Raw genomic sequence first — 72,089 nt, 5'->3', positions numbered from 1 at the left:
ACACGTTCAGATTTGCTTGGACATATGCAGGATTTGACGGTCTACACACGGAAAAATTTGAAAACATTAAAAACATATTTTTTGGCAGAGCACAGGGAAAACTGTGCGACTGTGAAACTGCTGCATTTATTTCTTGCAGTTTATGTGACAAACTCTTATGTTTTCATTACTTTTTTGAGAGTGACTATCACATCCACAAGAAAACCTATCTCGGGCAAGGTAGAAGAAATTTTTTTACCCATTCGCCAAGTGTACAAGTTAGGTGGGTCGACAACATATTCCTGTCATGTGACGCACATGCCGTCACCAGTGTCGTATAGAATATATCAGACGTGTTTTCCTGTGGAGGAACCGGTTGACCTATGACCTTGAGATCAAATGTTTTCGGTTCCCATTGGAGAGGTACGTCCTTTCGTCAACTAATTGCACGGTTTTGCGGTGCGGTCGCAAAACACAGACACTAAACTCATCACAGTGAACGGAGACGTCAATGAACTAACGGACAGATCATAACTTTGCGAAAATAAAGAAAGTAAACTCTTCACTCGAGGGAAGATTTGAACCAAGGACCTCTCGTTCTGTAGCTGCTCACGCTAAACACGGAACCACGGCGCTGCTGAGATCATACTGTCCTTGACGTTTCTTATCTTGCGCATGGACTACTCAGTTTGAACATTTTGCTTATTTCTTTCATAGTTCCACATAGTTTCTTCCTGTTTCCTCGATTGATCTGTGTTCAGTTTTTCAAGGCCTATCCTCTGTGCCAACTTATAACTAAATATGAGAGGGGTGCGATGTGGAGGTCCCCTTGTAAGATAAACTATGGTATGAAACTGTAAAATGAAAAAACTACTTCCTTGAAATATTCTGTGAGAAACATGGGCAATTTAGTTTTCCAGAGATGTATAGAGTCCACTGTTCACATCCGGTCATGGTTCAGGAATTGTACTATACTCGCATCAGTCCTTTATAAAATGATAGTCAGTAACAGAGCATACCTCTTCCAAGGAAACAGCGTTTGACATGTGAAATTACACATCATGCCGCCACTAACTCTGAAAACACGTAAACAGGACATCTATCAAGCGGATGTGTACACAGGGAATTGCAGTGCCTTACAAACACTTGTCGCTAACTTAGAATCACCTAAGTTACGAAACTAAAGTCTCAATTTTGTACCAAAGATGAGACAGGGGAATGGAATACATCACATAAATCATTGTTCGTGTAGAGGAATGTGTCGAAACAGGATGGCCGCATTTCACTACACATGAGATGGAAGTCCTCTGACGACTGAGAGGTTTGCTGTTAACGATCACAAGCAGACAGTGCTGTAAGTTACAAATAGAACACGTGGTTGTATACGAATCGAGCGCAGGCTATGTCACACAACTGATGCATCCTGACACAAAACTGAAAAAAATGGTTAAATGACCTGCATCTCCAACCCTCTCTAGAATGCATCATCAGTCTGCTTTTAAATATTACCTCATTACGGCTCCATGCATCCTGATACAAAACTGAAAAAAGTGGTTAAATGACATGCAAGAGCATCTCTCTTGCGCTCTAGAATGCACCATCAGTCTGCCATTCAATTGTACCTCATTACAGCTCCATCACAACTGATCACTCCGTCCACTCTCTGTCATCCTTTATTGCAGATGAGTGTAGATTTTGAGGCAGATGTTTCTCTATTTCCTGGAAAGCGTCAAACAGAGTAGTCAACTTGCGTGTATCATTGTTACCTCAATAGACATACAGTAGAATGCTGCCTCGATGGAAAAAAGTGACGCTTTTCCTGGTCCCTGCCGCTTCCATGTCAACATTTTCTCCGATTCCTCATGCTATAGCATATTTGTTCCCATGTAAATGAATTGTTCTGTGCCACGCAAGTACTTCCTCAATTTACCCGTATTTCGTTGTATTTTGCCTCAATTTATACGTATTTTCCGTCAATTTCGTAAGTCTACCACTTTTACCCATGCTATCATGATATCACTTCTCGTTCGGTGTTCTGAAATTGCTTGTAAATGTAGTACAGCTGCCAGCACCTAGCGCAAATGCACTGTTTTTCTGGTCGGGAGGCATAGTATTGCACTGTAGTCGATTACATCCAGTCACCTGCACCCACATATTCTACATTTGCAGTGCATTTGCTCTGTCTGGGTATGTGCATGTGTCATGGATGGCACCCAGGACCATCAGTCGTGGTGAATGACTGCCCGAACTTGCGGGAAATATCTAGTACTGCATGTATTTATGCTGTCTGCCTTTGTGGTATATGTACAAGTGTCTGGCTGTCTATAGCTATATGCATGATGCAAAAGGGGCGAATTTGTATGGCGCAGGATACCAATTGAATGTTTACTGCATCGACACGGTATGCGGTGATATATTGCTGGGTTGGAGATCGGTTTCACGCCGTAGTATTAAAGCTTGCGTCCTCAGTGGCAGAGCAGTGTAATTGAGCAAGTGTCTGTCTGTATTTGGCAATATGTAGACCACTTTTGCTGGGTTTAACTATCAGTGCAATATGGCGATCTGTACAGAATAGTTTTGCTGCTGAAAGGACGTGTACTGTTTCTGAGACTTATGTTGAAAGCAGGACATTACGATTTCCAGGAAGGGTAGTACGGGATATGTCATTAGCACCATCAGGAAGAATGCATTCAGTGTTATTCTGGACAATTTTCGTTAACAGTTTCTGAAAGCATTGCAGAAGATTTCTGTAACGGGTCCAGAGGGAGACTTGGGTGTTATTTACATATACATGTGACGTCAATATAAGATTGAGAACCTTTTATCTGTGTCTGCGAGGGTGAGCTGCTATGTAACATCCCTCTTGGCATTGGACCCACAGCTATGTGTCATCGCGCCAGCAGCGCCGCCTCATCCTTGTGGGTTTCGAACTGACACCTGCACGTTGTTCGGCAGCTGAGGGCCGCGTCATCACTTTGCGGAGGCCGCCGGTGCATCCCGACTCCTGGCAGTGTGTGCTGTGGCGATCTGTGCGGTCCAGTGGACAGGTGACAGTGTGCGGTGCGTGCTTCACGTTCGAACGATTTTTAACTGTGTAATTACATGTGACGTGTGTTTCATGACGGTATTCATTGCGCGATCGGAATAATAAGAACGGTAAACGTTTTAATTACTTCTTAGAAGACCTGCATTTTTCAAAGCAGCGGAGAATGATGAGCAAGAGAAATCCAATCCCCGAAAACTGATTTTTTTATAAATAAACGACATACCCTTGAATTTCCCTTCCTCTTCACTTCAGAGCCGTCAATTTCCAGGTCGAGGAGGGCGGAGGGAGTGGGGAAGGGGAGAGGGGGGCAATGGGGCGGCGGGGGTGGGGGGGGGGAGAATGATTTCCTAAAAGATTCTTTAAATAAATAAACTGCCTTGAATCCCATTAATTGTTTAAATAAACGGTATTCCACATATTGTCTAAATTGCTTATACATTATTACATACACTGAAATCGATTTCTCGACAAATTATTTAACTAAATAAATATATTCCGTACTCTGCCATTAATAATCAAACAATATTCCATACATTGTACAAATTGTTTGAACAATGCATGAACATTGCAATCGGATTCCTTCCAAATGACCAATCATCTGAGTCTTTTTCCTGCCAGTTTCTGGGAGGGAGTGTGAGAGTGGAGGGGGTTGCCCGAGGGGTAGAGGTTAATTAATTGATCAATTTAATTAAGTAGTCAATCAAAATGATAAAAGTGAGAAGATCTATTCGAAAAACTCTGAGCTCAAAGTGTACCTGTAGCAATGAAGGGGGGGGGGGGTTGGAGGTTGCCTAATGTGGAGGGAGGGGGAAGGGGGCGGGAATAATAGGTTGAAGACCTGTCAATCAAAGGAGAGCAAAAGGTTAATGACTAGTCAATCAAAGGAGAACAATAGGTTTGGCCCTTTTCACACACACACACACACACACACACACACATTTATAATGTCCATGGATTTGTCATATGGATTTTAAGCAGAATTCTAAACATAACACAAACAATGTAAGTAGACTGTATAGGTTTTTTTTATTGGTAACGCCACATAGCGCTCTGTATGAAAATCACTGGCTGTGCTGTGTGCAGTCTGTGGCTGGTTTGCATTGTTGTTGGCTATTGTAGTGTTGGGCAGTTGGCTGTTAACAGCGCGTAGCGTTGCGCAGTTGGAGGTGAGCCTCCAGCAGTGGTGGATGGGGGGAGAGAGATGGCGGAGTTTTGAAATTTGTAAGACGGGATGTCATGAACTGCTATGTATATTATTATTTTTCAACACTATTAAGGTAAATACATTGTTTGTTCTCTATCAAAATCTTTCATTTGCTAACTATGCCTATCAGTAGTTAGTGCCTTCAGTAGTTTGAATCTTTTATTTAGCTGGCAGTAGTGGCGCTCGCTGTATTGCAGTAGTTCGAGTAACGAAGATTTTTGTGACGTAAATGATTTGTGAAAGGTATAGGTTAATGTTAGTCAGGGCCATTCTTTGTAGCGATTACTGAATTTCAGATTGCGTTGCGCTAAAAGTATTGTGAGTCACTTTAGTGAATGTTTGAGTACGTTCAGTTTTGCTCAGCTGTTTGAAAAGCAAATACTGTAAGAGGTTTATCAGCACAGTAATTCATACATTTGTCTAAGGGGACGTTTCAACAGTAACACATTTCCTTTTCACACACACACACACACACACACACACACACACACACACACGTTTATAATGTCGATGGATTTGTCATATGGATTTTAAGCAAAATTCTAAACATAACACAAACAATAGCACATTTAATTTACAAACAGATATCTAAATTTTAATGTAACATATTGCGTCGCTCGTTACCATCGGATTCTGTTTGGACATTCTGTCACAAGAGTGTCGAATGATTTACCTGTCTGCTCCACAATCTCATTTTGGTGATGTAATCTTACTCCATCCATGAAGAGAGTCCATGTGCTGTGCTTGGTATGTATTCTATTAAACGTCGCATTTGTCCGAAGGCACGTGAGTTCTTTCTTAGGCAGGGCAAGTTTTGTCAATATGGATGTCAGGCTCCTGTCCATTCTTGTTCCCATGAGAAGTTATGTTGAAATATGGCGTGTGCAGTTCGGTGGTATTGTTCAAGGATAGTTTTCTTGATCGAGGACGTTTGCTTTTTAGGAGAATCGCATGTTGATGGATGTGGAGTTGCGGATTGTCTTGTTTGCGTTTAAACTCAAGAAGAAGAGCTGATTTTCGTCTAATTACATAGGAAGGAATTGGAGCTCCATATGGACAGCCATTCGATTGAGGTTGATCTTAGTGTACCACTGATAATTCTCATTGTGCTGTTCAGCTGTATGTCTAGCGTTTGTGTGTGCGTGCCATTGCATCATACAGGAGCACAACAATCCGCAGTAGAGCAGAGCAGTCTATGTGATGAATTGCGCAGTTTCAGCAGGTTGCTCGACACATCTTATGTAGGATGTTGGTCCTAGTCAGTATCTTCACAGCATTTTTTTCCAGATGCTTCTTCTATGTTAGTGTCTGGTCCAATATAAACCATAGATATTTTGAGTACTTATTGTTGTGGAGTAGTCTGTCACCAAAACAGGCCGCTCTATTGCACAAATGAAAGCAAGCCGTCTCTGTCTTGGTGGTGTTTGGTTTCAATAATACCGAAAGCATATTCTTATTATCGCCAGATCGCGTGTTTAGCTGGCTTCTGTTTCTTCAAAATCTCGGTGTCCCACCGCCAGCACCCAGTCATCGGAATACCCGAACTTGCGAGATCTAGTTTCAGAGATGTACAGATTAAACAGGGGTGGGGCGAGGACAGATCCCTGAGGAAGCCCATCTTAATCGTTTTCGAAAAGGTGACCCCACTGCCCAGTAATGGCACGGAATAAGCTGCTGGCAAACGTGCTGTTAGTAAATTGGACTGTTTTTCTGCATTGTGAAACGGTCTGTGGTCGATGGCAGAGATAATTTCCTTGCGTGCGAGGTTTGCTTCGCCGATAGGGGGCGGGGTGGGGCCACAGAAGATTGGAGAGCGCTCACAGACCATCTCGACGCTATGTGTATATATCTGGGCTGTCAGGCGAGGCTGAAGTGTACCTTTTGTAACGACAAGCGACCGCGGCTTTTCATTTCGACCTGTCTGGAGTCCGTGTATTTGTAAGGAAGTAACCATAGGAGTCTGTTTAATTGGCGCTGCCTTGTTGCTGTGCTGCAGAGGTTACGGCACTGTATTGATATCACTTTGGCTTCAGGATGGGTGGAGAGCGAGGTTGGTGTAGTCATTTCAGCCGTATTTCACAGCACGATTGATCGTGGAGAGCACCCGTCCATACATACTGATACAACCCAAGCTTCAGGCTTGTTGGCGCCGGGAATTTTTTGGTGGTTTCTGTTTGAGTACTCGCTAATGCTTTTAAACTGCGTGTTTTAAGGCTTTTAAGTGTTTTTTTTTAATTTTAAGCTCAGACTGTTTAAATGTGGCGTGCATTGCAGGTGTTACCTAAATCTAATCTGCAGTTTGTGGTACTACGTAAATTTGATTTATGTTACACGATCAACATGAAGCAATCATTTATTTAATTGCTCTTCAGCTGACCTCCTGGCTTTGTTTAAAATTTATTAAAGTTTTGAAGTTTCCTTCGTTTTTTCAATAAGTTCTGAAGTTATCTCGCACATTCCGTGGGTTTCGTGGGTAATAAAGTTCTGTGTCTTCTGTTTTAGATAGACAGCTGGTTAGTGTTTTTCAATGTTATTTCCCTGAGGGTGGCCACAGTCAGCATCATCTTGGCACTGGGGTATGTTGCTCCCGATTATAAGAAAAGACATACGTGAATTTGAAATTTAGTTCTTAGATACATGAGGATGTGAACTGATCGTTAATTGTGTTATAACTTTGAAATAAAGAGTGTAATTTGTTATAATTATGGTGTCTGGGTTGTGGCCCTGGCACGTCTTGATTTGAACGATTTGTTCTGATGTCTTTTTTTTTATTTTTATACTCAAGTATATTTAAATTGTTGAGCAGTTGTTAATTAATTTTACCTGTATGGAAACATAACCGCGTGGGATCTTAGTGGAATTATTTGAATGGATGTTTTTAGGGAAGACGGTATCTACATATTGTTTCATAAGCTATAGAGAGGTCTATAAATGCAATTAATGTTTTTAAATTCTTTTGACAGGTGCTTCTAAGTAAGTGATGAGTGACATCTGGTCTACACAACTCCTTTTTGGGTGAAAACCATCTTTTAAATTGGAATTTTCTCATATTATAGCCGAGAATCTTCTGTAGCTGACTCTTTCAATAAGCTTGTGGATTGAGCTACGGAGGACTATTGGGCGATAACTTTTCGGTTCATTGCTTGGTTCTCCTGGCTTAAGGATAACGTTGGATTTTTCAATCCTTTCGGGATTCTCTCTCTCATCATCATAACGGTAAAGAATTCCACTAACCTTTGTTTGGTATACTTAACACAGTTCATGAGGAATTTGGGATGAATGCCATTAGACGCTGGTGCTCTTCCCGCTCCAATTTCCTTCAGTCCCATTGTTATTTCCTCAACACCAGACGCCTGGGGAAATATGGTCTGGTCGGGGCTAGATGTCTTCAAAGCCGTGAAATTACGTTTGCTGTGTGTGGTGTGTGCTTTGTCGTGGTATTCTTGAAGTAGTCACAACGTGATTTGCAATTCTGTCTGGCTGCAACGCCACGTCAACTTTCCACTAAGAATCACCATCTTACTAGACTATAGCATCTATTTGCCTCTGTCGTAACCATTTTGTACAGACACATGATTTTACCGAAGAGTGATTAGATGACTTCTAAATGAGTTAAGTGACGCGGGCTGAATGCAAATCAGGCGGAACGCAATTCAGGCCATTCGAATAGGTTGGTTAATTTGGAGGAGACGACCAAACAACGAGGTCATCGGTCCCATCGGATTAGGAAAGGATGGGGAAGAAAGTCGGAGGTACCCTTTCGAAGGAACCATGCCGGCATTTCCCAGTAGTGATTTAGGGAAATCACAGACAACGTTAATCAGGATGGCCTGACGCGGGTTTGAACAATCGTTCTCCCGAATGCGAGTCTAATGTGCTAACCACTGCGCCACCTCGCTCGGTGCCATTGGGATACTTGCGTGTGATAGTATCATTAAGGGGAAGATGCGTGTTTACAGCTATACACTCACATGGTTAATACGTTGTTATTTTTTGCTATCCGAAGCTCAATATTCGCCTTCTGTCGCCCTTGAACAAAGTGCAGATTTGGGGAACTCCAGGTAATGGGGACGCTATCATTCAAGTGCACCTTACGTAACAGCCGAATTTCACGTCGCGCAAAGGAACATTGTGGTTCATTGACGAACGTCTATTCCTAAAATGAGTACTAACGAATGTGGTTTGGTATTAGGATTTCGAACCAGAAGGAGAACAAATAAAGAATTCACGTGCGTGAATTATTTGTACGTCATTGGTGCCAGTTGCAAGACTTTCGTTAGTAGGTGTTTCTTACCTGATCCTTTCATGGATGGAAATGTCAGCTTGTCCCCCTTGCACGACTTATAATTAATCTAGTCTCAAGCAGTCTCTATTCATAAAATGATTGAGAAAGCGTGTTAGAAGTGATAATTTCCTGATACATAATATTGTATTTGTAGTCTTTTGAGAAGTAGTTAAGGGTTGAACTTTAAATAGTTGCAGTAATGAGACAGCAAATTCTTAACTCATAACGTATGTAATGAGGCAATTAAAAGAATTGTTGTAAATTGTCTTAAAGTTAACTAACTTAAAAGTCGTATAGATTTTTCAGTGTTGTGTGTATGAGTGAGATTTTCTCCTCCCATCTGTGTCCTGGTTCCTTCGATTTCAACTGATGATAACTAGAATTACGCTTATTACTTTGTATTTGGGCAATTGTAGGTTTGCAATAATTTCAGGGAGCACGGTATAGTATACCACTGTAATGGTGAGAGCTAATCAAGACGTTAATAACCAGGTCGCTATAATAACACATTCCCAATTATACTGGCGAGAGTTTCTACTTATTTAAACCCCTGGAATATCGTATCATTAATGAACTGGCCCCACTTTCTCTCTAATAGTATGCAACTGCTCTAAACTTTCCATTGGAGTGGGTAATGAGAAGTAAGCTCCCTATCTGACATAGGTTTTGTTTCGGATTGATGCTGTATCAGATTCAGCAGGTGATACAGCACAGTTTGTGTAAATTGCAACACCTAAAAGGAATGAATTAACTTTCGATAAGTGGGATTCACAGTCATGTAACATTTTTTTAAAGACATCATGTCTACGTCAGTGACTGTTAGACATTTTATTTCCACTATTGCAATTTCGGCCTTCGGCCATTACCAAGTGCAGATGTTTTGGCTTTAAGCCATGTCAGCATGTATAAAGTTGACAAGGTTTAAAGCCAAAACATCTGCACTTGATAATGGCCTAAGGCCGAAATTGCAATAGTGGAAATAAAATGTCTAACAGTCACTGGCGTAAACACGATGTCTTTCTAAAAGGAATGGTCTGATTCATCCCTGAATCGAGGGGTGTGTAGAACAGTGGAACCCGGTAAGTAGTTGAGACTGCAGACAGATGGCGTGCACGTAAGCCCAGCAGTACCCTCATTCGTTTGACCCGACAGGTCAGTGTTACGCCCCATTCAGTCGGTGCAGAGCCGTCAGACGAAGCGGAAACGAGCTAGCAACTGCCGGTTTGCCTCGTCAAAGTGAACTGATGCTATATCAGCACTTCATTCAGTTTGAAGGATGCATAATAATAAGTGTCCATAAGAAAAGTTTTTCGTGCCGTGATGTTGTGGATCAATGGGGGCGCTGCTACGACAGTTGTGCGTTTATGGGATCAGTGGATAGAAGAGGGGCACACACAGTGACAAGACGGCCCCCCCTTCCATCCTCTTTCTTCCCCCCTCCCCTCTCTTTGCCCCTTTCTCTCCCCCGAGTCCTTTTACATTTCCATCCTCTGCCTCCTCTCATTCCCTCTCGCCTCTGCCCATCTCCCCCTTTATTAGTCCTCTCCCTCCTTGGTTCCCCCCCTTTTCGTTTTTTCCTCTCCTCCCTCCTTGTTTTTCCCCCTTCTCCAGGTCCCCCCCCCCCCATCTGCCTTTGGATCGGGAGTGCCATATTTGTGCCGCCATTTTCGTGCAGTGTTTTATGGTGTGTTTTTCCAGTGAGTGTTCCGTGTTGTGACTTTTGGGAAGTGTAGCGAACAGCCATCATACTGTCGCTGGGTGTGAATTTTTTTATCTCTTGCGAACAGAAACCAGACTGTCGCCATGTTTTTTAATTATGTGTCTACTATGTTACTTGTCTGATTCCTGTGTATTTTATCAACATTGCCATCCCCTTTTGCTTTTTGTTTTAACTTTCCGCATTTTTACGCCATTTTACACTTTAAATCACCATTTTTCGCCTGTTTTTTCTTGTTTCTTTCTTCTTTCTTTTTTTAAAAAAAAGTCTGTAGGCTGTAGAGCAGCGTAGTAAGCTGCTGCCAGCCCGCCCCCTTCGGGGGGAATTGAAAATCAATAAAGAAAAAAAAAATAACAAGACGGTAACGGACCACACAATGTGACCACACTGCCGAATAACCGCCCTTATGACGGCATGGCTGTAACCACAGTGTTGGCTCGACGATGGAGCAGTGCAACGGGTGTGGACGTGCTTGCGCGGAAGCTCGACGCCGTCTGCTCAGGGTGCCCTTGCTCCAGCTTCCACTAACCAGGAGTCAGAGACGCCTCAGACTGCAGCTGGCACGTGAAAGCCGACGCTGGTGTTGTCATTGCCAAATGTAGTGTTCCCGCCGAGTCCCGCTTCAACTTGCCCAACAGCAATGGCTGCGTAGTTCTTACACCCAAACCTCCAGATGTCAGACGCTCAGTTCGGTACCAAACGTTGTATGTCGACGGTGTATCAACCGAAGCACCGATTTAGTTCGCACCATGTGCTGTCGTCGAGCAGAACATGCATAAACGGTAATTAAAAGTAACACCAGAACTACGGAACACAGTTAAAGCGTATCTGGCAGTGATAGTTACGTAAATCTCTCGTGGGTGATTTAGTAGCCGGCACGGAAGCTCAGAGTGCTCGGTCGGAGGGTTAGCTGCCCTCTGTAATTAAAAAAAAAACTGAGTGAATGGAACAACTTGAACGGGTGTCATGGGACGTCCGCCCCGAACAAATTCAACGAACAGTATGGGGAAAAAAAGAAGAAGACGTCCGCTCCGAACGAATTCAACGAACAATATAGAACAAAATGCGATCAACAACAAAAAAAAAAAGAAAGTTGAGCGTGCAGTCGTACCGAAGGTCACGTGTTCAAATCCTCCTAGTTACAGTTTTTTCTAACTGTTTACCCGTGAAACTGTTATATGGGAGAACATTTTCATGACGTGTAAAAGGACTTTTCGGAGTTGGTAGCAGTGTTCTTGTGGAAGTCTGCTTTTGTTTCGTTAGTTGAACGTTATGTACTTACTATTGATATTATTATTTTGTCACTACTACTACTGCTACTATTATTATTATTATTATTATCACTTCCGCACGTGTGATGCAATTGTTTCTTTATTTTCTTCTGACTGTATATTACGTGGAACTACAAATGTACTCCATAGGTTAACTACTTTCAAAGCAACGAAGCGAAAGCAGACTGCCAAGAAAAAATTGTTGCAAACTCCAAACAGCCCTTTTACATGTCATAAACATGTTATCGCCTATAACACTTCCACGGATAGTACAGTAGAACAGAATCGTCATTGGGACTTGAACCGACGACTCTTCGCACGATGATCCAACCCTCTATCAGCTTCCCCACGGAAGCTACATATATTATACTCTCTCAGTTACGCTTTTCATGAATCCGTAAATCTGGTGTTGCTTTTAGTTAACTTTACGCCCGTTCTGCTGGACGACAGCACATAGAACGAACTAAATCGAAGTTTTGGTAGATATTCAAATTGACAATACAACGTTTGGTAACCATCCGAGTGTCTGACATCTGTAGGTTTTGGTGTTAGACGCTATCGTGGTGAAAGCGATTGGATGGACTGCATTGTTGAGAGACATAGCGGACGAATACCAAGTGCGATGGTTTCGGGCTCCAAGGGCTATAACATGCGATTTTGCCCCCTTCGCATTGAGCCCAATCTTAGTAACTGCAACGTTAGGGAGGCTCTAGGGGCTCTGGCGCTGCACCTCCTGCAGGCAGCTCCAAACGCCATATTCCAGCAGAACAATGCGCGATCACATGTGGCGAGGAATGGACCAGCGTTAGTCAAGTAACGACGGGTACTATATCCTTCCCTGGCTGGAATGCTGGTCTGACATGTCGCCCATCGAACATGCCTGCGACAAGGTCGGTTGACAAATTGTTCGTTCTGGTCCTCCAGGAAGTACTGTAGGTGCTTTGTGGACGCGCCTACAAATCTCGTGGCAGTGCGTCCCCCAGCATATTCAGGCTATCTTCGATTGCACGCCATGACATCTAGAGACTCCGATTACAGAACGTAGCGGCCTGACACAGAACTGAATTCTCAGGTACAGTTCTGTAATCTCAATCATTTGCGTATTGTAAAGTATTTGTGTATTACACTTTCATTATAATAACGTCTCCTTCTTGATATTCCAATTTTCACGAACATTATTGTGGAAGCACAGGCGAGGTACAGGGGTTGTACCAAAATATGGAAACACAGCGAGAAAATTATGCTTGAACGTAAACGCAGATTCGAGCCATGCCTGCAGTTTGTACAACGTCCATACTATGTTCCAAGATTCAGTCGTGATCGGAACGGTATTCTGTGTAGTTATGAGTTCACTGTCGGAGCTTAGCGTATTCCGAAGTGGGAAAATTGTTGGTGTTCGCATGGTGGGTGCTTCCGTAACGAAGGTAGCCGAAGTGTTTGTTGTTTCAGCAGCCACCGTATCGAAGATTTATACCATTTTTAGGGAAAGTGGGAAAACATCATCGACTAAGTCACAACGCGTGTCGAGTGATGGTCAGTAGAGAGGATTATGACGAAAAATAGGTCAACAGTTGCAAAACTCACTGCAGGACAGAATGTTGCAATCGCGAACAGCTGCATTACAAAAAAAAACACACACACACAAAGGGGGTTCCGTAAGCGTGGAACTGCAGGGTAAGTTGGAATTTCAGAGCCACTAGTCAGTGATGCAAATGCCGGTAACAGGAAAAGATGGTGTCGCAGCCGTAAAACATGGACAACAGAACGATGGAAGGATATCGTTGGGACGGATGGCACTTGTTTCACACAGTTTCCTACGTCTGGACGAGTTTACACCCCAAGAGGGAAACATGGCGAGGGTTCGGTGACGATTTTGGCAGCCATATCATGAAACTGCAAGGCTGCATTACCACCAAGTACCATGTGACCCTTCTGGCCGGATGAGTCCATCACATAGTACAACGATTGTTCCCCAATAGTGATGCTGTATTAAAAGACGACAGGACCTCTTTTAGCGTATCTCTCATTATCCAGAAGTGGTTTTGTGTGCACGAGGATGAACTATGGCATCTCTCCTGGTCACCACGGTCATCGGCCCTCGATGTTATCGAGCTCATGTGGTCTAGTTCGAAGTGTACGCGATTACTATCTACCTCCATCATCGTAATGTGTTGCCTTTTTGTGCTTCCGTATTTTTGTCCACCCCCTGTAGGTAGGAGCAAGCGGAGGTGTTCCATTCTGATATATTTTATATTTCCTGAAACCCTAAACTTGTATGAAACCCACACGCTTTAGCAATATTCTATTTCATATTTTCCATTCTCTGTCTCTAAAACCGTGCGGGCCGTTCGAGTGCTGACCTAACGAAGGGTCAGGGCATATTCAGCCACATACCAGCGCCGCTGCTAGTGGAGCAGAGGGAGTCCGAGTTGGCAACGTCCGGGAGGGAATTTCTAGTTCTGGCATTCGACTTACAGTCAAATGGAAACCTCTCGAAAGCCCTGTTCTGCACAAATAGATGAATAGGAGAGCTTGAAAATATCACTTGAGTTGTAAGGTTCTTTTTATTTAGAACACGACCGGTTTCGGGCTCTTATATGCCGTTTGTCCCGTGTATATACTCGTTCTCATATATCGGATTCCAATTTTCACCTGGTGATTTCTCTGATTAAAAAAAAACTGTGGTGACGAACAATGCGAAGTATGCATCAAATGGGATTACTGAAGAACAGTTCTAAATAAAAAGAACCTTACAACTGAAGCGGTATTTTCAAGCTCTGTTATAATGCTCAGTTGCGGATGTTCCTCCTACAGGATTGTTTGCGATACATGAGTATTTAATTCTGAGTTAGTGTGTCACAGACAAAAGATATGATGGCCTGGTGCATGAACAGGTGTTTTTGATTATGCGTATTCATAGTAAAGTAGATTACATATTCGGCATTTGCAGTGTTTATATTTCTCTGGTTTGCGGAGGATATTTGTCGTAGAAGATAGATCGTAGAAATATGTTATGAGTAATCCCTTTCGCAGACTAACAGCAAGCTTAATTACTCACTTCAAGAAACGACACCTGCCACTTACTTTAACAACGACTGTTTGATAGTTTCGGCTGAAATCAGCACGCGCGGTTAATCCCTTCTGTGTTCGTGACTGCAGTTTTTGATTCTTTCATCTTGCAGTCTAAGGTATTGCTATATTGCCACGCTCAGTGAAGAGATAAAGTTCACTTGTCTCCGTAATTAGGTACAGCTTTCACATATTCTTGAAGCTGAAATTCTGGCAGGATTTCATAACGTACTGTAATAATCGAATCAAAAGGAAACTTTCACTTGAGAAAACTGTTATTTTACAAGAAACAAAAACAGAAAATACTATTAGAAGTTATAGGAACTTTGTAACGTGCGCGTGGGGCACACAATACTCCTTAAAGCCTGTACTATGGTAAGTCAGCGGGGTTCACCTTACGAGACAGGATTTTCGTATAGATATTGACCGCGTGTACCTGAATGGTGGCAAATCAGACTTACACCCACTCTGTAATAACAATGATCCGTCAAGTAAGTTCAAAATGCAATTACACGTCAGTATGTACCATAACCAACACTGAAGATGCTACCAATTTAATGATAATACGGTCGCCAGCCTAATTAGGCATTAACTGAGTTTCTTCCCTGTAGAAGTTGGTAGATATTCATGCAAAACAACAAGTGGTAACACTGCATAATATAATAGAATTTTAGATCCAGAAAATCTATTGAACTGATAGTTTCACGTTCTGTACTGATATGGAAAAATTATGAATACATAACACTACACTATAATGTGTACTACAAAAGTTCGTACTGTCTATTGATCTGATTAAAATCGGGCATAGGTTACCCTAGAAATAGCACTTTCGAGCCACACACAAAATGTCAGTTTTGATAAAGATAAAACACTGATAAATTTTGGCTTTTATATTGACTTTTACTTTTGCTGGTCAAATCAATGTGGAACACTTCAGAATTCAAATGAATAAAAAGGAGGGGGGGTCCTGAAACTGTTATGATCACTGTATAAAAAAAAATTGATTACTGAAATTATTATGCGTTCAAGATTTCCAGTATATGAGTTACTACTCTTTTCATCTTATCTACTGCTCATTTAAATACCTTTATATCTGTCTCGAAATAATTAAACTTCATTACTATATCAATATTAAAGTTATCTTTCAACTTTGTTAGACCTTCGTTATTCATTTACTGGTTCATTAACAAAACAGTTCTTTAAACACCATTCTAACATAGGTAGGTCTGCAAGTAATTATTATTAACACAAAATTTAATTTTTCATTTCGGGAGGATAATTAAATGAGGGGAAAGTTCTGGTAAAATTTAGGTTATTATTGAACAGTTCACTCTATGGTCCATACGCATACAGTACTAAAACTTTCAACCTGCTTGTATCGATGCGGCGGTTCGCAGGCGGCGAGATGGCGAGGCACAGAGCACACATACAACCACAGCTATGGCTCTTGACGTATCGGCACTTTAATTCTTCTCAGCGTCGCAATAATTTTCCATTTAGTGCCTATGGAATTTTGCCATGCTGTGTGGGCGTTGGAGTAGCGCACCCGAGGCTCAGTGAAACTACGTCTTCCAGGAGAGCCTCCTCGCTCCAGAAGTTGTTGCTCAGACCAATGCCAAACTCCAGCTACCACTGCTGAGCCCGTTGTGCCGTGTGCATTTTCCCGCGCTCGCCTGCCATCCATCTTTTAACGCTCCCGGACAGACAGGGTATTCACCCGAGGTTTTGCATTCTACATGTCCTAACACATTGCCTACGTATGGGCCAGACGTACAGTTACAATTTTCAACATCTTACAACAGTTTCAACATTTGTTACATTTCAATTCTATTACAATATTGCTTGACATTTGACATAAACATTAATCTTCACATTGAAACTTGTTTACAGTTTTCTTAACACAATGACATGAAACAAAAAATAAATGAAATCAGAACATCAATTACACTAGTTCATCGAAAAATCTGATGGGAAAAAAATTTACTTATATGTACAATAGTACAGCGTCGTTGTTGTTGTTACAACTTGTGTGTACCTTACAAAGGAAAGAAAGGAGAGTTACTTGAGAAAGGCTGGAAAATAGAAACAGGTTTCTCAGGCCCCAGTCTGAGGGGACCTCACCTGTGGTGAACACCAGTAGACACAAAGTAGGAGAAGGCGTCAGAGAGGGTGGGAGGTCAAAAGCCTGACCGATCCGAGACACAGAGAGTGCTCGTGCGTGATCCGATCGCGATAGTGGGGAGACACGTCTGTTTATTGTGGGGATAACGTTGAGATTGGATTATGAAATAATGAACTCTGCAAAGAAGGTTTCCGCTTCAAACTCCAAAGTGATTCTCGAACCAACAGGCGGGAAGTGGTAGGACGTACCATCACTGCACCATGGTGGAGGGAAGCCTGCTTGGTTGTGGTTCAGTGTTAGGGTCGAGAAGGCATAATCTTAAGGACGAGTCGAGTTTCCCACGTTTGTTGACGGACGGACAAATTATGACAATGACCAGAAGTACAGACGTGAATTACTGGAACCATATGTGTAACCCTCCAGAGCGGCAGGTCTATCTCTACATCTGGGATTTGTGTGGTGTCTTTTGTGGTTGAGTGCATATTCCTCTGGTGCGCAATACCAAACTCCGGCGACCAACAGAGTAGTGAGACTGCCCCCAAATGATCATGGAAATTAATTTCAAAGAAGGGTACAGTCACGCAACGGAAACGGATTATTTAAAAGGTTTTTTAAGTGGTGGTCCAGTTAAGCTAGAAACGAATGGGTACTACACCACTCACATATATTAATGGGAGGAGGTAACTTCTAGCTATGAATCGACACAAGTGGTTGCTAACACGATTCGATTTATTGTGTTAAAAAATTAAAGTTACCTACTGATATAGAAGCCTTGAATATTACATAAAAGCATAACCTTGACACAGGCGACTACAGGGGTGGCGGATGAAACATAGTTACGTTAGTAAATGATGAACACAGCCAATGACTGCATCAGCTGTTAGTTAAGTCCTGAGAGCACAGGGAAAGATAGGAGCGAACACCGTAAGATTACTAGAATGCACATTTTCAGAGCGAGATGCGTGACTTGAAGTTCGCTTGCTCATTTCCTGAAAGGAGCGAATTAACTTCACATTTGAACTACATCACGTGTAATGGAGATTCATCTTACCAGGCGCACCGAGCACGAATAAATCGGACGGTGGCAGAAACGACTGAAGTGCCAGATACAGCCGTCTCTCTTCGTAATCTAATGCTCAAGTACAGACATCATTCAAGTGGCACAAGGCTTGTCTTATCACTCATCTCTCCGAACCAAAAGTCTGAGTACTGTAAAAATGTCAAGTGAAGTGTATTCTTCCAAATCCTAAAGTCTGAGTACTGCAAAAATGTAAAGTGAAGTATACTCTTTCAAATCCTACAGCGAACTCTTTACTCTTCTAACGTATAACTTGAAGTTTTCTTCTGTCTGCTTTGAAACTTCGCTGTTTTTCGTCAGAGCGGGAACTCGATGGCCAATTATGAGCAAGATTGGGAGTGACGATGTTAAACAATCTCCTATTTTTGTTAATTTTTGCTATGTTAAGCTAATACTGCTCTTGGGTCTTGAGGAAGTCAGAAAATATCTCCCACTCCATGGGACAATTCTGAAAAGGGCATATCCAATGTACGGAGATGCAGCGAAAAAGCGCGTGTTCTCCAGAAAATAACAGTATGATACCATCACCCATTCACAAAACTGGATCCTCAAAGTTTAAACTCAACGTTTTTCCGAAGCATCATAACGAAAATTCACACGGCCTGAGGGAAATGACACTTTGGTAGAGGTCTCTTATCCTGCTAAAAGCCTTCTGAGAAGCATTTCACGTCTCTTTGTTTATTTATTTATTTCTACAGAAAAGAGGCCTTCCCGAGTCCCAGCGGGAGAGCGTGCTTGAGGACGAAGTTGCGCACGTATGCCGATCTGCTTACCTGAGAGCTCAACAATTTTATTACGGCCAGTTGCTCTTAATACGATTCCTGTCTCGTGTAGCCAGGTTGTAACCTTTCAGATCTTGGAAATCTGCACCATATTACATATGAAGGACAAAGAAACAAACAGTGAAATGAAAACAGCCAATAGCGACGCTAATCCAGTTCTGCTATTACGGAGTAGTGCAAGTGAACGATTACTTGATCAAGGGAATTTGCATATTATTATCCGAAATACGTTACTGGACAGTTTGAGAGAAAACTGGCCATATTAGAGTTTGAACCCTGAAAGAAATTATACAGTGTGTAACAGACGGTATATTATGCACCCTCTTCCTACTCCATTCATCTCTCTGTTATGCTGAATATTTCTAATTTTAATTAGTAGTTTACTCAGGTGAATGTTGGAGGTAGTATTACATTTCTTGACTCATACTGATCCAGACATCTTCATGGACGTTATTGCACATGCGCAGTGGGCTGCATTCATTTTTCAGTGTTTCTCATGTGATGACAGTCATCACACAGAGTAACTAGTGAACTGTTCGCACCTAGATTATTTACAGCACATTTTCCAGCAAGGAATGTACTCCCTCTATATCTGTTCCTCCCCTTCTCTGTCTATATTAAACTCTCTATGTTTGCGGATGAGAAACAGCAGAAGGATAATAATTACACTGAAAAGCTTAGAAAGCTACTGAAGCCACAGCATGATGTAACAAGGTAAACATTTTGTTTTTGCTTTCATTTTGTGAATACTTTAATTAATAACTGAAATGATATATGTACAGACAGTAATTTGATAGAATGAAATTAAAAAAAAAACTCATTGATGATGCTGTAACTTCAGCGAAAAATGTCTGGACGTAAGAAATTTTGTTTGCTCAGGGCGAAAATTATCCAAAACCAAATTTTTCAAGTACTTCTGTTAAGAACGCAATAACAAGCTTAGGTCACCGCCTGCAGCATGCTCGTTTACACAGTCTGATGATGACAACTGGCTGGTGAAACTGGCTACTACGCTTTGAAATCCTTTCAGCTATTGTTGTCTCAAGAAAATAAAGGAAGGCAATAACCTGATAACGTACACAAGTGTACATAACGACGGACAACAGTTTCGTAAGAGCACTACAGCACAGGTAAATGACATGGCAACCCGAACGAATTATTCTGTAACAAGATAAAGCTAAACCAAGGGCGTCACACACAGAGGTAACAGAAGTCATCGGATACCTACTAATATCGTGTCGGTCCTCGGTTTGCCAGGCGTAGTGTAACATCTCGACGTACCTTGGACTCAAAACGTCGTTGCAAGTCCTCTATCTACAGGTATACTAAGACATGCTGCCTGTATAGTCATCCATAATTGCGAAAGAGCTGCCGGTGCAGGACATTGTGCACGAACTGAATTCTCGATTATGTCCCATTAATATTCGATGGAATTCAAGTCAGGCTATTTGTGTGGCCAAATCATTCGCACCAGTTGACCGAACCGTTCTTCAAATAAGTCATGGCCCGGTGACACGACATCGTTGTTTTGGAATTTGAAGTCAATGAATGGCGGCAGATTGTCTTCAAGCATCCGAGCATGACAATTTCCAGTCAATGATCGCTTCTGTTAGACCAGAGGACCCAGTCCATTCTATGTAAACACGTCACATACCATTATGTAGTGAACGTTGTATTTTAAGAAACGGAGAAGTGGAGATTTGCTATCTTTTAAAAAGTAATGGGAGAATCATTTTTTCTTTGTGCAAAAACGTGAACATTCGAAATGTTTAATATGTGGCAGTATTCTCGCTGGTCAACGGAAGTTTAGTATTGAAGGCCATTATAATAAATTTCACAAGGACGAGTACAATTTATTGTCGGATTCTGAGCGGATGGGGAATTGACTGAGCTTAAGAAGAGCGATCTGACGATACCAGATGAATCTGTCGTAGTTGGCCGGCCAGAGTGGCCGAGCGGTTCTAGGCACTACAGTATGGAACCGCGCGACCGCTACGGTCACAAGTTCGAATCCTGCCTCCGGCTTGGATGTGTGTGATGTCCTTAGGTTAGTTAGGTTTAAGTAGTTTTAAGTTCTAGGGGACTGGTGACCACAGCAGTTAAGTCCCATAGTGCTCAGAGCCATTTGAATTTGTCGTAGTTGCTGTTGTCACGAGAGATCTGCGACTTTCTCTCGTCATGTCTCTCATCTAAGTGATCTAACATTTTATGGAGCACTGTTTTCAAGTTTTCAGGACGACAACAATAATAGCCCAGCGGTATGTGCAAGTTATAAGACTGCGCTTAATATAGCGAGAGCTGGAAAACCATTTGCTGAATTAATAAGTCTTGGTTAAGAGCAAACATCAGTGATGAAAATTTACGTAACTGTTTGTGTTTGTATGTAGAAATTTTGTTCCAGATATTAAACGTATTGTAAACTCCACCTGTTATAATTAAATAAAACGTATCGTAGGTAACAGGTACTCTTTCAAACCACGATTTCTTTCAAGCACTCCTGCTAACCTTATTCATTCACTCAGTAAAGCAAGCTAGGAAACAAAACGCATTACAGAGGAAGGAGCGGACAGAAGGTATGGTGGGGATGGGAGATAAGCGGGTGGCCAGCTTGCCCCTGTGTGCACGCGGAACACCTGTTAACTGCACGCGTGCCAAGTGCACCGCACACGTGCAGGATTCCTGCCCGCCCCTGCCGTAGCCCAATAACGCCAGATTTCGCTACGCCGTCCTAACAGTCGCGCGAGATTAGCCGAGCGGTCTGGGGCGCTGCAGACATGGACTGTGCGGCTGGTCCCGGCGGAGGTTCGAGTCCTCCCTCGGGCATGGGTGTGTGTGTTTGTCCTTAGGATAATTTAGGTTAAGTAGTGTGTAAGCTTTGGGACTGCTGTTGATAATTCTTCCGGGTTATATGGCCGTGGTCCATGGAGTACTTCTATTCCTAACGTTTCACCCAATACTACGTTGGACCTCCTCAGAGGTATGGCTGGTCCTGTTGAGTCCTGCCGACTGACGAGTCGAGTGTCGGAGAGTGGCCTAAATACTGAGGAAAGTGGGCGTGGTCTAGCTTGCACGTAGTAGCAGAGAGAAAACTAGTCAAAGATAAAATGTAACTATCGATAATACTCCGTCATAGATAAAAATCACTTATCGAGTCTGTAACGCCACTGTCCATATCTCGCTTAATTTCAAGGCCTCTTCTTTTCTATTAAAATTATCTTCATGTTTATAAATTTCAATAGCCTCCCTAATACAGTCGTGGATAATAGTTCGTGGTAGCACTTAAAACTGTAGTTTCAGAAAACTTAACTGCACGGTCACCGGACTGAAGTGTATGTTCGGCAACGGCCGATTTATCTATATGACCCAGTCGGCAAAGACTTTTATGCTCCTTTACCCTCGTATTCACACTTCTTTTCGTAGTACCAATATAGACCTTGCCACAGGTACACGGAATTTTATACACACCACTAGATGATAATGGTGGCCTTCTATCTTGAAAAGAACGAAGTACTTGTCCTATTTTTCTGGTGGGTTTGAATACCGGTTTCACTTTATGTTCCAGCAAAATTTTTCCAATTCGATCTGTAACCTTACTGATGAGAGGTAAAGACACCGTGTTCTTCCATTGTTGTGTACCATCCTTATCCTTTGGCCTGCTGTAACTAGGTCTTACAACTCTATTAATTTCTTTGTTTGAGTACCCATTCTTTTCGAAGGCCTGTTTCAGATGATTCAGTTCCGTATCCAGATGTTCCGACGTACAAATCCGTTTTGCCCTGTCCACTAAACTTTTGATTACACCTCTTTTTGTTGTGGGTGATGATTGGAGTTCTTATGTAAGTATCTATCAGTATATGTGCTCTTCCGAAACACTTTATGTTTTAACTGCCATCGGTCTGTCTGATGACTAACACATTGAGAAACGAAATAGCCTGGTCTTTTTCCACTTCAATGGTAAACTCAATTTTAGGGTTTATGCTACTAAGATAATCAAAAAATTCGTCTGAGGCTTTTTTACCGTGTGTCCAAACCACGAATGTGTCGTCTGCATAACGATACCAACAACATGGTTTCTTATTTGCTTTATTCAACGCTAATTGTTAAAATTTTTCCATGTAAAAATTGGCAATCGCAGGGCTCAACGGGTTACCCATGGCAACACAATCCACTTGCTCACTTGCTTTGGGTCTGATGACCTTAGCAGTTAAGTCCCATAAGATTTCACACACATTGAACTGTCCTAACAGTTACATTCGTCATACTTCCCACATTGATTTCTGTGGTTATTTCACGCAGTGTTGCTTGTCTATCAGCACTGACAGCTCCACGTAAACGCCGCTGTTCTCGGTCGTTAAGTGAAGGCCGCCGGCCTCTGCATTATTCGTCCTCAGATGTGACGCCTGAAATTTGGTATTCTCGGCACGCTTTCGACACTAGATCCCGGAATACTGAATTCTCTAACCATTTCCGAAGTGCGTCTAGAGTCAGCTACAATTCGGCGTTCAAAGTCTGTTAATTCCCGCCAGCCGTGGTGGCCGAGCGGTTCTAGGCGCTACAGTCTGGAACCGCGCGACCGCTGCGGTCGCAGGTTCGAATCCTGCCTCGGGCATGGATGTGTGTGATGTCCTTAGGTTAGTTAGGTTTCAGTAGTTCTAAGTTCTGGGGGACTAATGACCTGAGAAGTTAAGTCCCATAGTGCTCAGAGCCATTTGTTGATTCCCTTCCTCAGCGAGGTCGGAAACCCTTTAACATGAATCACCTGATAAGGGAACCTCCCCATCGCACCCCCCCCCCCCCCTCAGATATAGTTATAAGTTGGCACAGTGGATAGGCTTTGAAATACTGAACACAGATCAGTCGAGAAAACAGGAAGAAGTTGTGTGGAACCATGAAAAAAATAAGCAAAATATACAAACTGAGTAGTCCATGCGCAAGATAGGCAACATCAAGGACAGAGTGAGCTTACGAACGCCGTGGTCCTGTGGTTAGCGTGAGCAGCTGCGGAACGAGAAATCCTTGGTTTAAGTCATCCCCCGAGTGAAAAGTTTAATTTTTTATTTTCAGACAATTATCAAAGTTCAGGCACTCACACATAACCAACTTCGCTCTCCAAAATTCTAGGACGTGTTCAAATTTGCTTGGACATATGCAGGATTTGACCGTCTACACACGGAAAAATTTGAAAACATTAAAAACATATGTTTTGACAGAGCACAGAGAAAACTGTGCAACTGTCAAACTGTTGCATTCACTTGTTGCAGTTTATGTGACAATGTTTTCATCACTTTTTTGGGAGTGATTATCACATCCACAAGAAAACCTAAATCGGGCAAGGTAGAAGAATCTTTTTACCCATTCGCCAAGTGTACAAGTTAGGTGGGTCGACAACATATTCCTGTCGTGTGACGCACATGCCGTCACCAGTGTCGTATAGAATATATCAGACGTGTTTTCCTGTGGAGGAATCGGTTGACCTATGACCTTGCGATCAAATGTTTTCGGTTCCCATTGGAGAGGCACGTCCTTTCGTCTACTGATCGCACGGTTTTGCGGTGCGGTCGCAAAACACAGACACTAAAGTTGTTACAGCCGGAGCTGCTCACGCTAACCACGGGACCACGGCGCTCCTGAACTCATACTATCCTTGATGTTGCCTATCTTGCGCATGGACTACTAAGTTTGTACATTTTGATTATTTTTTTCATAGTTCCACACAACATCTTCCTGTTTTCTCGATTGATCTGTGTTCAGTTTTTCAAGGCCTATCCTCTGTGCCAACTTATAACTAAAACTGAGGGGGGTGCGATGGGGAGGTTCCCTTGTGAGTATAAATGACAACTCCGCCAATGCACTGCCATTTTATACCTTGTGTACGCGATAGTACTGCCATCTGTTTATGTGCACATTGCTAACTTCTGACTTTTTTCAACACAGTGAATTTTTATGTTCACCACAGACAGACACACACACACACACACACACACACACACACTGGTGTAAATGTGAGCAAGACCCTCGTCGCGCCGTAGATCAATTGGCAGGCGGCGAGCACACGTATAAGTCTGTCGTCGCCCCTATTAGCACAGTGGGCGGGAGAGCGGCATGACGTCACCAGGGGTAGCGAGATAAGTGAGCCGCGCAGCAGCTGGCGACGGAAGCGGAGCCGCGCCGCCGGTGGGCAGGAATAGCGGTGTCCGGCGGGCCGGCCGGACCACACAGGGAGAGCAGAGTGTGGCGAGGCGGCGGGTATTTACGTCGGCCAGCGGCGCCCGGCCAGCGGACAAGCACGCCACTTCGGGAAAATGTGTCCGGCGCCGAAACAGCTGTCGGCGCCTCGCTTCAGCGGAAGTGTCCCACCTGTAATGAACCGTAAATGCAACACCCAGAAAGAAGGTTCCGAACGAATCCAAAATTGTAGGGTTTAGAAAGTACCTCTCGCGCGAAACTCAGTTCGCCCTTCTCTCCTGCAAATCAAGGATGAAGTGCACCATGTAGATTCCATATTACTGGATTTCGGGGAAGCGTTCGACACAGTGGTACACTACAGAAAGTCACCGAAGATCCAAGAGTATGGAATAATTTCTTACATACAGTATCTAATCAGAAGCATCGAGACAATTATTAGTGTACATGAATATCGCGTCTGTCCACTCTTAACCTTTACAAGGTTGAGGACACTCTCAGTGAGATGTGCGAACACCTGTGGAGGAAAGGCAGCTCATTCTTCATCAAGAGGCGAAACCAGACATGCTCGACTCTGGCTGGAACTCTATGTTCTACCTCATCCCAAAGTTGGTTCCATACGGTTCACGTCTGGGTTCTGCAGAGACGCAGCCATTTCAGGAATGTTGTCGTCCTCAAACTATGGCCTTACAAATGTTGCTTTATGACAGAGAGTATTGTGGTACTGATGTAAGAAGCTTTCAACAAGTTCCCGCCTGCCGCAGTGGCCGAGCGGTTGTAGGTGCTTCAGTCTGGAACCGCGCGACCGCTACGGTCGCAGGTTCGAATCCTGCCTCGGGCATGGATGTGTGTAATGTCCTTAGGTTAGTTAGGTTTAAGTAGTTCTAAGTTCTAGGGGACTGATGACCTGAGAAGTTAAGTCCCATAGTGCTCAGAGCCATTTGTACCATTTGAACCTGCCTCGGGCATGGATGTGTGTGATGTCCTTAGGTTTAAGTAGTTCTAAGTTCTAGGGGACTGATGACCTCAAATGTTAAGTCCCGTAGTGCTCAGAGCCATTTTAACCATTTTGAACAAGTTCCCATTCAGAGGCCGCACAGTCCAGCATCGATGTCATCAAGTAAAATCAGAGGGAGGATTGAGGCTATCATCCCACCGACGGACCGGGTTGAAGATAACGGTTTGGCAGAACATCCTATCATGCTGCAGGAAGAGGTCTGTAATTGCCTGCTACAAATCCTCGTCCGACAGGAATCGTCGATCCTTAAAGGCCTTTTGCGAGGGTCTGAAGGCGTGATAATCACACACTGGAGTCTCCCATTTGAGTTGGCGTAACCTCTGTATCACATTTGTGATATGGGGACGTACGTTATCATGAAGTAGCAGCATCCCTGGTCGCAATTTTCCACACTGGTGATTTTCGACACTTATACTGCCCCGTACATATTCTTCATTCTCCAATGGATGTCGATCAGCGTCTTTCCTTCAGATGCCAAGAAAAGTATAGCAGCATTACGTTGAAGATACAGAACTGGCAAAACATTGCGTCCTGCTATGTCAATAACTACCTGCTATACATCCTCGTCCGACAGGAATCGTCGGCCCTTCAAGGATTTTCTAAGGGAGGGAAGGCATGACAATCGCGTTGGGAGAGATCAGGACCGTAGGCTGGGAATTCGAGTGACTCCCACCTGAGTTGGCGTAACTTCTGCCATACTCCATTTGCGATATTGGGACGTGCGTTATCATGAAGCAGCAGCATCCCTTGTCGTAGTTTTTCATACTGGTGGTTTTCGACAGCCGTACGGCAGGCCCCAAATACATTCTTCTTTCTCCGACGGATATCTGTCGGTGTTTGTCCTTCTGTGTCCTAGAAAAGAATAACAGCATGCTGATCCTGCGTGGACGACTTGGTAACAACGTCGCCGTTGTTCACATTTCCGTATATACTGCACACAAATTGGAAAGACATGCACATCAACTTATGAAACCTCCCCTTAGAAAAATTTATGAATGATTGTGCTGATAAACCCCTTACGTTATTTGATTTTCAAACAGCTGAGCAAAACTGAACGCACTCAGACATTTCTTTCTTTACTTATTCTGATCATCACTGAACTTATACACAATATTTTTAGCGCAACGCAATCTGACTTTCAATAATCCCCACAAAAGAATGATCCTGACTAACAATAACCTATAACTTTCGTGAATCACTTACCTCACAAAAATCTTCGTTACTCGAAGTACTGCAATACAGCGAGCGCCAATACTGCCAGCTAAATAAAAGATTCTAACTACTGAAGGCACTAACTACTGATAGGCATAGTTAGCAAATGAAATGTTTCAAATGGCTCTGAGAACTATGGGACTTAACTTCTGAGGTGATCAGTCCCCTAGAACTTAGAACTACTTAAACCTAACTAACCTAAGGACTTCAAACACATCCATGCCCGAGGCAGGATTCGAACCTGGGACCATAGCGGTCTCACGGTTCCAGGCTATAGTGCCCAGAACCGCACGGCCACTCCGGCCGGTAGCAAATGAAAGATTGTGATAGAGAACAAACAATGTATTTACCTTAATAGTGTTCAAAAGCCATAATATATATATCAGTTCATGACATTCAGTCTTACAAATTTACTCTCTCTGATGGACACACGTCCAGATCATCCGGTCTCAAAACTCCACCATCTCTCTCCCCACATCCACCACTGCTGGCGGCTCACCTCCAACTGCCCAACGCTACGCGCTGTTCGCATCCAACTGCCCGACACTACAATAGCGAATATTCCAACAATGGAAACCAGCCACAGACTGCGCACAGCGCAGTCAGTGATTTTCATACAGAGCACTACGTGGCGTTTCCAACATTAAAATCTAAACAGCCTACTTACATAGCCCCCATGCTCGCCACAAAAAATTTTACAAATTGTTTTGGGCACTGGTCAATACATATTTGTAAAATTTTTTTATATTAACGCTAACAAATATATCAAATGCACACACTTATCGATACAATGTTGGTCAAAAGCTAAAATTTTCTCACAGTCCATAAAGACAGTCCAGATCATTCATCACAGTATTAATTACAATTTTATGCACAAAGTCTGAGCAGTAAAAGAAAATGCACATGGAAGTAGTGGATTTCCATGCAGTCTTTAAGAAGTAGTGTTGTCCTTCCAACAGAAAGATAATGCTGACTCTAGACATGCAGACAGGTAATGAGCCACAACAGAGCAAACCCACAGCAGAGTCAGTCGAAGTTTTGAAGAATATTGAAAGGTAGGACATCACAGAGCGGACCACTGTAGTCCTGTTAGAGATTACGGTATTGATGGACCACCAGAGGTCCAGACTCACTGCAGTCCTTGTAGAAATAATGGTATTGGTGGGCCATCAAAGGTGCAGACCAGCTGTAGTCCTTGTAGAGACGGCCAGCAGCCATCTGTTGCGACTGTGCAGGTGCACAATCACCATCGAAGAATCTTGCGGACAATATAGCAAGTCCATAAACCACCACTTGTGCACTCACAAAGTTTTTGGAATTGTCCTTAGAACCAGCAATGCTGTTAACCAGTCCCTTGCTGAATTATTAACACACGTGCAAAGTCCCAACTTCTCACATATTGTGCATATACTATGACCAACAGAAATGCTTGCACTGAAATGAATGCTTACAAGTTACTTAATTTGATGAACTGGTGTAAATTACAATTTTATAACATGAGAATACAATCACAAAGGTACAGAAAACATCGTTAAAAACATAATATACAGATAACATTTGTAGTAATACAGGCTTTACAAAAGAATAGAAATAAACATGTACATTGGCGTTACAGGAATTATGACATAAGTAAATAAAACAATGATAATAGTTTTCGAAACATTAATTTCACACATGAGCATTGAAACAGAACAGAATTAATAATGTCTAAACACCTTTACAAAGTAAATAACATAGTATTAGAAAAATTCTACAACATAACTCTTATGAGATAAACACATAAAGACAGGAAGAACACAAATACACAAAGGTACCCAAACACATAGCAGAATAACACAAAAGGAAAGGACAGGGTTTGTTTTACTGCAGTATTTTGCAAACAAAACTTTCTTTACTTCTTCGAGACCTCCCTTCATTCATCATTATTCCCAAAAAGTCCTATCTATACCTGTTGTCCCTAAACCCTACTGTCTTGATCATATCCTCTTTCAAAATAATTATTCTTCATTGTAAACTACTCATTTTGGCCCAAATCTTTTTCGTATAACTTCTCAATGCATTTCTTCCAATTCATCACAACTCATTCTCTTATATTGCCTGCCCCCTCTTAAGCTAACTTAAATCTATTGAGCTGAGATGCATAAACTATGGGACGAGGCAATGCAGCAGCACAAAACAATTAACAAAAACAGCAATGACAAAAAATGCAAATCGCAAAGCAAGCAGCATTATATCTAAATTAGCAAAGCAAACGCAACATTACAACTAATATGAGCCATGGCTTAACAGAGTGAAATTTAGTAGCACTATGCCTGGCAAACAGCAACAACAAATGCTGTAACTTATACCCAAACATGACAAAGCTCAAGCAGAAAAAAAATTACAGTAAAGATGGCCGTGTCTAATACCTATGTCACATCTTAACACTAGAGTGATGCATCATGATAACTTACTCTAGCAGACAAGTTACCAAATCGTTAAAAATTATTTATGCAATTCCTGTGAAAGGAAATGTCTATTTGTGTTCCCTTTTTTTTTAAAGAAAATAGATCATAAAATTATTGTTTAATGGATCTGTAGACAAAAAATATTTACATTAATACAGCTATTAAATTTTATTTTAACTAATGCTGCAGTGCAGCTAGAAATTAGATATTAAACAAAATAGGCAAATATATATACAAAGCAAAGCAGGTTCGAATCCTGCGTCGAGAATGGATGTGTGTGATGTACTTAGGTTAGTTAGGTTTAAGTAGTTCTAAGTTCTAGGGGACTGATGACCTCAGAAGTTAAGTCCCACAGTGCTCAGAGCCATTTGAACCATTTTTTTTATCTCCGGGCAGTCGCCAAACGCAAACCCTTCTACCGGATTGCCACAGCAATAGAGTGAGTCATCACTCCAAACTCCAATCATCAACTGCCCAGTGGTGTCGTTCTTTACACCACCTCAAGCGTCGCTTAGCGCTGGCTACAGACATGTGTGGACTATGAGGAACTGCTAGATCACCGTACCCCGTTCTTTGTAGCTCCCTCCTCACAGACACTATGCTAGGTGGACTACTCGTAGTACTCTGGAACTCAATTTTGATCCCTTCCGCTGATTTCATGCGATTTTGTACAACTACCTTCCACAATGTTCAACGGTCCCTGCCCATCAATACACGAGGTGTGCCTTTTCTTGTGATTGTTCCTTTGCGTTTCCGCTTCACAATCACATCATCAGCAGTCGACCTGGTTAGCTTTAGATGTACTGAAATGTGCTTTATGGACTTTTAAGTTCATGCTAGCACAGCTAAGGAAAACACCAGGCAGAGTTGAAGAAATAGGTATGCAACAGAAACAAACAACCAATGCTGTAAGTCGGTGGCGTAAACAAGCCTCTACTCTTGATCGACACTATGGCGTAAACAAGTCTCTACTCTTGATCGACACTACAGGTACATCAGAGAACCAAGTGCCCACCTGTCCAGTGGGGTCAGAATCACCCGACTACACGATTCCCGACAGCCGGTAGATCACAATGGGTCATTGTAATCTTCTGCAATGGGATCGAGGACATTCTAACCCAGTGTGAGGCCGTACTCTCACTCCACGGCTTCGCCTGCCAAACGGCAGCCCGCCGAACTTCGACTGAAATGCTGGAGCAAAATGGCTCTGAGCACTATGGGACTTAACATCTATGGTCATCAGTCCCCTAGAACTTAGAACTACTTAAACCTAACTAACCTAAGGACAGTACACAACACCCAGCAATCACCAGGCAGAGAAAATCCCCGACCCCGCTGGGAATCGAACCCGGGAACCCGGGCGTGGGAAGCGCGAACGCTACCGAACGACCACAGGATGCGGGCGAAATGCGGGAGCAGCTGTCTTTATGACCAAAAGTGCCGAGCCGACAACGGAACTCCTTCATGTCACGGGCACGAGACGTCAACCGAAGCTGCCGAGAAGACACAGAACTGCAAATTCAAACGATTAAATATTAACTTGCTAATGCATTTTATTGGCGACGAAAGACGCTGTACAGGTTCCACAACACCATCCTGACAACATGGAGAGTTTCGACACCCCTACACCAAGTTCGAAGCCACTGAGCTCACCTGCTCATTCTGACGTTATTTCTTCTCAGCTGACAATCCAATACGCAGTATTTCTTTTATACTGCAAGTACTGCGTCTCGTGACATCTAGTGGTCGATTTCGAATTACATTGGGGGTTCCTGATGCTTTCGATCAGGTGGTGTACCTGAGCGCCCCGAAGACATTGTAAGCAATATAACCCAGTACTTCCTCCTGCACGGCACGTGTTTATCGGAGACTGAGGGCAATATGATAGTACCAGTCTTGTTGTCTGTATACACCGACGGTTTAAGACGTTTTGCGGTACAAACGAAAGTTAGTAGGCGTGTTTCTACATCTGAAATATGATGGCTATTAAAATTTTGCACCAGCCTTATGCGACTAGCGCAAGTATCGCCTCTATGAGGATGGAAAGCGGATTTGCTTTAAATACACGCTGTAGCGTTTGTGATCATCAGTTACCGTTGAGATTGCCCGTGGTGAGTTGATCTAACAAGGGAAGGCCATGACGTTTGGAACGCGGATTTACTGCAAACTTCGTACACTCGTAGTACTCCATGAGGACAACAAAATGTGTAAGCAGTAGCGCGTACTTCTAAAGCGTTATTGAGAAAATCGCAAGATAATATTTATATCACAGTTGATATAATGGGAGAAATACGTGTAATCGGATGAACTTTTATTAAATTTACAATGTTATTTGGCAGTCTACAAATTTTTACTGTCACAAATAATATAATATTCATAACTTTATGTTTTCCATGTTTTGACGAAAATTACCATCCTGCAACTTGTACTCGTAATGTCGAAAGCGACAATTACTTGTACATCTTTCGAAGGCCGTATGTGCGGGTCAGAACTTGTAGGTAACAGGTACATGATTACTCTGCAATTCACATTTAAGTGCTTGGCAGAGGGATCATCGAACCACAATCATACTATCTCTCAACCATTCCACTCCCGAACAGCGCGCGGGAAAAACGAACACCTAAACCTTTCTGTTAGAGCTCTGATTTCTCTTATTTTATTTTGATGATCATTCCTACCTATGTAGGTTGCGCTCAACAAAATATTTTCGCATTCGGAAGAGAAAGTTGGTGACTGAAATTTCGTAAATAGATCTCGCCGCGACGAAAAACGTCTTTGCTTTAATGACTTCCATCCCAACTCGCGTATCATATCTGCCACTCTCTCTCCCCTATTAAGTGATAATACAAAACGAGCTGCCCTTTTTTGCACCCTTTCGATGTCCTCCGTCTATCCCTCCTGGTAAGGATCCCACACCGTGCAGCAATATTCTAACAGAGGACGAACGAGTGCAGTGTAAGCTGTCTCTTTAGTGGACTTGTTGCATCTTCTAAGTGTCCTACCAATGAAACGCAACCTTTCCCTCGCCTTCCCCACAATATTATCTATGTGGTCTTTCCAACTGAAGTTGTTCGTAATTTTAACACCCAGGTACTTAGTTGAATTGACAGCCTTGAGAATTGTACTATATACCGAGTAATCGAATTACAACGGGTTTCTTTTGGAACTCATGTGGATCACCTCACACTTTTCGTTATTTAGCGTCAACTGCCACCTGCCACACCATACAGCAATCTTTTCTAAATCGCTTTGCAACTGATACTGGTCTTCGGATGACCTTACTAGATGGTAAATTACAGCATCATCTGCGAACAACCTAAGAGAACTGCTCAGATTGTCACCCAGGTCATTTATATAGATCAGGAACAGCAGAGGTCCCGGGACGCTTCCCTGGGGAACACCGATATCACTTCAGTTTTACTCGATGATTTGGCGTCTATTACTACGAACTGCGCCCTTCCTGACAGGAAATCACGAATCCAGTCGCACAACTGAGACGATACCCCATAGGCCCGCAGCTTGATTAGAAGTCACTTGTGAGGAACGATGTCAAATGCTTTCCGGAAATCTAGAAATACGGAATCAACTTGAGATCCCCTGTCGATAGCGGCCATTACTTCGTGCGAATAAAGAGCTAGCTGCGTTGCACAAGAACGATGTTTTCTGAAAGCATGCTGATTACGTATCAATAGATCGTTCCCTTCGAGGTGATTCATAATGTTTGAATATAGTCTATGCTCCAAAACCCTACTGCAAACTGACGTCAATCATATAGGTCTGTAGTTCGATGGATTACTCCTACTACTCTTCTTAAACACTGGTGCGACCTGCGCAATTTTCCAATCTGTAGGTACAGATCTATCGGTGAACGAGCGGTTGTATATGATTGCAAAGTAGGGAGCTGTTGTATCAGCGTAATCTGGAAGGAACCTAATGGGTATACAATCTGGACCTGAAGGCTTGCCCGTATCAAGCAATTTGAGTTGCTTCGCAACCCCTAAGGTATCTACTTCTAAGAAACTCATGCTAGCAGCTGTTCGTGTTTCAAATTCTGGAATATTCCATTGTCTTCCCTGGTGAAGGAATTTCGGAAAACTGCGTTCAATAACTCCGCTTTAGCGGCACAGTCGTCGGTAACAGTACCATAGGCATTGCGCAGCGAAGGTATTGACTGCATCTTGTCGCTTGTGTACTTTACATACGACCAGAATTTCTTCGGATTTTCTACCAAATTTCGAGACAATGTTTCATTGTGGAACCTATTAAAGACATCTCGCATTGAAGTCCGTGCCAAATTTCGCGCGTCTGTAAATTTTAGCCAATCTTCGGGATTTCGCGTTCTTCTGAACTTCGCATGCTTTTTCCGTTGCCTCTGCAACAGCGTTCGGACCTGTTTTGTGTACCATGGGGGATCAGTTACATCTCTTACCAATTTATGAGGTATGAATCTCTCAATTGCTGTTGCTACTATATCTCTGAATTTGAGCCACATCTCGTCTACATTTGCATAGTCAGTTCGGAAAGAATGGAGATTGTCTCTTAGGAAGGCTTCTAGTGACACTTTATCCGCTTTTTTAAATAAAATTATTTTGCGTTTGTTTCTGGTGGATTTGGAAGAAACGGTATTGAGCCTAGCTACAACGACCTTGTGATCACTAATCCCTGTATCAGTGATGATGCTCTCTATTAGCTATGGATTGTTTGTGGCTAAGAGGTCAAGTGTGTTTTCGCAACCATTTACAATTCGCATGGGTTCGTGGACTAACTGCTCGAAATAATTTTCGGAGAAAGCATTTAGGACAATCTCGGAAGATGTTTTCTGCCTACCACCGGTTTTGAACAAGTATTTTTGCCAACATATCGAGGGAAGGGTGAAGTCCCCACCAACTATAACCGTATGAGTGGGGTATTTATTTGTTACGAGACTCAAAGTTTCTCTGAACTGTTCAGCAACTATATCATCGGAGTCTGGGGGTCGGTAGAAGGAGCCAATTATTAACTTAGTTCGGCTGTTAAGTATAACCTCCACCCATACCAATTCGCACGGAGTATCTACTTCGACTTCACTACAAGATAAACCACTACTGACAGACACAACCACTCCACCACCAATTTTGCCTAATTTATCTTTCCTGAACACTGTCTGAGACTTCGTAAAAGTTTCTGCATAACTTATTTCAGGCTTTAGCCAGCTTTCTGTACCTATAACGATTTCAGCTTCTGTGCTTTCTATTAGCGCTTGAAGTTCAGGGACTTTCACAGCACAACTACAACAATTTACAGCTACAATTCCGACTGTTCCTTGATCCAAGCACATCCTGTTTTGCCATGCACCCTTTCAGATTGCAGCCCACCCCGTACTTTCCCGAGGTCTTCTAACCTAAAACACCGCCCAGTCCTCGCCACACAGCCTCCGCTACCCGTGTAGCCGCCAGCTGAAGGTAGTGAACTCCTGACCTATTCAGCGGAACCCGAAACCCCACCACCCTATGGCGCAAGTCAAGGAATCTGCAGCCAACACGGTCGCAAAACCGTCTGAGCCTCTGATTCAGACCCTCCACCCGGCTCTGCACCAAAGGTCCGCAGTCGGTTCTGTCAACGATGATGCAGATGGTGAGCTCTGCCTTCATCTCGTGAGCAAGACCGGCAGCCTTCACCAAATCAGAAAGCCGCTGGAATCCAGAGAGAATTTCCTCAGATCTGAAGCGACACACGTCATTAGTGCCGACATGTGCCACCACCTGCAGCTGGCTGCACCCTGTGCCTTTCATGGCATCCGGAAGGACCCTTTCCACATCAGGAATGACTCCACCCGGAATGCACAAGGAGTGCACACTGGATTTCTTCCCCTCCTTAGCCGCCATATCCCTGAGGGGCCCCATTACGCGCCTAACATTGGAGCTCCCAACTACCAATAAGCCCACCCTCTGCGATTGCCCGAACCTTGAAGGCTGACAATCATCCTCTGAAACAGGGCAGGCAGCTGCATCTGGCTCAGCCAGAGACAGTACCTGAAACTTGTTGTCAGACGCACCGGGGAGGCTTTCTGATCAGCCTCTGGGGACGTCTTTCGCTGCCTTCCACGCCTTGGAACGACCTCCCAATCAACCACAGGCGAGGGCTCAGCCCCACTGCGGGCAGCAACCGAGGCAACCACAGATGCAGACCGCTCTGGGGACAGACGGGACGAGGTTGATATCCCCGTGATACACAAGTCCGGCTCCCCACAGTGGTGCCCATTGGCAACAGGCTCTAGCTGCGCGACCAAAGTCAGCGGCTGTGAGCGATGGGATGCCAACTCAGCCCTCATCCGAACACAGCAATCACAGTCCCTGTCCATTCTAATCGATGATGAACAACAGTTACTGAAACACGAGTCCGTGCCTAGATAACGCAAGAGAAACACGCAAAGCCGGCCGTTGTGGCCGTGTGGTTAAAGGCGCTTCAGTCTGGAACCGCGTGACTGCTACGGTCGCAGGTTCGAATCCTGCCTCGGGCATGGATGTGTGTGACGTCCTTAGGTTAGTTAGGTTTAATTAGTTCTAAGTTCTAGGCGACTGATGACTTCAGAAGTTGAGTCGCATAGTGCTCAGAGCCATTTTGAAACACGCAATGAATGTATGAACTAACCTGTACAAATGCCTAACGACTGCGCTACAATCTGCCTGAATTTGCGATTACAGTAACTAAAACTCGAAATTATACCCCCTATACGAAAGTCACACGCAATTTAAGTAAGAATCTACGAAGTAAACACAGAAAAGAAGCTATATACGTATCTTTCTGCGCTGTCGATGTGCACCATCTGGGAGCTCAGATCCGGAGGATATGGCGACCAATCGATGCCCATACCAGTGCCCTCTGGGCATCCTAGAGCCACAATGCGGTCCCCAAAGTATTCCTCCAGTACATTAAACAGTCTCCTGCTTCGATGGGGTCGAACGCGAAATCTTATCGAAATCAGGGTCACTCTGGATACTGAGGATGAAAACATCTTCCAAAACCTTCAAGTACCTTTCTGTAGTTACCTTGCTATAAAAGAATATCGCATCGATTATTCCCTGACTGGATGTTGCACACCACACAATTACCTGTCGACAGTGAAGAGACTTCTCGATCGCGGGTTCTCAGACCCCTAAATGCGCCAATTTTGCTTATTGACGAACCCATCCAAATGAAAGTGGAGTTTGTGCTAAACGAAACCATACAGCAAAATGCCCCGCGGCCAACCGTGAACTTTGAACGTCCAAACGCAAACCATTCAGAAACTGTCACTATTTTATTTCATTTAGTTCAATAACTGTCACTCTGTATGTTACCCAGAACAATGCATGGGAAAGTGTTGTCGTTCAGTAACTGTAGGAGGATACAGCATGACCTGGACAAAATTTCTTTTTTGGGTCATGAATGTTAGTTTTTATAAACATGGAAAAATCCAAAATTGTGCACAAAAGTATGAAAATTATCTTTTTATGTTCGAATAAGTACTAGTGGTGCACTGCTCGAGTGCCGCGCGGAGTGGCCGCGTGGTTTGAGGCGCAATGTCACGGATTGCGCGGCCCCTCCCGCTGGAGGTTCGAGTCTTCCCTCGGGTAGGGGTGTGTGAGTTGGTCTTAGCATAAGTTAGTTCATGTAGCGTGTAAGTATAGGGACTGATGACCTCAGCAGTTAAGTCCCATAGTGCTCAGAGCCATCTGAACCACTGCTCGACACAGTCAAGTTGATTAAATTGCAAAGTGAATGTAAATGGAGCGAGTACGTAAGGGTGGTTGCAGGGAAGGCTACTGGTCGACTTCGGTTTCTTGGGAAAATTCGGTAACGCAGATCACGCACAGCTCCCTTGTACGACCTACTTTTGAATACTGCTCGAGTGTTGGGATCGCCAATAGGACAGGTTAAAGGAAGACATCGAAGAAATTCAGAATCATGCTAGTAGATCTGTAGCCGGTAGGTTCGGTAAATACGCGAGTATTGAAGTAAATTTCCTAGAAATAAAATGGGAATTCATGGAGGGAAGAAGTCTTTCTTTTCACAAAACACTTCTAAGAAAGTTTAGAGAACTGTATTTGAACAAACTTCAGAACGATTCTATTGCAACCAAAGTGCATATCGAGTAAGGACTACGAAGAGAAAATAAGGAAATCAAAACCCGTACGAAAATGTATACACAGTTGTTTTTCCCTAATTATATTTGCGAGAGGAACAGGAAAGAGAATGACTAATAATGGGTTCAACGTATCCTCTGCCATTCGCTGTTTGGTAGCTCGGACGAAGACGTAGATGTAAATGTACATGTACAGAATGTTGTACACGAGTCGCCAGAAAAATTTTAAGAAACATTTGGACCGACATTATCAGCAACGCAATATACGCGCATCTCCACTTCATGCATTGCTGCGAAGGAATTCCTCCTAAGTTAAAAATGCCCTGGCCAAAGAATTAGCCGCCCACCCATCTCTCGCCGAAAACGTTACACTAAAACCGTGTTAACATCGCTGTTGCATGCCACTGCACGCTTATTGAGTTTGGAGGCGAGTGGGGCTTCAAAGTCATTCGTTACAAGAATTTATCTGAATATGCACATTCACTTGAAACACAGAAACTCTTAAGATTCAACACAATAAATCGTTTGTCTACAGAAAGCAGCAACTACTTTTATTAAGACACTGTACAGTTACAGGAGCAACCAGTTTAATTTAAACTGAACACTGAATCTCAAGAGCAACAAAGCCTGAATAATAAACTAGTTAATCTCGAGAAGACGCAAAACAAATAAAACAGGAATTAATAATAAATATTTTAAATAGAGCATCAAATCTCGTTAACAGTATGTACTTTAAATTAAGCATCAAATCTCGAGATCAGTAGACGTCGTAAAATCGGGAATTAATTCCCAGAGCAACTCCAAAAGCGGTCGAGTGTGAAGAACATAGGCTCTGACGACACCACATTCCTAGATGCCTCACAATAGACCTCCGAGCAACTCAGATTAGCTGCCTCTAAAACACACATAAAATACAACTTTAAAACAAAAAAAAAGATACGCATAATCATGATGCGGCAGTATGGCAGCTCCAGTTCCCTGCAGGTTAGGTAAAGGGATCTCTCTCTGCAAATGATAATTCAAGATACAGTGCCCCACTGCAGGCTGTTAACGAAGGTACGAGCATCTGGAATTATTTCACAGATATGTGAGTGGCTCGAAGACTTCTTAAGAAGATAACTTTGGCAAAATTTCATGAACATCAGCTAGCTCTAAATGTGGAAAAATGTAACAAAACCCAGCATGTCGTCCACGACTGTGAGTGTTCATCAGAGACAAGGGTATCGTCAGGAGTGCCCCAGGGAAGTGTGATAACACCGCTGTTGTTCTCCATACACGTAAATGATTTGGCGGACTGATTGGGCAACTATCTGCGGTTATTTGCTGATGCTGAGGTGTATGGTAAGGAGTCGAAGCTGAGAGACTGTAGGAAGATACAAGATAACTTACACAAAGTTATAGTTGGTGTGATGAATGGTGGCTAGGTATAAATGTGAAAAAAATGCAAGTGAATGCAGATGAGCAGGAAAATCAAACCTGTAATGTTCGGATACAGCATTAGCAGTGCCCTGCTTGACACAGTCAGGTCGTTCAAACATGTGGGCGAAACTTTGCAAAGCGATATGAAATGGTACGAACATCTGGGGATTGTAATAGAAAAGCACATGGTCGATTTTGGTTTATTGGGAAAATCTTAGGAAAGTGTGGTTCATCTGTAATGGAGACCGCATATACGACGCTGGTGCGACTACTGCTCGAGTTTTTTGTGATCCACACCAGGTTGGATTGAAAGAGAACATCGAGGCAATTCAGAGGAGGGATGCTCGATCTGTTGCCGGTAGGTTCAAACAAAATCTACGTAAGCGTCACCGAGATGCTTCGGAAACTTAAATGGCAATCCCTGAACGGAACGCGACATTCTTGTCTGGGAACACCATTGACAAAATTCCAACACACAATGCGCGTAAGGACCACGAAGATAAGATACGAGAAATTAGGGTTAGAACGAAAGCATACAGATAGTCGCTTTTTCTATCTCTATTTGCGAGTGGAACAGGAAAGGAAATGAATAACAGTGGTACGGCGTACCCTCAGCCACACACCGTACGGTGTGTTATTGAGTACATATGTAGATTTACAGTGAAGCGCCAAAGAAACTGATATAGGCATGCGTATTCAAATACAGAGATGTGTAAACAGACAGAATACGGCGCTGCGGTCTGCAACGTCTGTATAACACAACAAGAGTCTGGCTCACTTTTTAGGTCCGCTACTGCTGCTACAATGGCAGGTTATCAAGATTTAAGTGAGTTTGAACGTGGTGTTATAGTCGGTGCACGAGCGGTGGGACACAGCGTCTCCGAGGTAGCGATGAAGTGGGGACTTTCCCTTACGGCCATTTCACTGGTGTGCCGTGGATATCTAGAATCCGGTAAAACATCGAATCTCTGACATCGCTGCGGCCGGAAAGAGATCCTGCAAGAACGGGACCAACGACGAATAAAGAAAATCGTTGAACGAGACAGAAGCGCAACCCTTCCGCAAACTGCTGCAGATTTCGATGCTGGGCTATCAAGAAGTGTCAGCGTGCGAACCATTCAACGAGCCATCATCGATATGGCTTTCGGAACCGAAGTCCCATTCGTATACCGTTGATGACTGTACAACACAAAGCTTTACGCTGGGCCCGTCAACACCGCCATTCGACTGCTGACGACTGGAAGCATGTTGCCTGGTCGCAAGAGTCTCGATTCAAATTGTATCGAGCGGATGGACGTGTATGGGTATGGAGACGACGTCATGAGTCCATGGACCCTACATGTCAGCAAGGAATCCATGGACCCTGCATGTCAGCAGGAGACTGTTCAGGCTGGTGGAGGCTCTGTAATGAAGTGGGACGTGTGTAGTTGGAGTGATGTGGGACCTCTGATACGTCTAGATGTCTAGATAGACTCTGATAGGTGACATGTACGTAAGCATCCTGGCTGATCACCTGTATCCATTTATGTCCATTGGGCATTCCGACGGACTTGGGCAATTCCAGCGGCACGATGTGACATCCTACACGTCCAGAATTGCTACAGAGTGGCTGCAGAAACACTCTTCTGAGTTTAAACACTACCGCTGACCACCGAACTCCCCAGTGGCGAACATTATTGAGCATATCTCGGATGCCTTGCAACGTGTTGTTCAGAAGAGATGTGCACCCCGTATTAATCTTACCGATTTATGGGCAGCCTTGAAGGTGTCAATTCCCTTCAGCACTACTTCAGACTTTAGTCGAGTCCATGCCACGTCGTGTTGCGTCACTTCTGCGTGCTCTTGGGTGCCCTACATTATATTAGGCAGTGTACCAGTTTCTTTGGCTCTTCAGTATACAGGGTGAGTCACCTAACGTTACCGCTGGATGTATTTCGTAAACCACATCAAATACTGACGAACCGATTCCACAGACCGAACGTGAGGAGAGGGGCTAGTGTAATTGTTTAATACAAACCATACAAAAATGCACGGAAGTATGTTTTTTAACACAAACCTACGTTTTTTTAAATGGAACCACGTTAGTTTTGTTAGCACATCTGAACATATAAACAAATACGTAATCAGTGCCGTTTGTTGCATTGTAAAATATTAATTACATCCGGAGATATTGTAACCTAAAGTTGACGCTTGAAACCTCCGACGTTCAGCTGCGTGTTGTAACAAACACGAGCCACGGTCGGCGAGCAGCATCTGCAGGGAGTTGTTTACGATGACGACCGTGTTTACGAGTGTGGCTGCAGTGCACTGTTGTGGTTTGGTCTAGCTGTCGCAGTGTCCGTATGTAGCGCTTGCTGCTATTGTTATTCTGCATTCGTCTCCGCACGCAGACCAACTATAGTACACCGTGTTACCAGACGTCTGTGATAGTGTAGTGTTGTAGGAACTGTGACCATGGTGTATTCGAACTCTGAAAAGATGGAGACGATACTCATCTATGGCGAGTGTCGACGAAATGCAGCTGAAGCCTACAGGGTGTATGCAGAACGGTACCCGGACAGAGAGCATGCAACGTGCAGCACATTGCAAAACATCTGCCGCCAACTGTATGTAACAGGTATGGACGTAGCACGCAAACGGGTCCGTAACAGGCCCATCACAGGAGAAGCGGGTGCAGTGGGTGTGTTAGCTGCTGTTGCCATGAACCCACACATGAGTACACGGGACATTGCGAGAGCCGGTGAACTGAGTCAAAGTAGTGCCATGCGCATACTGCATCGTCACCGCTTTCACCTGTTTCATGTGTCGCTGCATCAGCAATTACATGGTGATGACTTTAATCATCGAGTGCAATTCTGTCAATGGGCATTAACAGAGAATGCGTTGCAGTTCTACCTGTTTACCGATGAAGCGGGTTTCACAAACTACGGGGCAGTTCAAATGGGTCAAATGGCTCTGAGCACTATGGGACAACGTCTGTGGTCATCAGTCCCCTAGAACTCAGAACTACTTAAACCTAACTAACCTAAGGACATCACACGCATCCATGCCCGAGGCAGGATTCGAACCTGCGACCGTAGCGGTCACGCGGTTCCAGACTGAAGCGCCTAGAACCGCACGGCCACACCGGCCGGCTACGGGGCAGTGAATCTACGGAAGATGCATTACTGGTAGGTGGACAATCCTCGCTGGCTCAGACAGGTAGAGCGACAGCGACCGTGGACGGTAAATGTATGGTGCGGAATCATTGGCGACCACCTCATTGGTCCTCACTTCATTGCAGGGGCCCAAACAGCTGCAACATACATCGCGTTTCTCCAGAATGATCTGCCAACGTTGCTCGAAAATGTCCCACTGGAAACGCGTCGACGTGTGTGGTATCAGCATGATGGTGCACCTGCACATTCCGCAATTAACACTGGGCTGACCCTTGACAGGATGTTCGACGGGCGTTTCATAGGACGTTGAGGACGCATAAATTGGCCAGCCCGTTCTCCTAATCTTACACCTCTGGACTTCTCTCTGTGGGGGACGTTAAAGGAGAATGTGCACCGTGATGTGCCTACAACCCCAGAGGATATGAAACAACGTATTGTGGCAGCCTGCGGCGACATTACAGCAGATGTACTGCGGCGTGTACGACATTCATTACGCCAGAGATTGCAATTGTGTGCAGCAATTGGCCTGACGTGTCGGGACACACTCTATTCCACTCCGTAGTTGAAAAAGGAAACCACGTGTGTACGTGTACCTCACCCCTCATGGTAATGTACATGTGCGTCAGTGAAAAAGACCAATAAAAAGGTGTTAGCATGTGGACGTAATGTGCTGTTCCAGTCTCTTCTGTACCTAAGGTCCATCACCGTTCCCTTTGGATCCCTACGTAATTCGGTGTGCTCTCCGATACACACGATCGAACAGCGGAGGATTGGTACTCAAGCGTCAACTTTAGGTTACAATATCTCCGGATGTAATTAACATTTTACAATGCAACAAACGGCACTGATTACGTATTTGTTTATACGTTCAGATGTGCTAACAAAACTAACGTGGTTCCATTTAAAAAAACGTAGGTTTGTGTTAAAAAACATACTTCCGTGCATTTTTGTATGGTTTGTATTAACCAATTACACTAGTCCCTCTCCTCACGTTCGGTCTGTGGAATCGATTCGTCAGTATTTGATGTGCTTTACGAAATATATCCAGCGGTAATGTTAGGTGACTTACCCTCTATATATATATATATATATATATATATATATATATATATATATATATATATATAGGGTGTTACAAAAAGGTTCGTATATATATATATATATATATATATATATATATATATATATATTATAGGGTGTTACAAAAAGGTTCGGCCAAACTCTCAGGAAACATTCCTCACACACAAATAAAGAAATGATGTTTATGTGGACATGTGTCTGGAAACGCATAATTTACATGTTAGAGCTCATTTTAGTTTCGTCAGTTGGCCCAATTGCAGGAAGGTAATGTTGACTTCGGTGCTTGTGTTGACATGCGACTCATTGGTCTACAGTACTAGCATCAAGCACATCAGTACGTAGCATCAACAGGTTAGCGTTCATCACGAATGTGGTTTTGCAGTTAGTGCAATGTTTACAAATGCGGAGTTGGCAGATGCCCATTTGATGTATGGATTAGCACGGGGCAATAGACATGGCGAGGTACGTTTGTATCGAGACAGATTTCCAGAACAAAGGTGTCCCGACAGAAAGACGTTCGAAGTAATTCATCGGCGTCTTAGGGAGCACGGAACATTCCAGCCTATGACTAGCAACTGGGGAAGACCTAGAACGACGAGGACACCTGCAATGGACGAGGCAATTCTTCGTGCAGTTGACGATAACCCTAATGTCAGCGTCAGAGAAGTTGCAGCTGTACAAGGTAACGTTGACCGCGTCACTGTATGGAGAGTGCTACGGGAGAACCAGTTGTTTCCGTACCACGTACAGCGTGTGCAGGCCCTATCAGCAGCTGATTGGTCTCCACGGGTACACTTCTGCGAATGGATCATCCGACAACGTTTCAATCCTCATTTCAGTGCAAATGTTCTCTTTACGGATGAGGCTTCATTCCAACGTGATCAAATTGTAAATTTTCACAATCAACATGAGTGGGCTGACGAGAATCCGCACGCAATTGTGCAACCACGTTATCAACACAGATTTTCTGTGAACGTTTGGGCAGGCATTGTTGGTGATGTCTCGATTGGGCCCCATGTTCTTCCACCCACGCTCAATGGAGCACGTTATTATGATTTCATACGGGATAATCTACCTGTGCTGCTAGAACATGTGACTTTACAAGTACGACACAACATGTGGTTCATGCACGATGGAGCTCCTGCACATTTCAGTCGAAGAGTTCGTACGCTTCTCAACAACAGATTCGGTGACCGATGGATTGGTAGAGGCGGACCTATTCCGTGGCCTCCACGCTCTCCTGACCTCAACCCACTTGACTTTCATTTATGGGGGCATTTGAAAGCTCTTGTCTACGTAACCCTGGTAGCAAATGTACAGACTCTTCGTGCTCGTATTGTGGACGGCTGTGATACAATACGCCATTCTCCAGGGCTGCATCAGCGCATCAGGGATTCCATGCGACGGAGGGTGGATGCATGTATCCTCGCTAACGGAGGACATTTTGAACATTTCGTGTAACAAAGTGTTTGAAGTCACGCTGGTACGTTCTGTTGCTGTGTGTTCCATTCCTTGATTAATGTGATTTGAAGAGAAGTAATAAAATGAGCTCCAACATGGAAAGTAAGCGTTTCCGGACACATGTCCACATAACGTATTTTCTTTCTTTGTGTGTGAGGAATGTTTCCTGAAAGTTTGGCCGTACCTTTTTGTAACACTATATATATATATATACATATATACATATATATATATATATATATATATATATATATATATATATATATATCAGATTGGTCTTTGGTCATAGTCGCAATAGCGACAGTTTCGCGCTAGGAAGTTCACTCGGCAAATGCGATAAGATACCATGCACTCTGTAGGCACACACAGACGGAGACGCCAAAAATCGGAACTGCACAACGTGTAAACAGGACCGGGAAATGCATCAAAAGCAGCTGAATGCTCTCACCCCGTTTCTGTAATGGAAATTCGTCAGAAGACGGCTTCCGACTCCAAGATGGCAACCGCTGCAGCCCAGCCCCTGGAACTGGAGCCCCACTGCGGAATGCGCCCTGAGGGCTGTACCGCACTGGGATGACACGGCAGGTCTGCTGGCCGCTCTGCTGGCAGTCCTCAGATGTGACAGTGCGAGACGCCAGCAGGTGAATGCCTTCAGTCTGCGCTCAATAGAAGAGCTAGTAGCTTTGTGTGCAAGATCGAAATAAAAAGGGAATGCAGGAAAAGACGTTCTGAGTAGATGCCTTCATTGCTGATCGTGACATAAACGGGTTCTTTCACACGCTGTGTTATGTGTTAAGAAACTGCTGTACTAAATTTTCCAGTTTTGTAAGGATATCAGTACGTTCATTTGACGAATTAGCGGAGATCTCACGAGATTAACTGACGAAAAAGGACACTGTTTCAAGGAAAGTAATCTCACCATAGGAAAAGGTTTTCGTGACCCGTATAGTCGGTAGACAATTGTTTGTTGTCTGCAGTTATATTTACCATTTTAGTTGTAACTGTAAAGTGTATATAGAACTGATTTTTCAGTTTTTATTTGAAACGTATTTTATTATAAACTGCAATTCACTTTACAAATGTTCTGGACAAAAAATAGTAAACCTACCCCATTTGTTTACATGCATTATTTCTTACAATAATTCTAACGTGTTTGATGTATCGGACCCATTAGCATCACTTTCGGCGGCGGGAGATGTAGCTGCGCTGTTCAGGTCTGGAAGTTGGTTTTCAAGAAAACTTGCATAGCCGTATAGTAAAATGTGCTTTGTCTGTAGTGTAAAGTGTTTGTTACTGGGCTGGAGCATCAGGAACAGGCTGTAAGGTTGCTAAGGATCGATAATTTCCACTATCTGCAGTTGGCCAGTGTTTAGACGTTATTATAAGTAGTTTGAACCTGGTATAACGTGGAGGGGCTTATTCTTCGAACTTGCCTTCATTTACGACCCTCGTAATTCCCAACACCACATTTTTTTTTTCTTCTCAGTGCGCGTTCTCAGTAGGTCTCAGATGGAGTGGTCCAAGCTGCTGATCTCATCTGAATCTCTCAGATAACACATTCAGCATCAGAAGTGTCCATAGCGCTCACGTGGACGAAAATAACTGCATACGGTTGCTCTGCTGGCAGCCCTGCTGGCGCCTGGGTGCGGGGGCGGCCCGCCTGCTGCCAGCTGTCGTCTCCCAGGCTCCACGCGGTGGCGCCCAACTGACCCTTCAGCGCGCTCACCTCCAGCTTCCGCCAAAACACGCCCCGCCCGTCAGACGGACCAGTACAGCGACGAATTCGGCATTCTGAGAACGGCCAACGCGACCCAGCGGCACGTGTCAACCACGTGGACACACCGAAGCTCTTGCTTCCCGCTAGCACCGCCGCACTCCTTGCCGGTTATACACCAGGAGACTCCTCCAGCGCCTCAGTTCGCCACGCACGTGCGCCCTCTGACCAACGATACACGCTCTCGCGCGGCTGACGTGACATATCGACTCGCGGCACGGTTCAACCGCATCTGGCATTCATAACAACCTTACTTCGGCGAGGAATAGAGTCCATAAATTTCATCAAGTATGCCATATTCATGTGAAACCACTCATGGATAATTAAGTCCCGTTAGCTAATAAATCGCTCCAATGGTAATTTCTACGTTCCAGAACACTTTCGCGGACTTATACTGTGCATTTAAGACCAGGTGATCAATTATACCAGTCGACAAAGCCTGGAAGATCGTGAAATGGGGATGGTATGTGTGCTGCCCTCTGAACACTGCTGTTCCCGTCTTGGAAGACGCTATGCACACAGGATAGTCATCGCGAAGATGTAAAGGAGAGGCGAATACTTGGTCACCGAGAATGCTGAAGTAAACTTTCTGGCTCGAGTTCATGGTTACAGAATAAGTGAGCTCACGTATATTACGGAAAACACCCGGAAAAAACCATCTCTGGCCTATACTATACCATGCAGACACTACGAGTTAAACGGCTCTGTTCACCTGACTCCTCGCATCTTCTGAAAAGAAGCAAACACGTGACTCGTCTAACGACAGTACACGCCTCCTGTCATCAACTGTCAATTTTCTGTGTTATTTGATCCAATTTATCGGTGTGAGAAGTAGACTTTTGCAAAGTACCCGATTCCAAACTGTCCACTGCAGCGTTTCCCAACGCAGTGAGCTTGGAAAGTGGTTGAGAGTGAACTGCATTCAATACCAGCTTCAATACCTGTCAGGTTGGAAAATCGATTGTCATTCAGAATGCGTAATACTCGACTCTGGCCGATGACGCTTAGGGTCTTTTTACATCTACATCTACATCCGTACTCCGCAAGCCACCTGACGGTGTGTGGTGGCGGAGTCACAGTTCTTACGCCGTCGTACGCGCCTACAAGTGGTGCACCATTACTTGTTGGACAGTCCGCGTTGATACGCCAAGAAACAGGGGAACTGCATTCACGGGGGAGTCATGGCACACCACGATGGTCTTTGATCACCCGCTAATACATTCAAAAAAAAAAAAAAAAAAAAAAAAGGAAAAAGCGCACCACGAAGCTATTACCAGAATTTATTCAAGAGAAAGAGCTTCACAAATGAAGCAAGATAATAACCTGTTGATCCACCTCTGGCCGCTATGAAAGTGGTTATTCGTCTTGGCGTTGATTGATAGATTTGTTGGATGTCTTCTTGAGGGATATCGTGCCAAATTATGTCCAATTGGCGCGTTAGATCGTCAAAATCCCTTAATGGTCCAAACGTTCTCGTTTGAGGTTTGAGGAGAGACCCGGCTACGTTGCTGGCCAACAAAGGGTATGGCAAGCAAGTAGACAAGTACTAGAAATTCTCGCCTCCTGTGGGCGGGCGTTACCATGAAATGTAAGCCCACGATGGCCTGCCATGAAACGAAACAAAACACGGCTTAGAACGTCGTCGCGGTACCGCTGTGCTGCAAGGGTCCTGTGGATGACAACCAAAGTGGTTCTGCTATGAAAAGAAATGGCACTCCCGACCACCACTCCCGTTTGCCGGACCGCATCGCGGGCGTCAGTCAACTTGGTATGCCACCACTGTTCGGCGTGTCTCCAGACTCGCCTTCGCTGTTCTTACTGTCGCCCGCCATACGTAGCGACAACCAGGTGTGATGGTTTTTGTTGCCATTTCATTCCGTGGCAGGACCTCATTGGTTGTTATTCACAGCACCCACACAGCACAGTGGTGTTGCCCTAAATTTCTCGCCAAGTGCAATGCAATGGTTTCGCTCATACCTGAGGTCTCGCAAGAATATGTTATGTCCGGCACCATAAAGTTACACTGATGACAGGTAGTATCAGACGTCCCTCAGGGTTCGGTATTAGGTGTTATGTTCTTTTTGCTCTATGTCAGTGATGTGTAATCAGTTTTGTCCTGTCGCAAATACTGTTGTGGATTGGCAAGACAGCCAACCCACTATAAGGAAGCCGAAAGGCACGCGTTTAAGCTCACGCAGGCTGGCCTGAGGTCTGGAACAGGACAAGGAATTGAGACTAGCAAAAAAGATACGTAGCTTCTGGAATACTTAACTTTAATCCATAATTGGTGAACATCACTCTTGACGGTAAATGTTTTACAGCATCAACAGTGACTGGTAATGGCGCCTTGCTAGGTCGTAGCAAATGACGTAGCTGAAGGCTATGCTAACTATCGTCTCGGCAAATGAGAGCGTAATTTGTCAGTGAACCATCGCTAGCAAAGTCGGCTGTACAACTGGGGCGAGTGCTAGGAAGTCTCTCTAGAACTGCCGTGTGGCGGCGCTCGGTCTGCAATCACTGATAGTGGCGACACGCAGGTCCGACGTATACTATCGGACCGCGGCCGATTTAAAGGCTACCACCTAGCAAGTGTGGTGTCTGGCGGTGACACCACAAACGCTAATGACATCCGTCTGTACGAAAGTGCAAAACTTATAAATCTGCAGACAGCAAAATGGGCGCAGGATATAGGGTTAAAGCTCAGCCATAGAAAACCCAAGCGGTTCTGGTTGGTCATTCTAGGTTCATTAGCGCGAAATATCTGGAATCTGAACCATCTTTAACCCAAATGGGACAAATGTCAACTTCTCTCCCTCAGCAAAGACGTCTAGATGTAATAACAGATGAAAATCTAAATCGAACTGAGCATGTAACTGCAATGTGCAAGAAGGTATCAGTATCTCTTCATGCCCTACACAAATATAGAAAGGTCTTCTCTCTTGACCGGGAAAAAAAAAACTTGTACAAACATTTTTGCTCCCAATTATGGATTGTAGAGGTGTTACCCTGGAAGGCCTATTGCAGCAAAACTCATGGCACCCGGAACTGGCTATGAATGCCTGTGTTCGTTATATCTGCGACGTTGAATTCTTCGATCACATTTCACCATCGTATGCACAGGAACTGGCTATGAATGCCTGTGTTCGTTATATCTGCGACGTTGAATTCTTCGATCACATTTCACCATCGTATGCACAGGAACTGGCTATGAATGCCTGTGTTCGTTATATCTGCGACGTTCAATTTTTCGATCACATTTCACCATCGTATGCACAGCTACCCTGACTGTGTGCAGACAAGCGCAAATACTTCCAGAGCCTCTGTCTTCTCTACTGTCCTATTAACGTACACTGTCCCCATATCTCTCCTCAACCTTAACCCACTTGTGTGAGTAACATGGCAGAAACACACGTCAACTTCAGAGCAAACTCCTTTCTGTCCCACTCCATCATTCAGCCACTTCCTCAGTAGGAACCCGACTCTGGGATAACCTTCCGCTGTAAATTAGAGAACTGAATAACACCTCTATCTTCAGAAGACAATTAATGATATATCATTAACAATAATAATTACCTTTGTCCCTGTATGCACTCGCTACCTATGTACACCCTTCTTTCAAACCATATTCTTCATTTTCCTGTATTCATAGCTAGAGCTATAGACAAATGCTTCAAGGAATCCGTAAATTTCCTTTCCCCAGAACTCGCTATATCAGAAAACATCTATTTTATATATCTATAAATTCTCTTTATGTCTGCCACTATCATTACGGCTATTATTGTCATTATTATTATTATTATTATTGGTAATATTATCACTATTAGTGGCAGCAGCTGGAGCATCACTAGTATTGCCAGTATTAACTTTATGAGCACATAGTCGGTATTATTTACTGATATTGCCACTACAGGCCTTCAAAAATCATTTTAATACCATTTATCAAGTTAAAATTGTTACTTCTTAGATAATTATGACGTACAAAAGATGCTGTATGTATGAAAACCTGGTCTGACGTAAGAGAGGGTCTGTTGGCCATCATCAAATCAGGTTAAATAAGTAATAAATAAATTAATAAAACATAGTATTCGGATATTTGTGACACAGAAACAATATACAAAACCTGGAAAGTCATTTTTTTAGAAAAAAGAAAACATTAACCTGTAGTTTTGTTTAAAGAATATCAGAACAACTGCCAAGATTGAATTATATTTTAATAGTTATTGTTCTTTCCCATCAAATAATGCCAAAAGATCATTTTATTTCATTTTTTTCCAAAGAAGTAAACATATATGTGAATATATATATATATATATATATATATATATATATATATATGAAAACTACCAACATTTGCTTTATATTTAATGTAAATATGAACACTTATAGTGACGTAAGTAAAGAGTTTAATATGTGATTATTGTATTGTCTTTGGAGTGCCATGTTTGTCAATTAAATTCAGGTGAGACAGAAGCTGGAGACAGAAGCTTGGTAAATATATTAGGAGATAAACATTTCGTAAAAACACTCCTTATGGTATTGTGCAATGTCAGCACTTATGTTCCAATGTTTGTGAATTTGAGTCATATGTGGAAGAAGAGACTGGAAGAAAGTATGAAGATCATTAAAACTGACTGCTTTTCACTTCTGGCAACTGAATCCATTATATAAGGAATTACAAAGCTCAGATTGCGAAACTGATGACACTAAATATACAGATGCGACGTCGTCGAGAACATCAATACGTAAGATAATTGCTCCGTACCACTTGTTTTTCTTGAATAACAACGGAATTTTTAAAACTAAACTCACGGCCGGCCGGAGTGGGCGTGCGGTTCTAGGCGCTAAAGTCTGGAGCCGAGGGACCGCTACGGTCGCAGGTTCGAATCCTGCCTCGGGCATGGATGTGTGTGATGTCCTTAGGTTAGTTAGGTTTAATTAGTTCTAAGTTCTAGGCGAATGATGACCTCACCAGTCCCATAGTGCTCAGAGCCATTTGAACCCTCCCAGTACGGTGGTGTAAGGCCGTCTCACTGAACGGAGATTATCCTGGAAAATTTGGATTTTGTAGCCAAAAGAGAGGGGAATAATATGGTATATTGGAATCCTGAAAAATACCAATCTGCTTTCAGAAAAAAATAAACTATTGCATTATCTATAGAATGGCCCTCGTAAAAGTGTCGTATTACAAACTGAAAGTATAGATCTCTAGACAGGACAAAATTTCGATAGACACTCCATAGAACTACATCTGTTGTTGTGTTAAGCAAGGGAAACTGGAAACATAACTCTGGGAGCTTAGGCGGACCAGAGTTTACACATTGGCGTTTCTCATTACGTCAAATATTAAAACATGCAAGAACACTTTACAGAAATGAGTTGAAACATGATAGACAAACATACTCTATAGGCATCTACTGCTGAAGTTAAAAGTGGTGAAAGGGGAAGAAAGTACTAAGTGAACTAAAATACCACTAACTTAACTGTAAGAGTGCTGTCTGACTGCTTGGCTTGTTAGCCTGCTTCATTTGGGTACATGGACAAACGACTTACACACAAAATTTGTTGTTAATGGACAGCAAATAATCTCTATCGACACTGTAATGTGATATCATAATAGTGCAGACCACTGGGGCTAAGAACATGTAAATTTAACTGTTGCGCCAACTTGTAATATGTAAAAAGTGGTTTAGTAAGGCAGTATTACCATGAAAGTATTCATACAAAGTTTTAAAACAACCACAGTACCATGTCTGCAATGGTAGGTAGCCTGCGTAAGGGTTGGTAAGATGCTGAGCGTACAACACGTAAACATTTCATACTTTCATTACTATTATGTCCGCCTCCGGTATCTGATTGGTCAGCGCGACAGAATGTCAATCCTAAGGGATCGGGTTCGATTCCCGGCTGGGTCGGAGATTTTCTCCGCTCAGGGACCGGGTGTTGTGTTGTTCTAATCATCATCATTTCAACGACATCGACCCGCAAATCGCCGAAGTGGCGGCAAACCGAAAGACTTGCACCCGGCGAACGGTCTACCCGACGGGAGGCCCTAGTCACACGACATTACTATTATTATTACTGTTATCAATCCTCGATCTAGCAAAGATTTAAGAACTTGCCTCAGGTGTACTCAAGACTACTAACATTATTTTTTTTAAAAAAAGTCTTTTGAATGACACTTTCACACCAAAGATTGTAGAATTCAAACACTAAAGAACCGAAATCAGAAGCATTTGCCTACTGTTTTAGCAAACAATTACAAAGAACATGATGAACGACCATTATTAGCAGATGCGCATACATTTCATGTAATTCATAATGGCTGTAGTCGCCGCAATGCCTGTTCCTTCGGACATAGCAATCGTTCTTCTTAACAACACAGACACCGCGATGTCGTACAGAATTACAAGGAACTTTTAACACAGGCATAGAATAACCACAACTGAAATTTGAAAAGAAACTTGTAGACTCCAAAAATATTTAACTTGGGCAGTGCTTTACATTTGACCCATACAACAAAAGTTATCAAGTTGCAGGATTTAAATGATTAAATCACCACAAGTCAACGATTCACTTACGATCAGGTGGCTTGCGAAATATTAATGTAAATGTAGAAAGGAGACGATCTGTGGTAGATCTGACGACAGAGTACAATGATGGCGCAGACGTAAGTGTTCCGGAGCACATCGTACAGCGCACAGTGTTGAACATGGGGCTCTTCGCAGCAGATGGCCCGTACGTTTTCCCATGCTCACCCACATCATCGTCAGTTACGACTGCAGTGAGCTCGGGGGCATCGTGGCTGGAACGTGGATCAATGGAACGAGTCAACTGGTCGGACAAATCAGCCGGCCGACGGTCGTGCCCGAATACGTTGTCAAACAACTCAAACATGCACCGCACCACCGACGTGGGGCGGTGGAGGCAGTATTATGCTATGAAAATATTCACCTGAGCTTCTAAGGGGTTTGAGATGGTAATCGAAGTCACCGTCACAGCTGCGGACAGCATGGACATTACTGCGGACCATCACATGCTCGATGTCTTCCCCGACGACCATGGCATCTTCCAGCAGGGTACCTGTTTGTGTCACCAGGCCAGAATCGTATTGCAGTGATTTGAGGAATATGACAGAAAACGCATGTCGTCTTGGTCATCAAATTCGCCTGATCTGAGCCTGAAGGAACACATCTAGGACGCTGTTGGACGCCAACTCCACACCGAGAACCACCAGCACGTAATTCACGGAAACTGTGTGACCTGTCCATAGACGTCTGCTGCCACATATCCTGCAGAAACCTATCAATGACTTGTGAAGTCCATGCCATGCAAAATCGTTGCAGTATTGCTTTCCAAATACGAACCAGCGTGCTATTAAGCAGGTGGTCATAATTTTTTGGTTCATCAGTGTATATGTACAACTACAAAATTTGCAGTGCATAAATAGGAAGCTTAAGTGGTGATGCAGCTTCTACTCTTGTTGTCTGAAGGTAACCCCAGTGTCAAAACTACCACTGTTGATAAATCATGCAGGTTTTTTACTGCGAAGAAGGGTGTGATGTAACTGTTTAATCTCATGTCAAAGCGACAGCATACAAATTGATTGCTCTTATATTATGTGTAACTTTCCCAGGGAAAGGCACAAGGTCCATTACGTTCAGAACACGAGAGCAGAATTTCTCTGCTGTTGGCGTGAGATAGAAGTAGCTGGCAGCAGGCCTCTGGGTAGAGTGCACACGAGGTTAGGATTATAGGACAGGACACCGGTGTTTGCATGGCCAAAAGGCTTGAATGTTCTCGTTTCAGGTGGCAGTGCCCCTAAGCCAGAGTTAGAGTCCGCATAGAATACTATGACCGATAGATGTGCTGAGGGCAGGGCATGCATTGGGGGGGGGGGGAGCAGTACCAGAGCTGGGGTCGGGGAGGGGGGCTCAGGGGGGTTGCAGGGGAAATGCCGAGCGCTGGAGGGGAATGACGTTCTAAACTGAATCGTACACACATTTTTTTGTAAATATTAAGTGGGGTCCCTCCACGCCCACACTTGCATGGTGATAATTCAGAAAGATCTGTCACCTCTGCTTTGATAGTATCTGTAAAGAATTCCGCCGAAAATGCAACGATTTATGTTCGTCTAGCTTATTAACCATTTTTAACTTTCAGAGGAGCGTCATGAATGGCGAATTTTGATTAAAACCTACACAATTCTCTTGTTGCCGTGTTAAAATTTGCTTCTTTTGCCAAAACACAGCGGAGCTTACACACTCTCACCTCAATAACGTGTTGTGCAGACACAATTGCGAGAGAATTCTGAAACAGTGGTTTATTAAGTTTATTAAGTGAGAAAGTGAGAAATAGTAAGGGCTATTGCTTATGAAAAGCATATCCTCGGTACGAAAAAATTTGTAATGTCTACTATTACGTTGTTCCAATCCATAGCATTTCTTGTTTCACCAGCTATCGAAAGTCCTTAAAAATTACATTCTTTCATCAAAAAAATCTGTAGTTAGTGGAATAACACTGCAGATAATGAAGTTTAGCATAATAATCATATGTAAAAATGCTCTCCTCTTCGCATGCTATTATTTGCCAAAATCTCCTTTCGATATCTGTAACAGTTCCTGAAATGTGAGGAATGTTGTGGATATTTCACTCTGGCTTTATCGCTGGCGCAAGTGGGCGCAAGTGAGCGTGCTACGTCACCAATCGAAATTGGTGACAGATAGATTCCTTACCCGAGTCCAAAGAAAAATTCAATAGATTAGCTAAATTTCATACGCAGCAATATCCTATGTAATTTGCACAAACGCAAAATAATAGTGACCTCTATCATTCATTGCAAACTTTTCCGAATTACGCACAGTGCCATATTTCCATGTAAATACCAGAATAACTATGATCATTAACGAAATGATGGTCACAGCATGATGAACCTGATGTATAAAGCTACAAGTAAAGAAAAAATGATTTTTTTTACTCAATACATTCTGTAAAACCGTTTGACAAAAATTGCAGGGCGTGCGCCTCGATTTTGTCATTGCCGACCGGCAGAAAGGCCAAACACTTGCCGGCAACCCTTTCCCAACAAACGAATGACCTCGTGCAGAGCTTTGGACGAAATGTGATCACTGCTCATCGTCCACCGTATGCTGTCTAGACTCTACAAAGTGTGTTTTCAAGAAGCATGAGAGCCCTAGAGAGGTCCTAACCGAAGCTAGAGCAGGGCTTGGACTCTCCCACTCGAGTATGTTCATTAGAGCCTTCGTCGCCTTTCCATGCACACTGTGGGAAATGAGCTCCCTCCTCGCTCAGAAAAGTTATCAGTCAGTGGCAGCGAGAGCCTTGCAAAGCGCCAACCCTCAGTGAGTTTACGAATATACTACAGAAGCCTGCTGAGAAAATTACGTATTATTTTCCCAGTATTTTGAAGGGAACGGAGAAAATCTCGATTGTCATTGTGGTAAAACTTACAAGTCCTGCCCTCCCCGATATAGCATTCGGGAGCAGGACGGAGTGCAAGAGACACGCGTCTTTGACGTCCAGCATGCGAGGTGTACAGATGTATGTGCTTGGGCTGGATAAAAAGTAGTGGCTACACTGTTATAATTGCTTGCAGACTTCGTCGACAGACGGTCACCGTGTCACATACCCTCAATATAACGGCCCAGGATCTCCGTCACCTCCCCCGCCCACCCCCAACCCCTCACACACACACACACACACACACACACACACACACACACAGATGTAACGCGTTGCACACCATCAGCGTCTTCATCTCTGTCGATGTCTCGCAAGGACCGCCCTATAGTAAGATTGATGCTATCTCTTGTGTTGTAGCGCCTGCCACGTAGAGTTTCCTTTATTTTGGCGAATACGTCGCAACCGCACGGAGTCATTTGGGGGGGGGGGGGTCCAGTATCTCCCACTCCCACATACGCAAAAGCTCCTGCACAGGGTTTTCACCGTGCATTGTCATGAAGGATGATTGGATGCAGCCCATCGGCGATCCACATCCAGTAGGGAGGCAAGGCCTCAATTGTCATGTTGTCTACGGGCGGGAGGTCTCGAACGGGACCCATCTTGAATAATATCCCTGCCTTTCCGAAACACTTTCACACATCTTGCCACTGTACGATATGACATTGTACCTCCAACCACGTGCCATTTCAATCTTGACCCGTAAATTTTGTTCCTGTTTTCTAAACATACTGTGATGGTGTTTGAACTGACCTCCCGCCCTTCACACAGTACACGCTGCAACTGACTCGAACACAGTCGTTGCCGCTCACTGCACTACTTCAACTGACCTTTTGCCTCCAGCTTCAAATGGTTCAAATGGCTCTGAGCATTATGGGACTTAACATCCGTGGTCAACAGTGCCCTAGAACTTAGAACTACTTAAACCTAACTAAGGTTCGAACCTGCGACCGTAGCGGTCACGCGGTTCAAGACTGAAGCGCCTAGAACCGCTCGGCCACAGCGGCCGGCCCGCCAACTTCAGACAGCACCGACGCAACTGGATGCACATCCTTCATACTACAGCAGTAGTGGCACTTTTTATACAACCCTACAATTAGCCTCTCTTCGGTACTGGACTTGGCGTTTGACACATTTAGTGTGTTAGCACTTAGCTTTAGGTATGCGCGACATCGGGGCGACTGTTGAGCGCACGCGCAGAGATCCAAAGGTGGACAGCTGCAGCTTGGCGTTGTTCTTGTGACGTGATTTTGAGTAAGTGTAGCATTTTGCCTTACGCTGCTTTCTGCTCAGCGCGGTTCACAGTATGCTTAACTATTCAGCGACGGGAATAGTTTTGTTATTTATTGTAGAGAGATTTCACTACAGGAATTGTAATTCAATCATCCCAGTTTAGTAACGTTTGTGAGCTGCTCAGACTTAGACTAGTCGTTTGACTTTTCCTGCAGCTATCTTTCACATGTAATACAAGCACCTTCCGCACATACGCTGAAGCGCCAAAGAAACTGGTATAGGCATGCGTATTCAAATACGGAGACATGTAAAGAGGTAGAACAAGGCGCTGCGGTCGGCAACGACTATATAACACAACAAGTGTCTGGCGCAGTTGTTAGATCGGTTACTGCAGCTAAAATGGCAGGTTATCAAGTTTTAAGTGAGTTTGTACGTGGTGTTATAGTCGGTGCATGAGCGATGGCAGACGGCAGCTCCGAGGTAGCAATGAAATGGGAATTTTCCCGTACGACCATTTCATAAATGTACCGATAATATCAGGAATCCGGTAAAACATCGTATCTCCTACGTCGATGCGGACGGGAAAAGATCCTGCAAGAATGAGACCAACAAGGACTGAAGAGAATCGTTCAAGGTGGCAGAAGTGCAATCCTCCCGCAAATTTCAGTGCTGGGCCGTCAGCAAGTGTCAGCGTGCGAACCATTCAAGGAAACATCATCGATATGGGCTTTTGGAGCCGAAGGCCCACTCGTGTACCCTTTACGACTGCATGACACAAAGCTTTACGCCACGCGTGGACCCGTCAACAACGACATTAGACTGTTGATGACTGGAAACATGTTGCCTGGTCGGACGAGTCTCGTTTCAAATTGTATCGAGCTGATGGACGTGTACGGGTATGGAGACAACCTCATGAATCCATGGACTCTGCATTTCAGCAGGGGACTGTTCCAGATGGTAGAGGCTCTGTAATGGTGCGAGGCGCGTGCAGTTGGAGTGATATGGGTCCCCTGATACGTCCAGATACGTCTCTGATAGGTGATTCGTACATAAGCATCCTGTCTGAACACCTGCATCCATTCATGTCCATTGTTAATTTCGATGGACTTGGGCAATTCCAGCAGGACACTGTGACACCCCACAAATCCAGAATTGCTACAGAGTGCCTCCAGGAACACTCTTCTGAGTTTAAAACTTCCGCTGGTCACCAAACTCCCCAGACACAAACATTATTGAGGATATCTGGGATGTCTTGCAAGGTGCTGTTCAGAAGAGATCTGCACCCCTCGTACTCTTGTGGATTTATGGACAGCTCGGAAGGATTCATGGTGTCAATTCTCTCCAGCACTACTTCAGACATTAGTCAAATGCATGCCACGTCGTCTTCTCCACTTCTGCGTGCCAGCGGGGGTCCTACACGATATTAGGCAGGTGTACCAGTTGCTTTGGCTCTTCATTGTAGAAAGATAATCAGTAGCCCTGAATAATGTCGCACTGCTAACTGATGTCAATAATTCTTGTAGTCCTATTAATGCTCGTCTTGTACCCAACAATTTGAGTAATTACCTGTTTTAATTGGATATGAATAATTTTAGCGTCATCCTTTCTTCCTCGCAACTGACTGACAACGCGACTCGCTAATGAAGAAAATTATCCTCAGTACATTTCTACTTTTCTAAATTGTGGTGTTGCTGCGAAGGTGTGTTTCCTTGTAAAACGGATGTCATTATTATATAGATATAAAGATTTTAGTTTGAGTGATTGATCGTCACCTGCAAGTGTACAGAGCAGTGTTAGCGATCTTTAAATGCCAGTGTGTTTTATGACGTTATTTACCTACAAGGAATAATATCAAATACAATGTGTTGAGTTGGCAAGTGTGACAGGCATCTTGCATTAACCATTGCCGAACACCAGACCACTCACCCACAGGACACGTATGAAGCAGCTAACAGGAACCATACACGGGACTGTACGTTAAATTTAGTGCACCCATTTGGTAGCAAGTGTAGTGACCGAAGAGGAAATGACATGTTAAATCAGCGAACAGTAAGTGAAAGCCTGAAATGGTTCTCTAGCATAATTCTATATTGTGGTAACATCTCACTCAGATGATTTAGTTCGAACATTCAACGTTTCGTACGTGGTAGCAGACTCGCCTGCGTACATCAGAGAACAAAAGATTTCAGGCAGCGAGACCACCCGTGAGTGTTAATCTGGTTATTTAGTAACGAAACACGTCCGTGGCGAGGCGTTCCGTGTCACCGTGATGTATGTCGGCCGCCGTTTGTGCTGTTGTGAAGCACCGGAATCGGACGGGGCGAGTCCCGAAATAACGTTTATCGATGTGAGTGAAAAAGAAGAACAGCCTGACCGCCCGGATGGGACGCGACCTCCGGGTTAACGGCGATAAACAGGAGACCGTAGCGGCCGGCGCGGATGGCTCACTGCGGCCCACAGATAATGCCCGCCGCTGGTAATGACAGCCGGCTCCACTGCCCACGCTCGGGAGTTCCCGAAAAGCGCCCTTCGCGCTTAGGCGTGGCTGGGTCACCAACCTGGCACCGGGGCTCCCAGAATGCATCCTCCTACGAGAGGTTTGACCTCTGCTGGCGCCACTGTTACAGCCGTGTCCACATACGGTATGAGAGAACGGAAGTGAGCGTGGAACAGGTCGAGTTTCGTGACCTCAAAGTGTGTAATTTCACGTTTTTGAGCATTCCTCAAGCATGAAAGGCAAAACACATTCTTTTTTTTTTTTTAAAAAAAAAGAAGAAGAAGAAGAAGAAGAAAAGAAAAGACGAGCACCACGAGGGAATTATCCGAAGGAAACAGGTTAATGTGGTGTACATGTACAGACAAACGAATGATTACAATTTCAGAAAAATTCGACGTTCTATTCTAGAGAAAGAGCGAAAAGTCAGTAATGCGTTGGTCTACCTCTGGATCTTATGGGAGCTGTTATTCGGCTTGGCATTGACTATCAGGGTTGTTGGATGTCCTCGTTAGGGATATCGTGCCGAATTATGTCCAACCGGCGCTTTAGATCGTCCATTTCCCGAGGTCGTGGAGGGCCCTGCCCATAATGCTCCAAACTTTCTCAACAGGGGACAGATTCGGCGACCTCCTTCGCCAGCGTAGGGTTTGGTAATCATGAAGACAAATACTCGTCGTGAGTGGGTGGACACTACCTTGCTGAAACGTAAGCCCAGGATGGCTTGCCATGGAGGGCAACAAAACGGGACGTAGGATGTCGTCGACATACCGCTGTGCTGTAAGGTTGCCGCGGATGCCAGCCAAAAGTGTCCTGCCATGAAGTGAAAGGGCACCCCAGACCACAACGGCTGGTATGATGGCCGAGAGGCAGGTTCGTAACCCACTGCTGTCTGTGGCATCTCCAGACATGTCTTCGCAGATCAATGGGACTCAGTTCGAAGCTGTACTCAGCTCTGAAGACAATTCTACTCCAGAAATGTGTTGCCTCAGTTGTGCAGTATTTTTAACAATATCTTGTGGGCATTGTAGTACGCATAACGTGAAATGAATAATATTTCCGTCATTGTAACACTCTCAACATCCTGTTTGAGTAATCTGATGTCACCTCACTATGTTTGTTACACTTTTGGCCAGCAGCATACGTTAAATGTATGGCTTGTTATGTTTGCCAATGACACTGCACCACTGCAAACAGTAGTTGGATTTTAAGGATGGGATGTGGTTAGTCATCCAGATGAATAAACTGCGGAATGGAGGAACATCATGGCTACTGCCTGTGAAAATTCTACGCTATTCGTAACAGAATGTAGTCTCACTGTTGAAATGTCACGTACGATTAAGACCAAAATACGATTTTCGGCTCTGAAGTTTACGGAGTTAGCTGTCAGCGCCAGAGCTGAACGGAGTTATATTCGAAAAGGACACTGGTACATTATTGCGTCACGTACCTCCGAAGCTGTCCCGGGCACAGGACGACTCTCGGAAATGAACTCGAAAGTCGTGTGCAGTCTCCATTGTATTCCAGATTGAAACGTGACTCGTCCTCGGACACACCTGTCGCAGCTCTGCACGCCATTAACTGTACTTTTGTGAGCACAGTCTGGAGCTGGGCGCTAAGAGTTAAGCCGGGTTTCCACATGCAACAAAAGTGACACCACAGCTAGTGGTATGACTGCTGATACGACAGTGGAACTGTGTGCTGCTGTTTCCCCACGCTCCTGTCAAAATACATTGGCACTGTTTTCAATACGGAGTCAGTTGGGATTATTCGTTCTAGCATTGCTTCTGTCACTCAAGTTATGGCATTAGAACTGTGCCAAGAATCCAACAAGACGAAGAGAAAGGATAAATTTTGGACTAGGACGTGGATTTCACGCACAAATAACACAGTGGAATCAAACGGATGTACCACTCGTAAACGAAGACCCATATGTACATGTACGTCTACATCTCCATCTACATCTGCATAGATGCTCCGCAAGCCACCATACGGTGTGTGGCAGAGGGTACCCTGTACCATTACTAGTCATTTCCCTTCCTGTTCCACTCGCAAACAGAGAGAGGAAAAAATGACTATCTGTATGAGCTGTAATTACTCCAATCTTCGTGGTCCTTGCGCGCAATGTTTGTTGGTGGCAGTAGAATCGTTTGGCAGTCAGCTTCAAATGCCGGTTCTCTAAATTTTCTCAATAGTGTTTCTCGAAAAGAGCGTCGCCTTCGCTCCAGGGACTCCCATTTGAATTTCCGAATCATCTCCGTAACGCTTACGTGTTGTTCGAGCCTACCGGTAGGTAACAAATCTAACACCCGCTTCTGAATTTGTTCGATGTATTTCTTCAGCCCGACCTGAAACGGATCCCAAACACTCGAGCAGTACTCAAGAATAGGTCGTCCCAGCGTCCTATATGCGGTCTCCTTTACAGGTGAACCACTCTTTCCTAAAACTCTTCCAGTAAACCGAAGTCGAGCGTACGCCTTCCCTGCCACAGTTCTCACGTGCCCGTTCCATTTCATATCGTTCGAAACGTTGCGCCCAGATATTTAAATGACATGACTGTGTCAAGCAGTTCACCAGTAATGCTGTATCCCAACATTGCAGATTTGTTTCTCCTACTCATCTGCATTAACTTACATTTTCCCACATTTAGGGCTAGCTGTCATTCATCACAGTAACTAGAAATTTTGTGTAAGTCATCTTGTATCTTCATACAGTTTCTCAACTTCGATACCTTAGCGTACGCCACAGCATCATCAGCAAATAACCGCAGATTGCTGTCCAGCACGTCCGCTAAATCATTTGTGTGTATACAACAACAGCGGGCCTATGACACTTTCCTGGGGCACTACTGACGATACATTCGTCGTCGAGGACAACGTACTGGGTTTTATTACTCAAGTCGTCTTCGAGCCACTCACATATCTGTGAAACTTATTCCGTATGCCAGTAACTTCGTTAACAGCCTGCATTTGGCCATCGCATTAAATGCGTTTCGGAAATCTATAAATATGGAGTCTGCCTGTTGTCCTTCATCAATAGTTCGAATAACAAAATTCAAATTAGAGTACTTGTAGAGTTGTGAGGGAAGCCCCATTAAAAAAGCCGATACTCAGATTAGAGTTGCAGTCCTGGCTCGATTGAATCAATTATAGAAGTGATGCTTAGGTATTTGGCATCTGGCTATTATCTGTCACCTTTCCACTATTTATACCACGTTCTCAAAAGTACGACTTCAGTGTTCTTGTGTGGTGTGTTGGATGCTATTTACGATGTCGTAACGACTCAATCAAAATTAATATTTTCACTCTTGCACTCCACCTCAGTTAAATAAGACGAAATACGAGGGCTATCCACAAAGTACATTACGTTTTGGAATTAAAAATAAATAAAGTATTGGAATTTTTTTATTATATACAGATGAAAGCCACACTTAAATACTACTTTTCTACATAGTTGCCATTTAAATTAAGGCACTTATCGTAGCGATGGACGAGCTTGGAAATTCCTTCGTCGTAAAATTTGGCCGCCTGCGCCTTCAACCACGTGGTTACCTCTTCTTTTGGGACAGAAATGGTGTGATTTTTGTGGATTTCCTGGAAAGAGGCACTACAATAAACTCTCAAAGGTATTGCCAAACTCTGCACAACCTCAGAAGAGCAATACAAAACAAGCGCAGGGTAAAGTTGGGCTCAAAAATCTTGCTGATTCACGACAACGCCCGGGCCCACACGGCTAATGCTACTCGTGAAGTTCTCGAATCTTTTAAGTGGGAGTTGTTTCCTCATCCGCCGTACAGTCCAGACCTGGCACCGAGCAACTTCCACTTATTCCCAGCAATGAAGAAGTGGTTGGCTATGCAGCGTTTTGATGACGACGCACAGCTTCAAGAAGAGGTAACCACGTGGTTGAAGGCGCAGGCGGCCGAATTTTACGACGAAGGAATTTCCGAGCTCGCCCATCGCTACGATAAGTGCCTTAATTTAAATGGCAACTATGTAGAAAAGTAGTATTTAAGTGTGGCTTTCATCTGTATATAATAAAAAGAATTTCCAACACTTTATTTATTTTTAATTCCAAAACGTAATGTACTTTGTGGATAGCCCTCGTATTAAAGTTATTTCGTACTGATTTTTGGTGAAAGCTACACTCAAACTGAAATTTTAATGCCACCGATACCTTGAAACAAGTATTTACGAGAATTTAAGTTGCCAGAACTAGAATCTGCATTTCTTGCTAGAACTATATTATATCTTTTTTTTCATTTGTAGAATTAAGTGAGCTGCTGTGAAACTACAAATCACCTTTCATTAATTACTTAATAATACTTGCTTACGAGTACTCAAGCACAACTTTAACCATCAGCAAACGTGAATGAAGGAAGTTAACATCATGTTCCTGTTAAAGTATACATCGTGTTGTCATGGTTCAAGGTAGATACTATTTAGAATAAAAGTACACACATCATGTTGTTAGGGTTGGTTAGTGCTCACGATACACAACGAACTGTTTCTCCACATTATTTTGTTATTATGACAGCTGCCCATTTACCATACATAAAACGAACTTTTTTTTGTTGGCTTAAGTACTGTGTCCGCAGCTCGTGGTCTCGCGGTAGCGTTCTCGCTTCCCGAGCGCAGAGTCCCGGTTTAGGGTCCCGGCGGGGTCAGGGATTTTCACCTGCCTCGAGATGACTGGTTGTTGTTGTGTCATTTTCATCGTCATCATTCAGCCCTATTACGGTCGGAGGAAGGTAATGGCAAACCACCTCCACTAGGACTTAGGCGGGTCTCCCGCATTGTCTCCTACTCATTGTTACAGAGTATGTGACTTCATCATCATCATAAATACTGTAACAACATTATTTTATCAAACTCTCACCACTATTTTACTTGTATTTTAAAGAAAATGAAGGAACTTTGTCCCTAAATACATATAAAAGGGAGTAATAAGTTCCGTAATTAGCTATATTTTATTTTATTTTCAACTATATTGTTGCTAAATAATTTTCAGAAATCAGTCTTTTTGTATGCTCGATTGACTCGTAGGTGCACCACCGTATCTCACCACTATTTTTATGTTTACTGATGTAAGCACTGCGAATGCTTATTGTTTTAGATTTTGCAATACTTTAATCACAACTGTATATTTTTACCAGTAACCATCCACAGTTTAAGGCAGTGCTTCATGTCTTAATCTTCTGCACCAATCCTTGTGTTTTCACAACCAAGCTCACACCTCGTAGCTCTCCATAAAATCAATAATTGTTGCCAACGTCCTCTTTTTTGGCACTTTTTAGTACTGTGAAAAACACACACGCCAAAATTACTAACACAAAAACCAAATTACTGGGATGGTACTCCGACTGTCAGTCACGAGATGGCAGTAGAATGACGGTAATCGATGGTGTCACAAACTTAAAGTGACTTTTAACTTTTGTGGCGTGGCTAAAAGTGACGTAACTCGAAGTGGCGCCACAGTAATTTGGGTATTTCCACTCGTAAATATGGTAATGCTACTCGAGTGGCGGTTAAGTGGTGTCACTTTTGTTGCATGTGGAATTTCGGCTTTAGGGTTATAAGACTCCTCCGCTGAGTTACAGTTTCGTGTAGTCATCTGCTGGTCAGATGTGTAATAAAAGCATAAAATGTCGTGAGTCGCATATTCTGCTTATCTTCAGTTGTCTGATTTTACATTCATATCATGGTTATGGCATTTAATTCTGTGCATACTGGTAACGTGTATCGCAGGTTTGCAGGTTTTTTTTTGACGGTTTGGCACTCGATGAAAGCAAACACTAACTAGGAAAGAGGCTAGTGAACTGTGTGCTAAGGCATGTTAGCGATCGGAAAATAAGCGCTCCTAGGATTTACCGAGAGCCAAATTCTGTACGGAGCACTAGAACAACGCTGATACAGCGTTTCCGCTGCTTACAATAATTTGATCATGTCACAGCGGCGTGACTGAAAACGTCAGTCTGACGTCAAGAGCACTGTCACCTTCGTTTCACGGAACTTGAGAACGACGCGTTCGACTTTATTTAGCGTTGTTATGCTGATTGGGCTGTAGGAGCCTGGTTGTTACGAACGAGACAGCTTTCATCCGTACATGGGATTCGTTACGGACACTGAACTGATTTGATTTCGAACAGGTTTTGGTTTACCTAAAACTGTTTACTTTCCTCCATGAGATTGTGGCATCTGCTATCGAGCATCAGTAAAAAGTGTTTTGGCACTGTTCAAGTTCCATAATTGTAAAGGCACTACAGATATACGGAAACGAACATCTTGGAATACACAATATTTCGTGAATGGTGTGGATGATGTTTGTTGCCATATTAATTAGAACAAATTATTTAACCTCAATTGATGTAGATGGAATTATCTTGCATCTCGAAATGCTTTCTACATTCAAATCAAGCTGTCTAAAATAATTCTGTTTTTGAGTCTCTGTGTATCTTACTGAAAGATGCATCGTCCTGCATCTTTCTTTTTTGTCATTTTTTTCGCAGAAAATTCTCGAGAAAAATTGATCATCTCGAACGAGAATAAATCCTATCGCTAAAGCATTTACAAATGACTAAAATGGTAGCATACAATTTGAAATTAAGTTACAGAAATTGCGTGGGCTTATTTTACAATTCGTTTATACACCATTTGGTTGATAGCAAGCATTATCTACTTCAAGTCACGCAGGTGCCTAAAACCTTCAATTCCCAACGAAACGTTAATAGCAGCACGAAAACCTTCCAAGAGAAATGTTCAGATTATGTAGATACTGTATGTCTCAGCTTTGATTAATGAACAGCGTGCAGACAAAGGGTGATCGCTATCAGCTTCCGTGACGTCAACAAGTGAGCTGAGTCATCTTCGAACAGATGTTTGACAAGCATAGCGAAAAGGACTGGTTGCCACGCGGAAGAATCTTGCGATGGACTTTTCTCCTAAGCTTTCGCTCGGCAGACGAACTCTGAAGCCTCCCTTTAGATTCTAAGAAAATGTCCTCTCAACAATTACAGTATCTTGTTAATAAGTCGGAAGTTACGAAACGAAACTTACTGTGGGACAACTCGGCCAGCACAACACGAGAAATTACGAACTGATGTTTGTACGACGTAAGCCGAGAAGATTCTGATCTAGTATGTTGCCGCTAAATACCCTCAGACTTAACGAAGAACGAAGTAGTCCCAGTTCGGAAGAATGCAGTTACTGGTAGGTGCGAATATTACCGAACTACGGTTTAATATATAATGGCTGCAAAATACTGACACGAATTATTTACGAGTACAGAAGGATGGAAAGACCGGTGGTAGTCGACCTCAGGGAAGACTGGTTTCGGTTCCTGAAAAATGTACGAACCGCGAAGCAATAATGACGCTGCAACTTTTCTTAGAAGATAAATTTGTATCGTTTCTAGATAACACTTTTGGCTAGAATATATTGTTTGAAATTCTTCAGTTAACAGCAAGGGCGTAGGTACAGTCATGGGTGCCCCGGGCCAACTACACGCCTATCCCCAGCAGTGTTGCCAACTCTAAAAAACCCGAGTCGCTAGATTCAATATCAAAAGTCGCTAGAAAGTCGCTAAAACTGATTTTACTAATAGTATACTGAATATTTCGTGCTGTGAAAGGTGCAATAAGCCATGGGGGGGGGGGGGGGTAATAAAATGTTAATAAAAATGGTCTCATACGTAATTGCTATATTGTCTTAATTAAATGACGCATCGCTTGCAACAACATACATATAAAATACGTTAACGTTTAATTAAACATGTTATCATAATTGACGCAACACACAAATTGTTTCAATCACAGTAGTCAAATATACTAGAAATATACAACTATATTTGCAACAAAAGAAAGCAAGAACTCAAATTAGGTTACAAAATATATACATACCTGTATGTGAGCTATTCATCGTCGTCACTCAGAAGATCGAATAACTCTTCTGTTTCATGCTCTGACAGAACTGTAGTTGATGTAGAGGGTTGAACGTCGCTCAAAAGATGATGTTGCAGTTCGACTGGTTTTGTCGCAAAAGAGTAACTTTTGTTCGCTCCAAAAAGCTCCAATACATCTAACGGTATGTCAAAAGATGCACAATCTTTATTTTGTTTCTTCAGCTGGTCTCTCAATATGATCAAAGCATTAATTGTCTTTAACGATAATCTGTTACGTTGTTTGGTTTTTATAATGTTCATAGAACTGAATATTCTTTCCACTTCTGCATTTGAATGCGGTAGGCATAGAACAGTCATTGCTAGCTGTGAAATAAAAGAAAATTTGATATTATGCCGTTCTTGCAGCATACCGTCTATGAAATCGCCACTAAAACCCAATTCTTTGGCTACATCCGCTACAGCATTATTTTTATTCACTTTTAGTGTTTCTTCAACATTCAGTATTGACATTTTTTTCAGGATCGTAACGTTACTTGGTAGTCTTTGTTGAATTTCTTTTATAAGTTCCAGACTAAACTGAATGCATCTCTGTCGCCTTGGTGGCCGTGCGGTTCTAGGCGCTCCAGTCCGGAGCCGCGCTGCTGCTACGGTCGCAGGTTCGAATCCTGCCTCGGGCATGGGTGTGTGTGATGTCCTTAGGTTAGTTAGGTTTAAGTAGTTCTAAGTTCTAGGGGACTGATGACCACAGCAGTTGAGTCCCATAGTTCTCAGAGCCATTTTAACCATTTTTTGAATGCATCTCTTCTTCAAATAAACTTTATTTTCTTCAGATATACTTGACTCAGCCAATTTCTGTTCAAACATAAAGCCAAGGTTCGGATTTGCGTACATACATTCTCTTGGAACTGGTGTTGTCAACAAATCAGCAATTGGAAAAACTATGTTTTGTCCGAGTGACTGCATGAGAAATACAAGTGTATTTAGTAATTTAGTGGGATCATTGTCTTCTCATTCAAAAGCTTTTATTGCTATTTGTACGTCTTTTTAAAGCATGTTTAAGGTAAAACATGTAAAGATGATTTGAATCGTCACAATACATCTTGTACAAAAGATCGGCACTGTAACAATTGTCTTGAACCATGGCAAGTGAAAAATGTAGCTTTAGTTCTTCCCACTGCTCCAGAATTCTTCGTATTGCTGGTTCAATTGAAATCCAACGTGTTGCACAGACCTTCAAAAATTTTAGTGGCTGTTTTCCACAATTTATTGTCTCATAAACCTTTTCATATTCCTCTTGTCTTTTCGGTGAAATGGAGAACCAATTGTAGGTTTCCCGTACAAGAAACTCTATGTTTCTAGGTATTGTATTCACTGAGGCGTGCGAAACTGCAAGCTGAAGAGAGTGACAAATGCAATGGATCAATACCAAATGCTTCAAACCATATTCTCTCTTGAGCTGTTCGAAAAGCCCATTGTTTATTCCAACCATTGCAGAAGCATTATCTGTGCCAATTCCTACCATATTAGCGATTAGAAATTTGAGATCTTCCGAAGAATTCACAAGAACAGCAGCCAGATTTCTTGCATCTGCAGTTTCTACCACAACGAGTTTGAGAAATGCTGATCTAATGGTTTGGTTGTTTACATTATAGTACCGTATAACGATACCTAGCATTTTAGATATTGATACATCTGTGGATTCATCTATTAGTACACTGTATTTTTGGTTACCTATATCTTCAACCAATGATTGTGTAAAATATGGAGCCAAAACTTCAGTTATAATGTTAGTGCACCTTGTACGATGTAATTGCTTGTTTCTACCGCCCTCATCACCGGAAAACACCTTCTTGCACTGTATTCCAAAATGATCTACAGCTAAAATAGAACAATGTTCAGCAATAAATAAAGGAAGGGCCTCTTCCGCTCTGCTTGCTATTCTAACTGTAGTTTTCGGAACAATTTTCACAGGTAAGGTGGTTTGTGTTTCTTTAAATCAATTTTTTGTTTATGGTTAACAGTTTTCGAATGCTTTCTAATATCACACAATTTAGCATAAAACTCTGTTGCACATACTTGGCATCTTGCCTTGGATAAGTCTGCAACGACTGGTTTCAGCCACCCATTGAATTAAGGTTCTGCTTCCCACGCATCTCGATATTTTTGAGCGTCCTGCTTCTTCTTTTGCGGTAAATCCATTATGTAAGCCACCAGAACATAAGTTTCACCAATTTGTAATCACTGAAAATACATTAAAACTCAGCCGAACTTGAGGCCATCAAACAATCTACTCATTCGGTAACTCGATATCAGTCCTATTGTTCATTGTTTAAAACGTAATAATGTCTGAGATACCCCCACCGAATTGTTCTTGCGTTACCACTGTGCATGTGGTAATAATTTGACTGCGAGTTAACATTTCGAAAAATAAGAGGTTGCTAGACAGAAATGTATTTTATTATACTTAATATTACGTATGTTTTTTGTCAATTCGAAAAATAAAGGGAGGTCAAAAGTTGAAGAATTATAGATCTATACGCTATCGACGACAACAGGCTAGTGGGTAATGAATAATGAATTGTTCTATAGTCAAGGTTTTCTTGCTCTGTAAGCAATTCCCACATTCAGGTTTACTAAATGCTGAACAATGCTACATGATCTGCTAAGAACTTAATTTAACTTAAGTAATCTAGAATAAAGTCAGTGTAGTAGCCATTCTATAGTTAATATCTTAGTTTTGTTAATGAAAATACTGGCCCAAAATAGTTTTGATTTGTACTTCAAAAGTCGTCAGTACTCCAAAAGTCGCCAGATAAGTCGCTAAATAATTTTTGTCGGTAAAAAGTTTTTTTTTTGCTGCTAAGACGAAGGCAAAAGTCGCCATTTCTAGCGACAAAGTCGCTAAATTGGCAACACTGATCCCCAGTCCCGTTACCAACCCAACAATACGTAGCCAACACATTGTTTCTCATAGCCAGACGTCCCCACTTCCACTTCTACCCATCGGTACACACACACACACACACACACACACATCATCCCGTGGCCACGCTCCTCCTACTTGAGTCACAAAGTGGAATAAATAAGAGAAACATAAAAGAGTATATCTTATTTTAAATTCTTTGGCGAAGCTGAATATTATCTCGACAATTTTTCAGTTATTTTTCTGTACAGCTATTCGCGCTTACACTGCAGCTCATAACAAATGGTTCAAATGGCTCTGAGCACTATGGGACTTAACATTTGAGATCATCATTCCCCTAGAACTTAGAACTACTTAAACCTAACTAACCTAAGGACATCACACACATCCATGCCCGAGGCAGGTTTCGAACCTGCGACCGTAGCGGTCGTACGGTTCTAGACTGAAGCGAGCTCATAAAAAATGCTGCACACTACCAAAGGTACATTTTAATTAAATGCTCAATCGCACTGTTGCTTATGAAAATCTGTATTTAACTAGTGAGACTATTTTTTCACGTTCAGATTTATATTAAAAATTAGTGCACCTGGAAATGCTTCGCAGTTGCTAAATATGTATGGGGACTGCTTTTTTTTGTCCCCTCTTTGTTTCCATCTCCTCCTCTTCCCTCTCCCTGTTTATTTCTTCCCCATCCTCCTCCTTTGTTCGTCTCCTCCTCCTCCTCCTCCTCCTTCTCCTCCTGTCTCTCTCCACCTCTGTTCCGTCCTGTCTCGCTCCACACCTCATTCCCCTCTATCAGGCCATCCCCTCCCCTCCCCTTTCCCGGTCATGGTCCACCTCTCGCTATCCTATTATATGCAACGAAACACTGACTGGGAAATGAAGTCGCTTAGAATAAACGGATAAATCGGTTGGGATCATTGGTATACGGGATATGAGATATGTCTCCTGTTGCTGGATTTGTGGGGATGGTAGCTTCATTGACAGTACTTGGCGTAGTTTTAACCTGCAAGCCCATAGGATTACAGAATTTCGGACGACAAAGTATTCTAATAAGCCAATTACGAAGTAGAACTCCCTCTTTCATTATAACGTCAAATATGAGAGACTATTTGTGTAATTGTTTCAATATACTGTTATCGTACTTAAAACAAATTGACAGAAATAAAAGGAATCCGAACATTTTTACAGCACAGCATAGCACAGGATTTTCTTTCTCGCAGTTCATTTTAGCAGAAATCCTATAAATTATCGCTTAAAAAAATTTGTGTTTGATGTTCATCTAAATGTTATATTTGTGAATTAACGGTTCGTCGTGACCTGTGAAATGCAATTTGTAATCATTAGAGATGGGCAAACTGAAACACGTAACTGTTTCGAAATAAATGAAACAGTACAATGTAATGTTTCGATACGCTGTTTCGAAACAGTGAAACAGTTTGTGTTTTATAATTTAATAAACCTACACATTTTATCATCTTGAATGTCTATTGTGTAAGTATGTCCATATAAATACAAATGAGGCCCGAGAGCGCTAATCATATCGCAGAAAGTATGAAACTATCACTTAGGCGTTTTGACAGTTCCGTATTCCATGCAGCAAATGCGCTGCTTTCGTGTCGTGTCACTTTCATACTTTGCAATTGGCTGAGGA

Source organism: Schistocerca piceifrons, chromosome 5, assembly GCF_021461385.2.
Source record: "Schistocerca piceifrons isolate TAMUIC-IGC-003096 chromosome 5, iqSchPice1.1, whole genome shotgun sequence".
NCBI classification, from domain to species: domain Eukaryota; kingdom Metazoa; phylum Arthropoda; class Insecta; order Orthoptera; family Acrididae; genus Schistocerca; species Schistocerca piceifrons.
The sequence above is the reverse complement of the archived record's forward strand: the minus strand, read 5'-3'. Positions refer to the sequence as shown.